Source organism: Eutrema salsugineum, unplaced genomic scaffold, assembly GCF_000478725.1.
Source record: "Eutrema salsugineum unplaced genomic scaffold, Eutsalg1_0 scaffold_12, whole genome shotgun sequence".
Taxonomy (NCBI): Eukaryota; Viridiplantae; Streptophyta; class Magnoliopsida; order Brassicales; family Brassicaceae; genus Eutrema; species Eutrema salsugineum.
Window position 1 is genome coordinate 7,707,994 of NW_006256895.1, and position 60,220 is coordinate 7,768,213.

The 60,220-nt window shown below is 38.5% G+C and overlaps 2 protein-coding genes and 1 non-coding gene across 3 annotated transcripts; all 3 read right to left on the minus strand.

Moving 5' to 3' along the window:
• Positions 1-25,210: 25,210 nt before the first annotated feature.
• LOC112089438 lies at positions 25,211-25,317 on the minus strand. Its single transcript, XR_002901076.1, has one exon. It is a non-coding gene; the product is annotated as a small nucleolar RNA R71 (small nucleolar RNA).
• A 4,986-nt stretch (positions 25,318-30,303) lies between these two features.
• LOC18025593 (F-box/kelch-repeat protein At2g22050) lies at positions 30,304-31,345 on the minus strand. Its single transcript, XM_006408735.2, has one exon. It carries the CDS (start codon positions 31,336-31,338, stop codon positions 30,406-30,408), a length of 933 nt encoding a protein of 310 aa, XP_006408798.2. The 5' UTR covers positions 31,339-31,345; the 3' UTR covers positions 30,304-30,405.
• A 10,867-nt stretch (positions 31,346-42,212) lies between these two features.
• LOC18025594 lies at positions 42,213-46,132 on the minus strand. Its single transcript, XM_006408736.2, has 5 exons — positions 45,580-46,132; positions 44,361-45,224; positions 43,805-44,260; positions 43,474-43,663; positions 42,213-43,386 (listed from the first exon to the last, which is right to left on the minus strand). Exons 1-5 carry the CDS (start codon positions 46,120-46,122, stop codon positions 42,452-42,454), a joined length of 2,988 nt encoding a protein of 995 aa, XP_006408799.1. The 5' UTR covers positions 46,123-46,132; the 3' UTR covers positions 42,213-42,451.
• Between the last annotated feature and the right edge of the window lie 14,088 nt (positions 46,133-60,220).

The window sequence follows — 60,220 nt, forward strand, 5'->3', positions numbered from 1 at the left end:
TCAGCTTGGATCAGAGAGACTCAAGTTTGATGTGAAAGAAATGATGAAGAAACCCACCATAGAAGGTCAAGTCTTCTATGTGGAAACTATGTATGAGCTTGCTGATGAGCTTCTTGAGGAGTTAAACACAGAGGATCATCTTCAAATTGCTTCAACAAAAGAGCATGGTGAATATGGGTACTTGGAAGATGAAACCTTTGGGTTTATGAAGCTCCTTGACTCTCACAAACCAGAAGAAAGCACTGATTCTTTGATGGAGTTATGATACGAGCATGGACGAGGTACGAGCTGAGGGTCAGGCCGGAGGACTAAGCGAGACCGGAAATCTCGACCAGATGGCCGAGCTAAGTAAGATGGAGGTTCCAGAAGGGAAGCTGGCCGAGGTGAACGACCCAAGTCCAGAACTGACCGAGCTCACTGGTCCAATTACACGGTCCCGAGCTAAGAAGCTGTCCATAGTCATTTGGAGGTTATACACCGAGCTGATGGCCAAGTTCACGGATGCCACACTAAGCAACCGAACTGTAACACTCTTAGCCTATTCGGACGGTGTGGCCCCTTGATACTCTTTTTCCTTGCATCCGGGTTTGTCCCATTGGGTTTACCGGGTGGGGTTTTAATGAGGTTAAGGCCCACATCTTTTTCTTATCCGAATTAGTTAAACGTCGTTACAAGAAGTTGAGGCCATTCGCGCGAGAGAAATAAAACGGTCATCCGAGGAAGCCGAGTGGTTCTTTATCGTATTCAATGTAACTATTTATTATTTCTGTCTTTTGCACTTCTTATGAGACTCTATATAAAGAGCCATAATCCCTTGTATTTTTCTCATTCACTTTTATCAATAAAATTTTGAGATTTCCTCTTGTTCTCTTTGAGTTTCCTTTCTTAGGTGGTTAGCCTTGAAAGTTTATTTTGGTTTATCGGATTCAGTCCATAGGATTCGACGCAGCCTTCCTTACATCTTGTTTCGATTTCGTTCAACCTAGTTTTGGGGCAGCAGGATTTTCGAGACCAAGTCTCACGCCTGTTCATCCTTGACCCGCGAGATCAACACTTGGTGTTCTCACCTCCTTGTTCAGTTTCTGTTTCTCGCGAGTTGGGCCTAAGGACCTTCGAGGCAACCCCTCACCCCTTAGCATCTCTCCTATCAAACCGATCTGGCCAAGTTTATCAACCCCTACCAACGAGCAAGTGCAATTTCCTTGGGAGGATCGTATCAAGTGGATCACAGAGCTCTAGAAAAGCCATTCGACCGGTTTAGAAGTTCAGATTTGTCAAGAGATCATGTTCATATCGACCAAGTATCAGTCGGTATTCAACTCGATGTAGAGGAAAAGCAAAGGCCAAACATATATTGACCAGTCATGACGAGTGAAATGAGGCCGGTGTCTCTAAAATCTGTACAAGAAGCTGAGGTTTTAACCCACACCAAGATGAGTTCAGCCGGTGTAGCATCTCGGTGTAACAGGTTTCAAAAAGCTGAAGAAATATCGAGGTCCTATACCGAGAAAAATCAAGTCGGTGCGAAACATGGTGGCTGGTTCAGAAATGGGTTTTAAAGAGGGTAAAGACAAGGTTCAAGGGCAAGAAAGCAACACCAAAGAAGCCTCAACAAAGGAGAGTTCAAAAGAAGCTGATCAAAGGAGCTTCATGGAGGATTGGGATGAGTCTAAGGCACCTCAATTGGAACTCAAACCTCTTCCTAAGGGGTTCAGGTATGCATTCTTAGGTCTTAGTGAGTCTTACCCTGTCATCATAAATGATAGGTTGCTAGATGATCAAGAGCATGCATTATTGAATGAGTTAGGAAAGTATAGGAGAGCCATTGGTTATTCTTTGGATGACATAAGGGGTATCTCACCCAATCTATGCACTCAGAGGATCCACCTTGAAGAGGAATGTATGTTATCCATTGAATACCAAAGCAGGCTAAATCCTAACTTAAAAGAAGTAGTGAAAAAGGAAATTCTAAATTTTCTAGAGGCTGGGATCATCTATCCTATCTCAGACTCTAGATGGGTTTCACTAGTACATGTGGTGCCCAAAAAGGGTGGAATGACAGTGATCAAAAATGAAAGGGATGAGCTGATTGCAACTAGAACCATCACAGGTCATAGGATGTGTATGGCTATAGAAAGTTGAATGCAGCCTCTAGGAAAGACCACTTCCCTCTTCGTTTTATTGACCAAATGTTAGAAAGGCTTGCTAATCATCCCTTCTTTTTGTTTTCTAGATGGTTACTCTGATTTTTTTCAGATCCCAATAGACCCAAGAGACCAGGAGAAAACCACATTTACTTGTTCCTATGGGAAGTTTTCCTACAGGCGCATGCCATTTGGGCTGTGCAATGCTGGTGCTACTTTCCAACGCTGTATGACGTCTATTTTTTCGGATCTGATTGAGGAGAAAGTAGAGGTGTTCATGGATGACTTCTCAGTCTATGGACACTCTTTCTCCTCTTGTTTGTCTAACTTGTCTTAGGTCATAAGAAGATGTGAGGAGCACAACTTGGTTCTCAACTGGGAGAAGTGCCATTTCATGGTACAAGAAGGAATAGTGTTGGGACACAAGGTTTCTAAGGCAGGAATAGAAGTGTACAAGGCTAAAGTGGAAGTGATGGTGAACTTGCAAGCTCCAAATTCTGTGAAGTGGATCAAAAGCTTTCTGGGTCATGCAGGCTTTTATAAAAGGTTCATCAAGGACTTCTCTACGATAGCAAGACCATTGAAAAGGTTCCTATGCAAGGATGTGGAGATTGTCTTTGATGCTTAATGTGAGGAGGCCTTTGAGAAGATCAAAGAAGCCTTGATCAGTGCACCCATTGTACACGCCCCAGATTGGTCTCTACCCTTTGAAGTGATGACTGATGCTTCTGACTATGCTGTTGGAGCAGTTTTGTGTCCGAAGAAAGACAAGAAGCTCCATGTGATATACTATGCAAGTAGGACTCTAGACTCATCTCAACAAAAAATATGCCACAACTGAGAAAGAGATGGTTGCTATAGTATTTGCTTTTGACAAGTTTAGGAGCTATCTGGTTGGTTCTAAAGTGGTGGTCTACACAGACCATGCTTGATAGTAGGATTTTAAGCCTACTAAGGTCAATTAACCTCTTGTGTTGTAGCACTTTAGGGTCAATCCAAATAGAGATTATCTAGACACCAAGACTATGAAGATCAATTCTTAATCCAAGTCTAAAGAAACAGGTTGGTGATAAAATGATCTGAAAACATAAAACAAACAAGAACAAGCAGTAACTAAGAATTAAACAAGCAAAAAGACAGACAAGAAAAGACTCAAATTCAAAATAAGAGAAAGCTAAACCTTTAGATGTGATCATTGATCAGGGTGCTTTAAATGTGAATTCATGATGCTCAGAAAACAATGCAACACTTGCAATTCTTTAGTCTAGACTTCCAAATTAGATTAATTCATTCTCATGACAAAAATCCTTTTGTTAATTACCAAATCAAGACTAATTCCCATTAGATAAATAAGCAATCAACAAGCATAAGGTTCCAAGTCTAAAATGACCAAACAGCCTCTTTGTGCATCAAAATAAGAGCTAAGAAAGACTGAATCTTATACAGAAAGGCATAGCAAGCAATCACATGATCTCTAATCCAATCAACTTAGAGTTTAAACCTAGACTAATCCTCTCATGAAGGTATTAATCTCTATACTAATCTACTTTCAAAACAAATTCCCATTTGTGAAATATGAACTAGTAAGCATTAAGAATCAACTCTAATATGTCATTTATGCAATTAACAAACATCATCATGGCATTAATGCATAAACCCTTAGTTAGCTTTCATTCAGGCATTTCATCAAATACTTTTAGTGCATGAAAGACCCTGATTCTAGACCCAAGTGATGTGCAAGGATCTAACATTACGATCAGCTAACTAAGGAAAGGAGAAGAGAATCTAAGCTTAAACAATCATTAATCTTCATCTAAGCACTCTAATCTACATCTAAGCACCCTAATCTACACACTTAGAAGACTACTCACTAATCATGCTTAACACATCTAATCTTTTGCAAGAGATGGTGTTAAAGATGATTAGAAGCAAGGATTAGAAGATGAGATGATAAGAAACAACTTTAAGATGATTAAATCCCTCAGATATCTCTTGATAAAACTCGTTTTTACACTGAAAGGAATGAAAACTAAGAGAGAATGGAAGATAAAAGATAAGGTGTCTAGGGTTTTTCTCCCAAAAACTATTTATACTAAGGGTCTTGGACCGGGTCAGCCCAGGACAAACTGGGTACTGACCCGGCTTCAAATGGGCAATGTGCTAAGTGTGCGACTTGGTCAAGTGTTTCCCATCTCGCAGGCCCAAGTCGCACAGCCATGAAACTAGTCTTGTGCGCCTAAACTTCTTCTGCTTCAGCCGTAGGCCTATCTCGGTCTGTTCTGCAAATATCTGTGCTGCTCAGATCTTCTCCTCTTCAACTCGCACAACCAAGACGCATTCTGGGGAAGATATGTGTGCGAGTTTGTCTTGTTCATTTCCAAGTCGCAGGCCCAACTAGGTGTCATTTTTGAACACATGTGCTAGATGGTTCCAATTCATGTCCAACTCGCACACCCAAGTTGCATAGCTTTTTGGACTTAGCCAAATTTAATTCTGGAAGTCTCTACCCTGCTCAGAGTCTCCTTACACGCATCTCTAAGGTAGCAGATTGCTCCCAGACTATAAACATTCATGGGTGCCAGTTTACCAAGTCGCACACCCGAGTCGCAGCATTTTTCATCTTCTCGGACCACTCCACGTTTGAGGCAGCATAACTCCTGGAATACTGGTCCAAATGGCTTGATTCCAACTTCAGTGGAACGAGAACTCAAATATCCTAAACTTTAATGAAGAAACCTTTAGCGCTTTGGAAGTGGAAGGTTTCCCGGATGGCTCATCTCTGAAGTGCATTGAAATGATGAAAAAGAGACTCTTGGACCAGTGTATACTCCGGAGACGGTATCTTTCAGCACATAGCTCCAAACTGGATGATCTTAGATTTTCGGAAAAGAGCACTCAAAGGACTTGAATCTTGATGAAGGCCCCGGCAACTGAATCTGACTGGAAAGGCATCGTCCCACGCAATCTTTGTGACTCATCAGATCGGTCTTGAAACTGTAGCAAGACAGGTGTGTGTTCCAGTGAGCTGAACTGTCAGCTCATGACTCCAAATCCTCTGATTCTAACTGTTCTGGAACCACAGCTCAATATTCTCCAATTTTTATGAAGACACTGTAAGCTTAATCGGACGTTAAGATTCCCTGGACAGGCAATCTTCCAGACGTATCGGATTGCTACGGAATGGATGCGAAACAAGTCTGTCTTCCGGTGGCCGTATCTTTCAGATCGCTAATTCAAATTCATCGACTTAAACGGTTCTGAATTCTAGACTCAATTATCTTGATATTTTCTGAAGACCCCGGAGGCTGAATCGGCAGGCAAGACCTTTCGGTAACGTGATTTCGGAGATGTATCTGCACCCAAGATTTTTGGCCGAGAAACTTGAACAGCCAGTACGTGTTTTGGCCGAGAGATCTACCCGCAAGATGGATTTTAGCCGAGAATCTTCGACCATCAGTACATCATTTTGCAGAGAAACTCAAAATTGCTCCTCTACACTATTTTTGATCATTTCAACTCCATTTCATCATCTGACTCACATTCTCCAATCCAAATAATCTCCATAAGCACCTGTTTAACACTCCAAATCATGCAAAACTCTTTTGGACCTAATGCAATCTCTAAAGTCCTAAAAAAATGCCTAAAAACTTAAAATGTATGCAAATGAGACATGATTTGGACTTAAATAGGTACACTAAGTGATGCAATTTATGAATATATCAACTCCCCCACACTTATCCTTTGCTTGTCCTCAAGCAAAAAGAACAAATGAGAGAGAGAGGTTGAATGCTTGGGAGTTCACATTTCTTAAAGAGAGAGTGAGTAATCCATGAAGAAAACACCTAAGCTACCCTTCTCTCAAGGCAATCATTGCCTTCTCAACCCACTTCTCACGTCACTCTCATTCTTTTCCTCACTAGGGGATTCACCTTTTCATTTTCAAACTCAGGCTTTGGGGTCTAAACCTTTCACTTAACTCCTTCGCACTTAGCATTGTCTAACCTCTTTTCTTTTTTCTTTAAACACTAGAGCCTTTTTGGCTTCTTTTCTTTTCTTTTCACTTAGAGGCTATACTTTACTTTTCAAAACACAAGAGCTTTCTTTCTTTAAACAACAGACCCCAAACCGATCTCTTTTATTTTCCATCCCCTGGTTCTCATGTTAAACTCTCTCATTTTCACTCAGTGTTTCCCAAGATCCCTTCCTAGCCTACTCTAGACTCATGATGCAGAGCTAGATCTACATGAAACTCTACTCTTGTCGCATTAAACCCAACACTTTCTGTCAAGTTTATTCAGAAAAAGGCCTCACATCATCTCTCACTAAAGTGTTTTACGCTTCAAGGAAGGTTTGGTTCAAGGCAGGGAACTGTCTCAAAATGAGAGAACGGCTATTTGAGCTAGCAAAGAGTGGTAAAAAAGGGATAAGCGAACTCAAATATTTTGTGGTACCCATGAGTTTACAATGATATGTACAAACATGATAATTTGATTGTCAAGTGATGGTTTTCACTTTAAACAAGGCTAGAGTTAATCACAACTTGATCCAACTAACCTAGAAGCATTAAGACACTAGTTCCAAGCATGGTTCACTCTTGATTTCATACCAGTTTTGCAAGCAATAGAGAATTAATAACTAGGGCCATGAATTCAAGTTCTTAAGATGATCTTCTCTCAAAGAAACCTATCATTACTCCCATGCAAATGATGCAACCTATATGATTATGCAACTAGACTCAATCCTAAAAATGTGAATGCAACTAAAAATGTTTCATATTTTTCAATTTCTTTTGGTTTTTCTATGTACTTAAATGCTATGCATGATCAAATGAGACTCAAAATGCAAAATAGAAAATAAGAACATAGAAAACATGATTAATAAACATAAAACCCCTCCCCCACATTAAATAACACAGTCCCCTTTGTTATAAAAGCATGAGAAAGAGGAAAAATCAAATTCAAAATGCAAACGAAAAATTAAAAATGCTGAATGCTCATTTACAAGTGTTTGGAGTGATACCTGGTGTGGTTTTTATGCAAAGGAGGAGTGGTTATCTGCACCAGATGAGGCTAAGCATCACTGGAGATGGATTTGGCTTGGCGTGTACTCTTTTGTGCAACATGGACTTGCCTTTGACCGACTCGCACATCCAAGTCGCACATAAAGCTTGGCTTTCTTCAGTTGTGCGACATGGGCTGCTCTCCTTCCTATCTCGCACACCCAAGTCGCACATAAATCTTCTTGAAAGTTCTGGCCTTCTTTGTTGCTGCTACATGGCTCTAGAAGACACAAACCCGCACACCCCTGTAGGTGTAATTTGCGAACAGGTGTGCTACTTGGATAAGTATGTGACTTGGTCAAGTGTTTCTCATCTCGCAGGCTCGAGTCGCACAGCCATGAAACTAGTCTTATGCGCCTAAACTTCTTCAGCTTCAGCTGCATGCCTATCTCGGTCTGTTCTGCGAATATCTGTGCTGCTCACATCTTCTCCTCTTCAACTCGCACAACCAAGACGCATTCTGGGGAAGATATGTGTGCGAGTTGGTCTTGTTAATTTCCAAGACGCAGGCCCAACTAGGTGTCATTTGTGAACACATGTGCTAGATGGTTCCACTTCATGTCCAACTCGCACACCCAAGGGGCAAAGCTTTTTGGACTTAGCCAAATTTGATTCTGGAAGTCTCTACCCTGCCCAGAGTCTCCTTACATGCATCTCTAAGGTAGCAGCTTGCACCCAGACTATAAACATTCATGGGTGCGAGTTTACCAAGTCGCACACCCGAGTCGCAGAATTTTTCATCTTCTCGGACCACTCCGCGTTTAAGGCAGCATAACTCCTGGAATACTGGTCCAAATTTCTTGATTCCAACTTCAGTGGAAAGAGAACTTAAATATCTCAAACTTTTCTGAAGAAACCTTTAGCGCTTTGGAAGTGGAAGGAAGGTTCCTCGGACGGCTCATCTCTGAAGTGCATCGAAACGATGAAAAAGAGGCTCTTGGACCAGTGTTTACTCTGGAGACGGTATCTTTCAGCACATAGCTCCAAAATGGATTATATTAGATGTTATAGAAAGAGCACTCAAAGAACTTGAATCTTGATGACGGACTTGGCAACTAAATCTGACTGGAAAGGCATCGTCCTGCGCAATCGTTTTGACTCATCGGATCGGTCTTGAAACTGTAGCGAGACAGGTGTGTCTTCCGGTGAGCTGAACACTCAGCTCATGACTCCAAATCCTTTGATTCTAACTGTTCTGGAACCACAGCTCAATCTTCTCCAACTTTTATGAAGACTCTGTAAGCTGTATCGGACATAAATTGCAATCTTTCAGATGTATCGGATTGCTCCGGAATGGATGCAAGACAGGTATGTCTTCCGGTGGCTGTATCTTTCAGCTCGCTGATTCAAATTCATTGATTTCAATGGTTCTGAAATTTAGTCTCAATTATCTTGTATCGTAGGCTGAATCGGCCGGAAAGACCTTCCGGTAACGTTATTTGGGAGATGTATCTGCACCCGAGAGTTTTGGCCGAGAAACTTGAACAGCCAATACGTGTTTTGGCCAAGATATCTACCCGCAGGATGAATTTTAGCCGAGAATCTTCGACCATCAGTATAGCATTTTGCCGAGAAACTCAAAATTGCTCCTCTACACCATTTTTGATCATTTCAACTCCATTTCATCATCTGATCACATTCTCCACTCCAAATAAGCTCTATAAGCACCTGTTTAACACTCCAAGCTATGCAAAACTCTTTTGAACCTAATGCAATATCTAAAGTCCTAAAACAATGCCTAAATACCTAAAATGTATGCAAATGAGACATGATTTGGACTTAAATATGTACACTAAATGATCCAATTTATGTATATATCAATGCTGCACTTAGATATCTGATGACAAAGAAGGATGCAAAGCCAGGGTTGTTGAGATGGATTCTTCTTTTGCAAGAGTTTGACATGGAGGTTCAGGATAAGAAAGGAATAGATAATAGTGAAGCTGATCACCTCTGAAGACTAAAAGTGGATTCTGAGATCCCTCTTAATGATTCTCTACCTGAAGAACAACTTATGGTGCTTATATGTTACATGAAAGTTGAGGAGGTTGATACCATTAGAGAAAGCAGGTTACCATTGTTTTCTGACATAGTGAATTTCTTGTCATGTGGGGTTGAACCACCAGAGCTGAGTGGATATCAAAAGAAGAAGTTCTTTAAAGACATCAAGAAGTATTTTTGGGATGAGACATTTCTCTATGTGCTCAACAAGGATCATCTATACAGAAGATGTCTAGCTGAGGAAGAGGCCCAGCCAATTCTACAAGAGTGTCATGGTTCAGTTTATGGTGGACACTTGGTAGCTTTTAAAATGGTGGCCAAGGTTTTGCAATCAGGTTTTTGGTGGCCAACAATGTTCAGGGACGCCCAAGATGTGGTTTCAAGTTGTGATTAATGTCAGAGGCAGGGAAACATATCAAAGAGGAGTGAGATGGCTTAAAACCAATCTTGGAGGTTGAGATCTTTGCCTGCTGGGGAATAGATTTCATGGGAGCATTCATCAGTTCTTATGGAAACCAATACATCTTGGTGGCTGTTGATTATGTCTCCAAGTGGGTGGAGGCAATTGCTTGCCCAACCAATGATTCAAAGGTGGTCTGCAAGCTCTTTAAGAGTGTTATCTTCCCCAGGTTTGGTGTCCCAAGAATGGTGATCAGTGATGGAGGTAGCCACTTCATTAACAAGACCTTGGAAGGGCTGTTGAGGAAAAATGGAGTCAAGCACAAGGTAGCAAGCCCTTATCACCCTCAGACTAGTGGTAAAGTGGAGGTATCCAACAGGAAAGTCAAGGCCATTTTGGAGAGAACAGTGAACAACTCAAGGAAGGATTGGAGCAAGAAGTTAGATGATGCTCTTTGGGCCTATAGGACTGCTTTCAAGACACCTATTGGCACATCTCCCTTCAACCTTCTCAATGAAAAGAGCTGCCATTTACCAGTAGAGCTTGAGTACAAGGCTCTTTGGACTGTTAAGATGTTGAAATTTGACATTAAAACAGCCCAAGAGAAGAGGCTTCTTCAGTTACATGAGCTAGAGGAGATAAGACTCAATGCTTTTGAGAGTGAAAGGATTTAGAAAGAAAAGACCAAGATCTTGCATGATCAGAAGATTCTTAAGAGGGAGTTCAAGGAAGAAGATCATGTCCTCTTGTTTAACTCCAGGCTCAAACTCTTCCCTAGCAAGTTAAGATCAAGATGGTCAGGACCATTCAGAGTTCTAGAGGTTAGAAGCTATGGAGCATTGGTCTTGGAACGTAAGGATGGCAAGGGTTTTGTGGTGAATGGACAAAGATTCAATCATTACCTGGTTTCAGAGAAGCGAGAGGAGGTTACTACAGTTCCTATTGATGATCCACTAACCTGTTAAACAGGTTTTCAAAGTCAAACTTAGTGACATTAAACAAAGTACTCTTGGGAGACACCCCAAGCTTATCCTTGTATATAGTTTCTTTTCTTGCTTTCTTTTGCTATTTTTAATATGTTTTGATCTTTTTTTCAAGTGAGTACAAGTTTTAGAGTGGTCCAAGTGCAGTTTTAAAAGAATTGGAGAAGAGTAAAGATGAAAAATCGGCTGAGGAATGCATTCATATTGATATGATTTCCCTTGGTGTATTTGCTCAGTGTGAGAGGTTCAAAAAGCCGAAGAAATATCGACCAGTTACACCGAACAAATGGAGGTCGGTGCAGTGCAAAAAAGGGCCAGGACTTGTCTTACACCGAGGTGATTTCACCTGGTGCAAGAACTTGGTGCAGAAGGGGAAGAGGCTTGAAAGAACACCGACCTCCCACACCGAGTAAATTCATGTCGATATGACCTTGGTGCAGCCTATTTTCCAGCAGACCAAAGGGTGGCTCAGTCAAAGTCAAAGACTCCAGCCACTTCCAGCTGTCTCCCACAACAGTAAAAGAGACTCTCCAGCAGCCCTGGACCACAAATAAAAATCGGGTTTTATCTCTCTTCCCCTTCACTTTTGCGAAGAAACACCATTGCTGCTCTCTCAAAAAGCTTGATTTCTTTGCCTGTGGATCGATTTTCCTGGTGATTTCTTTGCCCCAAATTCGATTTCTTGCATCATTTTACCCAACTTCAAGGTACATTTTGCTGAATCTGCTTCTTGAGTTCAAATTTTTGCATCGCCATTCTTCTTGATTTTTCTTGAAGAAATTTTTGTGAAAATGAGAATGAACTGCTTTAAACTGAGTTAGAACCTTGGAGTTTAGGTTGTGGGTAGCTAGGAATGAACTCACTTGTGCTCAATTGTTTCTTGAATCCTGATTTTTGACTCTCTTTAGAACTTGTTGTTCTTGAGCTGAAATTTGGATTTTAGAAAATTATTTTGAAGTGAGAATCTCTTGGTGCTGCTTCGGATTGCTTAATGTGATTTTGTTTGAATTTTTCACTTTGATTTCATTGCAAGAAAAAATCTTTTTGAAAATTTTAAGAGATTATTTCTCTAAAGACTCATTGTTTGCTTGAGAAATTGTTGAATCAGGTACCATGGCCAAAAGGAACCCTGTTTTGATGGCCAAACTACCAAGGAGAGACAATGGAAAAGCAGTTGCTTCTGGTTCAGGGGAACAGTCTCATGTGGTTGCTGCTGGTTATAAAAGAAAGGGGAAAGCCGCAGCTTCAAGCTCAAGAGCTTCAGGGAAACAGAAAAAGGTTGAGAGGAGCCCAAGTGTGGAGTTTACTGAGGAAGAGGATAATGTGGGTTAACCAGATGTTGTGCCACAAAAGAAACAAAAAAGTGGTGAAAAAGCCCAAGCCAAAGCCATGGCGCATGAAGGGACCTATTTCCCTGATCTTGAACTTTTAGGGAAATTTTGGTATTCTTGAAGAAGTGAGGTCAGTGCTTCATACCATTGGACTTGGAAATTTGATGGAGATGCCTCACCGTTCCTACAACGAAATGACTTGCTAATTCCTTGCATCTCTACAAGTGGTTTTTTATAGACATTGGACCAGCTAAGCTTGAAGATGGTTTTGGAACCATTGCGTTCAAGATTGGACATGAAAGGTATGAGATGACCTTCAGGGATATATATAAGTGAATGCTTTGGGTTTGGATAACACCGTATATGTACCCATTTTCACCATTGATTTCAAATGCTTCTTCAAAGGTCTTAATCAGTTTTCGGAACTTTTATTATGATTTCCATGTATTTGTAGTTTCAAGGCTCTTTTCAGGAAACTTAGAAAAAATGATGGCAAAATGGAAGAAAACCATCTTTTTAGATCAGAGTCAGACCGTCAGAAATTCAGCCTCAAATGAAGACTTTCTCACCGTCTGATCCAGCGCAAATTTGGAGACGATCAAGAGGAGACAACCAGCTTTCCATAGCACTCTACATCACTAAGATCCAACGGTGAAATCAAAAGATACATGGAGAACAAGTTGACCCAATAACATATCTAGAGAGAGACTAATCGAATTCAACAAATTTGTGAAGTTCATTCCTCTCTTCTATGGATTCGATGACATCTGGAAACAAGGCTGCCTTCAAGTATTTTTCAGATACAGCGAGGAGACTAAGGAGAACATCTATATTTATTTCAGAAGAGCCATGTATCTATCTCTTCCTAGATCATCAACTGATGCAGCTGTTTACAGGACCCATCTCAAAGATCCCCAACAAGCCAGTGACTGCACAAACAACATCAGCAAAGAAGCACTTCAAGAGTTCAACCAAGTAGTTCAAACTCTGCCCAAATGAATTTCATTTGCCAAAGCATGTAGAGACTACATGATCGGCCACTTCTTCTGTGACAGCAAAGAATCTATCCAAGAGATGAAAGACTTGTTCACACACGCCCAAGAAGGTAAACCAGTGCGAACTCTGCACAAAATTGAAGACAAAGGTCTATTTTTTATCTCTTGTGACATTAGAGGTGAAAGATTCCTCAATATTCTTTGTGATTCTGGAGCTTGCATTAACATGATGTCCAAAGCTACTGCTTTGAGACTTGGCATTAAGCACATTTCAAGTACCAGGACAAAGATTAGCTTAGCAGATGATTCAAGTGCAATACCAAGAGGGATAGCCTGAGACATTTCGCTAAGGATTGGAGATTGCATAACACCTGTCGATCTATACATAATGAAAACCAAAGATGACTCATATGTAGTTATCCTTGGATGGCTTTTCTTAGCAACTACTGGAGCCATCATGGATTGGCCCAACCGGAGAGTTTGTTTTGCGAATATCGACAAGGACATCTTTTATGAAGCTATACCACTTAAGAGCAAAAGAGAAGAGCATAAAGCCCATGCATTTGAACCAGAAGAACTCTAGAGTGATGAAGAACTTGCAAGACAGAACAGAAGGATTTCGAAAAGGACTTGTCTTAGGACAAGATCTTATTTGAACTATGTCTTCTTCTTTGCAAAGTCTAGCTAAGGACTATAAACAAAAGCGCTTGATGGGAGGCAACCCATTTAGGTACTTTTTTTTTTTGTTTAGCTTTCTTTTTCTATTAAAGTTTTGTTTTTCTTATCTTAGACAAGCTTTAGTATGCACCCAAAAAAAAGAAAAAACTTGTTCAAACACGCCTAAGAAGGTAGACCAGTTTGAACTTTGCACAAAGTTTAAGACAAAGGTCAATTTCTTATCTCTTGTGACATTAGAGGTGAAAGATTCCCCAATATTCTTTGTGATTTCTGAGCTTGCATTAACATGATGTCCAAAGCTACTGCTTTGAGACTTGGCATTAAGCACATTTCAAGTACCAGGACAAAGATTAGCTTAGCAGATGATTCAAGTGCAATACCAAGAGGGATAGCCTGAGACATTCCTCTAAGGATTGGAGATTGCATAACACGTGTCGATCTATACATAATGAAAACCAAAGATGACTCATATGTAGTTATCCTTGGATGGCCTTTCTTAGGAACTACTAGAGTCATCATGGATTTGCTCAACCGGAGAGTTTCTTTTGCAATTATCGACAAGGACATCTTCTATGAAGCTACACTACTTAAGAGCAAAAGAGAAGATCATAAAGACCAGGCATTTGAACCAGAAGAACTCTAGAGTGATAAAGAACTTGCAAGACAGAACAGAAGGATTTCGAAAAGGACTTGTCTTAGGACAAGATCTTATTTGAACTAAGTCTTCTTCTTTGCAAAGTCTAGCTAAGGACTATAAATAAAAGCAATTGATGGGAGACAACCCATTTAGGTACTTATTTATTTTTGTTTAGCTTTCTTTTTCTATTGAAGTTTTGTTTTTCTTATCTTAAACATGCCTTTGTATGCATTTAAAAATAAAAATAAAAGAAAAAGGAGCTGACCGCGGCCAAAGGAGGTTCAGCCGCGGCCACGAAGACTTGGCCCGCGGCCAGCAAGCGTCCTACCGCGGCCGGGACATCTTGACCCGCGGCCATCACCATTCGGCCACCCTTGGCCATTCCCACCTCCACCTTGATCAAGTTTGGACTGCTTTGGATCCCTGGTGTCCAAGTTTGATCAAGCACCACTCCAACTCATCCTCCATCCACCATTCAACATCATTCCAAATCCACAATCACCTCGCAATCCATTACCAACACCAGGTAAGTTTTCTTTTCCCTCATCTTTCTTTTGTTTGCCCTAGTTTCAGAATCCTTGAAGCATAGGTCATCCAAGAAGAAACCCTAATCCCGAGCAAAGGTTTTGCAACCTGTGTGAAGCTCCTTGCGCATGTGAATCACCAACCAGGCGTGAATTTGGTCATCATCTTCAGAATCCTAATCTGAACCACTACCGTGGAGACTCGAAAACTCCACACCACCAAGATGAGCCCTATTCACCACAACTGGTGAATCATCGACCATCTCACCCTCTTCCTCATCAGATTCTGCACCAGAACTATTAGAACAATCGACTTAACATCCTGTTAAATCGATTAGAAGCTAAGCTGAATCAGTTCCTTGCCTCCCAAGCCATCATCGAAGCTGCCATGCGAACAAGGATAAATGCAATCACCACCGACCTCAAGAGAAGGTTTGATGACCTCTCTGAGCACGTGAAGACACTGGAGGAACAGAGAACCAAAGACAATGAAGTGTTGGATCAGAGAATAGAGTCTGTCAGAGAAGAGCAGGATAAAAACAAGTTCAACATTCGACAAAATGAAAGGGAGCTGCAAACCCTAACCTCCAAGATCGATGACTTGGACAAGGAGCTGAATGACAGCAAGAACCAGACCTACGACTACACATTGGAGCTATGACAAGGCGTAGCTAAGGTTGAGAACAAGACAGAAGAGCTTGATATTACTTTAGATAAAGTTGTTTATGCTTTAGATGAAGTAGAAGAGGAAGTTGAAAAACTATCTAAAGATCATAAGGAGTGTGATCTGAACATTGGAATCAATGATTTGGATACCCAAGACGTGCCTGACAACCACTGGAAGCAAGATAACAACAATGGAGAAGAAGAGATTGAAGAAGCAAGCATGGAGAGCCGAAGGAAGCTGGCCGCAACTGCGAGCACTTCACCCGTGGTCAGAGTCCCTTCCACCGCGCTCCGAGCTCCTCATCCGTATTGGAGCACGATTTTTCAGATTGGGAGAACTTCCAACCTCTTCTGAAACCTGTTCAACTGATGACCGACCTCATGTGACCAGATCTAGGTTGTTTGATCAAGCTGTCTTCTCAATCACTGCACAAGCATCAAAGAAAAAGGAGGAATCCAACACTTATGCATCTTGCCACATGGTTTACACTTGTGACAATGAGCTTCAAGAGCAATTCTCAGAAGATGAAGAGTATGGTTTGTTTGTTGAAGATCCAAACTCTGGGAAAATTCAACTCATGATAATTCAAAACCAATAACCAAGAGCATATCTAGAGAGAGACTAATCGAATTCAACAAATTTTTGAAGTCCATTCCTCTCTTCCATGGAGTCGATGACATCTGGAAGCAAGGCTCCCTTCAAGTCTTTTTCAGAATCAGCAAGGAGACTTAGGAGAACATCTACACTTATTTCAAAAGAGCCAGGTATCTATCTTTTCCTCGATCATCACCTGATGCAACTGTTTACAGGATCCATCTCAAGATCCCCAAGAAGCCAGTGACTACACAAACAGATCAGCAAAGAAGCAGTTGAAGAGTTCAACCAAGTAGTTCAAACTCTGCCCAAAGGAATTTCATTTGCCAAAGTGATAACACCGTATTTTGACCACTTTTATGGATCGATTTGAAATACTTTTTTCTATGTTGTTATTGCTTTTAAGTACTTTTATTACGTTTTTCCAGTATTTGTAGTTCCAAGACTCTTTTCAGGAAACTTAGGGAAAAGCTAAGCAAAATGGATAGAAAACCAGATTTTTAGCTCAGAGTCAAACCATCAGAAGTTCACCCCCGATTGAAAGCCTTCTCACCGTCTGATCCAGCTCAAATTTGGAGATCTCAAATATGGAAGTATCAGCTTTCCAGCACAGTTTACATCTTGGCAATCCAACGGTTCAATCAAAAGAAACCCGAAGAGCAGGATGTCCCGTAAACCAGCTGGAAAGCGTTTCCACCCACGGCCAACAGGCGATTTCCCGTGTTCACAACCATCCCGACCGCAGCCAGCCATCCATTCCCAACGGTCACGTGCATCCCCACCGTGGCCAGCTAAGTCCGAGTCCGAAGGCCCATTTCTGAAGCCCATATAATTTTCTCAGCCTTGATTCCGGAACCCTAGACCCTAGAGATGTCTTGAGTACTATAAATACATGTTTTAGGAACCCTAATTCGTATGACCTCATATGCTCTTATTGTTTTAGAATAATTTTTAAGTTTTTAGGTTTTAGGGAGAGAGAGATTAGTCTCTTGAACCCTTGTTCTTTCTTTTTTAATTTCGGTTTCAGTTCTACTTCTTAATACTATGTTTTTGATTTCGTTTATCATGTCTGAGTAGTTTTATTGTTGGGTCTAAGGGATTTTCGATGGGGATATATGTGTTCGATGAGGATTCCATGAGCTATTGAGCCGAATCTTAGAACTTTTTCTTCTGAATTCGTTTTTACAGCATGAGAGTAGTGTCATGAACTACAATCTGATCCAGATGCTTGGTGACACGAAAGTGTTCATATGACCACGACAGTGGTCAGGGTTGAGAGAGATAGTTGTATATGATCACGACAGTGGCGTATTCATACGTCCGTGACTCCATTTCGAAAAGTTTAAGCTAAGATCTTATCAAATTTACTATCTAGCAATATTTTGAATCGTTCATACCCCTCAGAAAACTTCCCTGAACTCCAGCGCCTTCTTTCCTATAGATTTACACCGATTTTTATTCAAGCTGTAGTCTAGTATCTTTACTCTTTCAATTGATTTTCATTAAAGCAATTAGGTTTAGCCTTTTTCTCGTTTTTAGTAGTTTTCGTTAAGTTTAGTTATTAGGTCATTTTAATTACCGTATTCTCTCTTTAAGATTCGTTTTTACGTTTTAAACACACCACCAAAACCCTCACAAAACTCACCTGGTTCTAGACTTCCTTACTTTATATTTCTTTCGAAGGCTTTTGCAGGAAAGATCCTCTTTCCCTGTGGATTCGATCTCTAAGTACTACAATCGATCAGACGTGCACTTGCGGCAATTGATTTCATTTAGGGTAAAACTTGACAACCCTCACCACACACCACATCACAAAGCATGTAGAGACTACATGATCGGCCACTTCTTCTGTGACAGCAAAGAATATATCCAAGAGATGATAGACTTGTTCACACACGCCTAAGAAGGTAGATCAGTTCGAACTTTGCACAAAGTTTAAGACAAAGGTCAATTTCTTATCTCTTGTGACATTAGAGGTGAAAGATTCCCCAATATTCTTTGTGATTCTGGAGCTTGCATTAACATGATGTCCAAAGCTACTGCTTTGAGACTTGGCATTAAGCACATGTCAAGTACCAAGACAAAGATTAGCTTAGCAGATGATTCAAGTGCAATACCAAGAGGGATAGCCTGAGACATTCCTCTAAGGATTGGAGATTGCATAACACATGTCGATCTATACATAATGAAAACCAAAGATGACTCATATGTAGTTATCCTTGGATGGCCTTTCTTAGGAACTGCTGGAGCCATCATGGATTTGCCCAACCGGAGAGTTTCTTTTGCAAATATCGACAAGGACATCTTCTATGAAGCTACACTACTTAAGAGCAAAATAGAAGATCATAAAGACCAGGCATTTGAACCAGAAGAACTCTGGAGTGATAAAGAACTTGCAAGACAGAACAGAAGGATTTCGAAAAGGACTTGTCTTAGGACAAGATCTTATTTTAACTAAGTCTTCTTCTTTGCAAAGTCTAGCTAAGGACTATAAACAAAAGCGTTTGATGGGAGACAACCCATTTAGGTACTTATTTATTTTTGTTTAGCTTTCTTTTTCTATTGAAGTTTTGTTTTTCTTATCTTAAACATGCCTTTGTATGCATCTAAAAAGAAAAAAAGAAAAAATAATAAGAAAAAGGAGCTGACCGCAGCCAAAGGAGGTTCAGCAGCGGCCAGAAAGCATTTTTCCTCGGCCACGAACACTTGGCCCGTGGCCAGCAAGCTTCCTACCGCGGCCGGGACATCTTGACCCGCGGCCAGCACCATTCGGCCACCCTTGGCCATTCCCACCTCCAGCTTGATCAAGTTTGGACTGGTTTGGATCCCTGGTGTCCAAGTTTGATCAAGCACCACTCCAAATCACCCACCATCTACCATTCAACATCATTCCACATCAACAATCACCTCGCAATCCATCACCAACACCAGGTAAGTTTTCTTTTCCCTCATCTTTTATAATTTTCACATACTCTATTTCTCATCATTGCCTGATTTATTTCACACTGGGGACAGTGTGGTTTAATTCTTGGGGAGAATTTCATCCCTTTCTAACCATCTTTTCTTGCATGAGCATTTGCATTCTGCATTTTCTTTAAATTTTTTTTTTTTTGGTTTTACTGAAAACTTTTCAAAAGTCTTTTGAGTTTCAAAAGTGTTTTCAAAGGTCAAATACATTTTGAGGGAATAATGATAAAATCGATGATGATAACCAACCTGTTTGCTTCTACACCAATCATTCATAAAAAGTTGTTTCAAGGTTTAGTACAAGGCTAGGAGGTGGCTAGTGTACTTACACTACGAAATCCCACCAGAAGAATTCTATTCATGGAAATCTTTTCTGACAGGATATACTAGCTCATTTTACTTGGACATAATCTTGACATCTAATTTTTTCATCAATGGTTTTAAAAAGGCATCATGATATACATCTAGGACATCTTTACCTTACTGTTACCACTATTTGTTGTCCTAGATGTCCAGTTCATCTTTAGCTGGTACCTCACCTTTAACCCAAACCTTCATGTTCGAACCTCATGCATTCTCTCTAAAATTTATATCGACAGATATGTGCAAAAACGCCGGAGAAGGAGGAACAACATAGTTCTCAGTCACTCAAGAGAAGGACTGAATGAAACCATGAAGGAAGTGTACCATGAAATCTCAGCAAGCCTCATGATGTCTCAAAAAGCTCATTCTTAAAGGTAATTTTCGTGCTCCATAAGACTCTAAGTCAAAAGGCGGTTTCCCTTTTCCCTAAAAGAAAACAAAAAAAAAAGAAAAGAGAAAAAGAAAGAAAGGAAAGGAAACCAAGAGCCTAAAGAGTCTTAGAAGCCGAAATCATTTGAGCCAAAGCGATAGGTATTCACTTAAGGAGTTATGGATTCACAACCTGGAAAAAAATCCAAGTCTGGGGGAGTTTTAAGGAGAACCTGAAGAAAGGAGATCAGAAATCTTTAAGCAAGCAGAATGTGACTGAAAACTGTGGGGGCATTGACAGTTCCATCCTCTCTTGCTGTTTTGCATAATGTCATGTCTCTCCAGAAAAAGGTAACCCTAAACACATCAAGCCTAACCATTAAAAAGCCTTTTCATACCTAACCTTGAATGCCTTGTTTAATATCATTTTGATTAGAATCACTGAAACCTTTAATGAATGTTAAGAGCTAGTTGAAGGAAGTTATTTCTAAGTGTGTGGATTTTCGCATGACGGATTAACGGACTAGTTATGTTTGTATTTTTGTGAAAACTTTCTAGACTTAATCTGATTGATGGATTGTCCATAATTAAGGTCTAGAAGTATGTTGCTGATATTTTTGAGTTCTCTCTCATTTCTGTTGAATGATATTTTTCCAGATTTGACCTTGTTTTGTTTGAAGACAAACAAAATCTTAAGTCTGGGGGAGTTGATAACACCGTATTTGTATCCATTTTCACCATTGATTTCAAATGCTTTTTCAAAGGTTTTAAATGTTATGAACTTTTATTATGATTTCCATTTATTTGTAGTTTCAAGGCTCTTTTCAGGAAACTTAGGGAAAATGATGGCAAAATGGAAGAAATCCATTTTTTTAGTTTAGAGTCAGTCCGTCAGAAGTTCAACCACAAATGAAGACTTTATCACCGTTTGATCCAGTTCAAATTTGGAGACAATCAAGAGGAGACAACCAGCTTTCCATAGCACTTTACATCACGAAGATCAAACGGTGCAATCAAAAGATACATGGATAACAAGTTGACCCAATTCACCTGTCCCCGAAGACTCTCATCCGCGGGAAACATACATTTTACCTGTCCTGGAAGACTCTCACCCCCGGTGGACCTTAGGACGAGCCACAAGGTCCGACATCAAAGCTCACTTCGCCATTCCTCTTCAGAGAAGCCCTAAATGAGACCTGGAAGACCCTAGGACCTATCAATACATTTGTTAGCAGCCCTAAACGGGTGTGTGCTCATGTAATGAGATTTTGAGCCACCAAACTTTGTTTTTCTAGGGTTAGGCGATGGAGATGGGGATTCTTCCCCAGATCCATTGTTGTTTCTCCTTTCTATCTTATTAACTTTCTGTTTCATTATTTTGCATTCTTTTATGTCTTTTATCATTCCTTGCATCATGTAAATTTGTCTCAGAGAGTCAAGTTGTTTGAAGATTTCGATAGGCACACATATCAATTAGGATTTCTAAGTTTCTAGACCATATTCTGGATCTCTTCTCTTCTAAGTTGTTCATATTGCATGAGATTAGATTCATGACCTATTCTCTAAGTCTATGATCGATCAGAGCCACGAGAGTGTTGTATCAGAAGAACATAGTCGCTATAGGAGTCGATAGCTACCTATAGAGAAAATGTAAGCAGACGAATTTAATGTCTAATGCATGATCTTATTTCTGGCATAATTGAAAATGCCACCATACATCAATTAGAGTAAACCGGAGAAGACTAAATCGCCACCTATGAGTTTAAGAGTCTGTAGTTTGAGTCGATATGCTTGAGATATTCTTTTTAACAATTCATTCTACATTGCATCTTATTACATGTGAATATTAGATTAGGTTTAGTTTAAGACTCTTAACCAAAAACCCCAAATCCCATGAGTTTATGACTTTGCTTACTTTCCCAGTTTGTTGTTTCTCGCATATTAGACATCCTCCTTGTGGATCCACACCCTAAGTCCTACAACGTACATCTTTGCACTTGCAGACACTAGGGTTTTATAAATTTAAAACTTTTGGAGGACCAATGGGCTTGTTAAAAATAAACCCTAGGCCCGCAAGCCCATCAGGTTCACGGTTGAGGGAAGGACAAATTCAAGAAGGCTTGTCTACTATGGAACCGAACTGGACCAGCTATGGTGGGCAATAGGACATGGCGAGTACTCAGCTGGTGTAACAAAGGCGGTTTGTATCAGGAACCCAGTGCTCAGGATGGTTCACAAGATCATAGCTCACACCTTCCTTGGAAAAAAAAGAGTACTCAACAGTGTATGATGAGGAGTTGATGCTCATTGGAGAAGGTCTTAAGCCCTTGATGCCAAAATTCAGCAATGGCATGCCCTTTAATGGAGATCCTCATAAAGCAACAATGGGAGCCCTTCTTGTCAAGAACTTTCTCTCAATCTAGAAATGGGCTCATAACACCAAGATGAAAGCACCCTCCATTGATATATTCATAATTTGTCATATTTAGGATTGCATTTTTGTCCAAAGATTGAGTCTCATGCATACATTTAGCTAGTTTTGTTAGAGTTTGTCCTTGGTTCTAGCTTTGGCTAGGATTTGCATTAGGTCCTAGAGTGTCCTGCATTTTTGGAGTGTTCTCAGGTCATTTGGAGACTTTTTGGAGCAACTTGGAGCTGGGATCATGGAGGAACCCTGGCCTGTGTACAGCAACTCGGACAGATGGTTTGGTGCAGATAAAACCCTCACTTTGATCGCGTGGGACGAAGGACTTCCTATGCGATTCAACCTCCGGTGTCTTCATCAAGAATCAATAGGATTACGTATAGTTTCCGGAACACTTGATATCGTCCTCTTTGGAGATGTGAGCAGAAAGTTAGGCTCATCGGAAGGCACGCCCGTCTCGCTGCCATTTTAGACCGACCCGATGAATTCCGAAGATTGCGAAAGACGATGCATTTCCAGACCGATTCAGTCTACAGGGCCTTCATCAAGATTTGAGATAACTGAGTCCTCTTTCCAGAACAGTTGAGATCGTTCCATTTGGAGTTGTGAGGCGTGAGTTCCGGAGGAATAGAGACACACATATCCTTGGAGCATCAAGAGCATGGAAATTATGCTAAGTGTAAGGTTGGCACGGTGGAATGCCACGGTCCACATCTGACCGTGGCCACTTGATGCATTCCTTCGGCATTTGACACGGTCTCCTCACCATGGCTTTAGACTTTTCCGTGGCAACCTCCGAAGCGTTCTAACAGTTGAATGGTCCAGAGTCACGATGAACCGCCACAATCCACACTTGACCGTGGCAAGATAACACTTGGCCGCAGCAGGATCATACGTGCATTCGGAAATTGCCACGGTCTACACTTGACCGTGGCAAGACAACACTTGGGATCCTTCAGACATTCGGGACTTGACACGGCCATGCATCACGACTTTGGACTTGGCCTTGGCAACTTTATGCAATCCTTAGGCGTTTGACACGGCCATACATCACGACCAGAGGGAACCCGTGGCACCAAGATCCATCCAAGAACCGAAGCTTCGGGACTTGACACGGTCACATGCCACGGTTCGTCCAAGACCTGCTAGACCGTGGCAAACCTCATCTTTACCCACCAAAGCCGGGTCAGTACCCAGTTTGTTCCGGGCTGACCCGGTTCGTCCAAGACCACTATAAATACTTTTTAGACCTAATTTGGAGAGAAATTTTATCTTATCCTTAGTCTCCTTTCCTTTTTGGTGAAAGAACCATTGTTTAAGACCTTGTTTTGAGTTTAATATCGATTTGAAGGGTGTTTTCCATCTTGTTTTATCATTTCTCATCATCAAATCACACTTCTAATCATGATTAACAACACATCTTGCAAAGGATCTAGTGTGTTGATCATGATTAGTGAGTAATCCCCAATTTTAAGGTCTTAGATATGTAGATTAGGGTGCTTAAGTGGTAGATTAGTGAGCTTAGGGGTTAGATCATTCATATTCCATTTTCTACAACATGTTCTTAATGCTAGATCCATACAAATCATATGTGGTCTAGATTCTGGACATTTCATGCACCAAAAGTATTTGATGAAATGTCTGAACCAAGGTTGTTAGAGGTTTAAGTGTTATTCATCATGGGAATGATTGTCTATATGCTTAAATGACAGATTAAACTGGTTCTTAATGCTTGTTAATTCATGTTTCACTAATGGTGATTAGGTTAGAAACTGTTTTAGCATAGGAGTTGATACCTTTATGAGAGTATTAACTTAATTAATGATGTTTAAGTTGAATGGTTTGCTTGATCACATGATTCATTAGCTCACTAGTTTAACACTGAAAGCACCCTAATCCACTATCATGTCTAAGACCTTTCTCATCATCATACATACATTCTCATCTCATTTAGCTTACTTGTTTGCTTGTCTTTGTTTGATCTCTTCTTTAGTCATTAATCTTGTTTTAAGTTTTTAGTTGTCATTAATCAATCAAAACCTCACATGTTTACTTGAATTGAGAAACTGATCACATAGCTTAGTATCTATCACCACATTCTTGGATTGATACCCCTTATACTACTTTGACAAAGGGGATTGATAGCCCTAAGATCTAAAAAGTCTTGTCTGTCAATTGGCGCCGTTGCCAAATTGTGGAGTGTTCAGGATTAAGCTCTGATCTGTTCTTGAGATCAAGTGCTTATTTTTTTGGTTTTTACTGATTATTTTCAAGTTCTGGTTGTGATTTCAGGTGCATGAACACCAGGTCCAGATCAAGAAGCTGTGGTCCACCTTACCCCTTAAACGACAACATTAATCTTTTGGTACCAAGGAGGAGAAGGGACAGGCGTGGAAGACAGATTGATCAGGCTGATATGGAAGATCAACGAGAGCATGTGGTTGACATAGAACAACCGGTTCAGGAGCAGCAGGCTCAGGGTAATAGAGTTGGTAATGGAGCTGGTAATGCAGCTGGTCATGGAGTTGGTCAAGGGTTACATCAGGGTAATGTTCATCAGGAACAGGTGCATCAACAGCAAGCTTATGTCCACCAGGGACAAGCTCCAGCTCATCAGCAGAGGCATCAGGCCAATGTACAGCAAAGACAACAGGTGCACCACCAACATCAGCCCTTGCAACACCAGCAAAGGAGATATGAGCAGCCACAGGTCTATGTTGGAGAGAATGACAGGGCAAATGCTCATCAGTATGGAGCTGGAATTCAGGCACCACCTGTGCAAAACAACAACTTTGAAGTGAAGGCATCCTTGTTGAATATGGTCCAGAACTCAAAGTTCCATGGATTAGCCATGGAAGATCCCTTGGAACACTTGGATCAATTTGATAAAGTGTGTGACCTGACAAAGATAAATGGAGTTTCTGAGGACAGTTTCAAGCTCAGATTATTCCCCTTCAGTCTTGGTGACAAAGCTCACCAATGGGAGAAGAATCTTCCAAGAGGCTCCATTCAAACCTGGGAGCAATGCAAGCAGGCCTTTCTATCTAAGTTCTTCTCCACCTCCAGAACTGCTAAACTGAGGAACCAAATCTCTAGCTTCACTCAGCACAGCAATGAGAGTTTTGGTGAAGCATATGAGAGATTCAGGAGCTACACAAACCAATGCCCACACCATGGGTTTAGTGAGGCTTCTCTTCTCAGCACACTTTATAGAGGAGCTCTTCCCAAGATTAGAAACCAGCTGGATACTGCCTCCAATGGAAACTTTCTGGGAAAGGAGATTCATGCTGCTTTAGAGCTAGTGGAGAACTTAGCAATGAGCAATGACACTTATGGTGAAGACTATGACAGATCAAATAGATCAGAAGGTTCCAGCTCTGAACAGAGGCTCAGTAGAGAAGTTAAGGAGTTGAGGAGTGAATTGGCCAAGTTGAAATTGGTTTCTCACAAACCAATTCATTATGTTGGTGAATATGATGATTCTCCAAACTTTGAGAACATCAATGAAGAAGGCTTGACACAGGAGGAGTTGAACTACATTGGGAACCAAAATAGATTCCAAAGGTTCAACAACTACAATGCCAACAACAACATGTCTTATAGAAGCAACAATGTGGCAAACCCACAAGACCAGGTTTATCCTCCTCAACAAGGTTTTGTGCCTAAACCTCAATTTCAAAGCTCTTACCAGTCTAAGCCACAATTCAACCAAGCTCAGACTCATAGTTTTGGTCAGCAACAGCAACCATTTCAGGGTACTGGTTTCAGTTCACAGCAACAGCAAAAGGCACCACCAGGGTTTGGTCCACCGCAGTTCCAGCAGCAAGCGCCGGTTCAACACCAGTTTCAGCCACCACCGGTTCAGCAGCAGCCACAGATGGGGTCAGATATGGTTGGGATTCTGCAACAACTGCTTCAGGCTCAACAGATATTTGCAAGCCAGAATGCAGCCATGCAGCAGGAAATAAGGAATTGAAGCAAAACCAGGCCTCAAGCTCAAGGAACCAAGGCCATCTACCTGGAAAGCCTGAACCCAACCCCAAGGAATATGCTAAAGCCATTACACTGAGGAGTGGAAAGGAACTACCTGGTATTGAGAACAACAATGTGATCATTGAGGACAATGATCAAACTGAGGGGGAGGCAGCCTTAAAAGATGATCAAGTTGCTGAGAAACCAAGGAAAGAAAAGGGTAAAGAGGTAGAAAGGGAACCTGAACCAGAAAAGGTATATGTGCCACCACCTCCATACCAACCCAAGCTCCCATTTCCAGGGAGATTTAAAAAGCAACTTGTAGACAAGGCAGAAGCTGTATTTGAGAAGGCACTCAATGAGACCCTCTCATTGATGCATTTCTAATGATGCCAAAGATGGGTAAGTTTTTGAAAGATGCCATTCTGAACAAGACTAAAGAACTTCAAGGCATGGTGGCACTAAGTCATGAATGCAGTGCTATCATTCAGAAGAAGTCCATTCCAAGAAAGTTGACTGATCCAGGGAGTTTCACACTCCCTTGTGCCATTGGACCTCTACTATTCTCTGGATGTCTTTGTGATCTGGGAGCATCTGTAAGTTTGATGCCATTTTCCATAGCAAAGAAGCTTGGCTTTAGAGTGTTCAAACCTGCAAGGATCTCTCTTATCCTTGCAGACAGATCAGTTAGATTACCTGTTGGGATGTTGGAAGATCTGCCTGTCAAGATAGGTGGTTTTGAGGTTCCAACTGATTTTGTTGTGCTGGAAATGGATGAGGAACCAGTTGATCCTCTTATCTTGGGCAGGCCATTCCTGGCCACAGCAGGAGCTATTATTGATGTGAGAGGTGGGATCATAGAGCTTCAACTTGGGTCTGAGAAGCTTAAGTTTGATGTGAATGAGATGATGAAGAAACCCACAATAGAAGGTCAATGCTTCTATGTGGAGACAATGGATCAGTTGGCTGATGAGTTGCTTGAGGAACTGAATACTGAGGACCCTCTTGCAGCTGCTTTAACTCAAGAACAAGGAGACAATGAGTTCTTAGCAGAAGAAAGTCAAGGGTACAAGATGTATTTGGACAATGCTAGAGAACTTGGTCCTGAGACAAGGTTCTTGGAACTGGAACAAAGTGGCTCTAAGGTTTTGGCTATCAAAGGATCAGACACCAGCCAATACAGCTTGGACAAGGATTGGAATGAGGCTGATGCACCCCCTGTTGAGCTCAAGCCTCTACCAACAGGGCTCAGGTATGCCTTCTTGGGCTTAAACTCAACATATCCAGTGATCATCAATGATAGCTTATTAGAGCATCAAGAGAGTGCATTGCTTAGTGAGATAAGAAAGTTCAGGAGAGCCATAGGATACTCTTTGGCTGACATTAGAGGGATCTCTCCTGACATATGCACCCACAGGATACACCTAGAGGACCAATCTATGTCCTCTATTGAGCATCAACGACGTCTTAACCCAAACCTCAAGAAGGTGGTTAAGAAGGAGATACTCAAGCTCCTTGAGGCAGGGATAATTTACCCAATCTCTGACTCAAAGTGGGTATCTCCTGTTGACGTTGTGCCCAAGAAAGGTGGGATCACAGTGGTTAAAAACGAGAAGGATGAGCTGATAGCTACTAGGACTATAACAGGACACAGAATGTGTATAGACTATAGAAAGCTCAACGCAGCCTCTAGGAAGGATCATTTTCCTTTGCCTTTCATTGATCAGATGTTAGAGAGGCTTGCAAACCATCCCTTCTTTTGTTTTCTCGATGGGTACTCTGGATTCTTTCAAATCTCCATAGATCCAAGAGACCAAGAGAAAACAACATTTACATACCCTTATGGCACATCTGCATACAGCCGCATGCCTTTTGGTCTTTGTAAAGCCCCTGCCACATTTCAACGTTGCATGATGAATATATTCTCTGACATCATTGAAGAGAAGGTGGAGGTGTTCATGGATGATTTTTCTGTCAATGGCTCCTTCTTCTCGGATTGTCTCTCTAATTTGTCACAGGTCTTGAAGAGATGTGAGCAGCATAACTTGGTGTTGAATTGGGAGAAATGCCACTTCATGGTGCAGGAAGGAATTGTTCTTGGGCATAAGATATCTGAGAAGGGCATAGAGGTTGACAGAGAAAAGGTGGAAGTGATGGTGAATCTGCAAACTACCACTTCAGTCAAAGGGATAAGGAGTTTTCTTGGGCATGCAGGGTTTTACAGAAGATTCATCAAAGATTTCTCAAGAATAGCCAGACCCTTGACAAGGCTGTTGTGTAAAGAAGTTGATTTCATCTTTGATGCTGAGTGTGAAGAGGCATTTAAGATGATCAAGGATGCATTAGTCAGTGCACCAATTGTCCAAGCCCCAGACTGGTCCCTTCCTTTTGAGGTTATGACAGATGCATCTGATTTTGCAGTTGGGGCAGTACTTGGCCAAAGGAAGGATAAGAAGCTTCATGTCATCTACTATGCCAGTAGAACACTTGACTCTGCCCAAGAGAAGTATGCTACCACTGAGAAGGAAATGTTGGCAATTGTCTTTGCTTTTGATAAATTCAGAAGCTACCTGGTGGGATCAAAAGTCATTGTATATACTGATCATGCAGCCCTCAGGTATCTGATGACCAAGAAAGATGCTAAGCCTAGACTATTGAGATGGGTCCTTATACTTCAGGAGTTTGATATGGAAGTACAAGATAAAAAGGGTATAAAGAATGGAGTTGCAGACCATCTCTCTAGGTTAAGAGTAGACTCTCAAGTCCCTCTTAATGACAGTCTTCCTGAGGAATCATTGATGGTGCTCAACTCTTATTTGGAGTTTGAAGAAGTGGATAGCATCCAAGAGAAGAGAATGCCCTGGTTTGCTGATATTGTGAATTTTCTTGCTTGTGGAGTGGAACCACCTGAACTTGATGCTTACCACAGAAAGATAATGATGTCTACTTTGTCAAATTGAAGTCTACTTTTTCAAATTGAAGTCTACTTTTACAAATTTAGGTGTACTTTTACAAATTTCAGTCTACTTTTACAAATTGAAGTATACTCAAACAAAAAAAAGTCTATTAAAGCGAAACGAAGTCTACACAAAAGGACAGAATATGACGTCTACTAAAAGCAATCAAACCAAAAGCAATCAAGCAGATAGTGGTTACCGGTGTGATGAGAAGCAATCGGCGGCGACCAGCTGCAACCAGATCTACAAAAAAAAACATATATTGTCACCCGTCGAGAGGAAGATAGAAAAAGATAGAAAAATATAGAGGAACAGCTATGTATATAGCTTCAAAATGACATCTCCTTACCGTTTTGAAGCAGGAAATAACGACACAGTCAAGCGGCTAAAGCAAATCTGCAAAAAAAAACCCTAATTTCAGATCTGGCCAGTGGTGGTGATGAACACGGAGTGTTGATGAACACGGAGTAATAGGGAAGCAGGGGGATGTAGATGGAGGAAGAAAACTTGCTTGGAGAGGGTTATAGGCGCTGGTGAGAAGTAAATCGGCGGCGGCGTTGACAAATAACAGAAATCGCTTTCGAGAGCTGCCAGTTTTTTTTCAACAGGAGTTATGGGATATCCTCGGCGGTTTTTTTTTTTTACAGGATCTGTAAAATTCCTTAATTATATAGTCTGGATAATTCTGTACGGTTAGGGGAAATTTTTCCAGTTAGGTTAATTATTATTTGGTACAAAACGGTTTATATTTAGGTCTAGGTAAGTTTCCCCGATTACGAAAAGATTTTTTGATTAGTGGAAGTTATATAGTAAACTTCGTAAGGTTCTGTAAGTCTTTAGTAGACTTCGTAAAGTTCTGTAAGTCTTTTGTAGACTTCGTCAGGGTTTAAACCGTAATTAAAACATCCGTTTTTTGTTTGGTCATACAAGATTATATTATCTTTTCACTATTTTTTTAGATTATTTTTGTTAAATGTTATATCAAATATCTACTTTTGTATTAAGAATCAATTTTCTAGGTTACTCTTAGCAAAAATCCCAATTATAATAGGCAGTACCATTCTTCAAAACTTGTTCTTTCTTGTTTCACGTTTTGAAACCATTCCCTTTTTTTTATTCTGATTGTGCAAACAAAAAAAAACTGATCAATCAGAAACAACTAAACAATTACGAAAATCAGAATCATACGGAACTGCCACAGTCCCAGACCACTCAATCTTCCCGTGAATCCCATCTCCAATCCAATCCAATGTGATCAAAGCACACCTAATCTCTCTCTCGGTCCTAGGATAATTAATCTCGGGCCACAAAACCGCTAGTTTCCCATTGTATTCCGTCATTACAGCTTCGTGAAACTTAACATCATGTGACATGATTCATGTCTCTTCACATCACCACCACCAACACCATTTACTCTTCTCCATATCTTAAGCTTTGCATCAAACCACATCAACCCAACATTAAAGAAGTAAGCATAGAGTAAATCAGCAACAACACACATACACCATACAACATCACTTGCCATCTGCATTGTCTCCAATCTTCCACATTCTCTTGCATTATACACATTGATTCTCCCAGTATCGACAGAATAAACCTTCCAATCAAGTGACGCGCTTATCCGCTTCGTCAATCCGGAATAAATTCTCTCTATAGGACTCTCAGCGACTTTCCAACTCCGCATTTTTGGATCGAAAACCTCTACTTGGATCTTGTTTAAGCAACCTCCGATCACGTAAATCTTCCCGTTGATTACTTCAACAACGGCTTGGCCAATTCGAGCCACCTTCATGCTTGGTCCTTGAGTTAACTCTCTAGAACAAGTATCAAGAATCCAAAGATCCGAAGAAGGTTTGGATGATCCACCAACGAAGAAGATCTCCGACCCGACCGCGACGGGTGTAGAATGGTACCTAAAAGGATGAGAAGGAAACCTAATCGGAATCAATCGATACTCAGTCTTCGTTTTCGTCTCCTGAATCGGACGGAGAGTGAACAAATCACCATTGAGGAAGGAGACATAGGTGGAGTCTTTTGGGAGCAAAGATCGCAAACGGTGGAGCTCAGGAGACCGAACAAGAGACCTTAGGGTTTTTGAAACGCAAGAGAGGTTTCGGTCATAAATTTTTGGAAGGCGGAGTAAGCACTGCAAAACGATTTCGTCGGGCAACGACAAAAGTGACGGCGACGATGGATCGTAGTTGTCTTCTCGTGGTGGCTTGCTGCCGATGAAAGAAGAGAGTCTTCTGATTTTCTTCAGAGGAGGAGACATGATCGTGTTAAGAGGATAAAAAATTAAAGAACTAACAACAATGACTATATATATAACAAGAAATTATTAATTACCTTTTTTAGTCGGCAACTGATATTTACCTTTTTTATTGTTCAAAGATATTTACCTCTTTTATGTAACGTCATATTAGCGACTTTTTTTGTCAACTATTATTACGGATTACAATTTAGTGATTTACCTTTGCCTTACAAGAAAATATTTTTTTTCAAAATAGTTTTTTCGAAAAAAGATATCTTGATTATTCTACCACAAAAATAAGTTTTTGTTCCAATCATATTTTGCTTTTCAGAATGTAAGAATATTTTCTTAAGTGATATGTGTCTATGGATTTAACTATAATGTATGAGGTTAGAGTCATGAACAAATCTCTGAAATTAGGATTGATCAGAGCCATGAGAGTGATGTATCAGATTGCCAGAAATAGCTTCGGAAGAACATAGTCGATGTAGGAGACGAAAGCTACCTATAGAGAAGATGTGAGCAAAGATGAATTTTATTAGTAATGCATGATCTTACTCGCAGTAAGAAACGAAAGCTACTTGTCGAGTTTAAGTGATTTGTTGGTTAAGATGACGAGAGTTGGTTAGCCATATAAGTGTCTATTCTAGTTCCATGCAGATCCTAGAAAAAGATTAAGATATTCTTTCATGAGACTAGTCAGAAGATGCTTAGATATAGATTAGGATAAACAAGGAAAGTATGCCTCACCTCCTATGAGTTTAGAACCCTAGTTTGAATTGAGCATCCCGTAGATTGGCCTTAGCAACTTAACCTTTTTTCATTTTTAGTCTTTAGTCGAATTAGTTTAGCATTAGGTCTAGTTTTATTTTGTCTTTTCTTTTCCTGTACAAAACCAAAACCAAACCAAAACCCCCTTGAGTTTATTATTTCACTTATTTATCCCAGTTTAAGGTTTCTGCAGATTAGACATCCTTCCTGTTGATCGACACCCGAAGTACTACACCACATGACTGTGCACTTGCAGTATTCTAAGGTTTTATAAATTTAAAATTTATTTGCGACCCGCTAACCCTAACCCGCATCAACTGCGTCTTCATCTGGTTCAGCTCACACCGCAGAACCACTGAATCCTCCACACGTACATGAGAAGTCGCAGAAGCGACAAGGTTATCTCGGATGGATCCCATTCCTAAAACCCTGTCCCTCTTCCGAGGGGCAATCTGTAAAAGATTTTTATAAAAACATACTTCCTCGTAGATCTTGTCCATCTCGGGCACCGTCAGCGTCGATGTGGACTAGACTGAACTACCTCCGGAAGACGACGGAGGCGCTTTCTGAGAGAGCTGAGTATGCCGCTCCACAATCCTCTCGCACGCGACGTTGTAGATCTCCTCCGCTTGAAGATCTGTGAATTCGCCGTTCTTTTTCTTGTGCGTCTTGGTGAACACATTTGTCATTGGAGGAAGATCTCCCCTGTTTTCTTCGGCCTACAAAATCATAACAAAAATGTTAATTAGGAAAATTATATAAGTTAAAAAAACAAAATTATGAAAACCTACCATTATAAGGCGTCTGCCGGCAAAAGGATCTTGACTAGAAGTGTGCGAGACGTTCTTCGGTTGCCCCTGCTCATCTACATTATTTCTGAAAAAAGGAAAATTAGTTACCTATATATATATATATATATATATAGGTAAAAATATTAGAACTTCAATTCATTATATATTAAAAAAATACACAAACCTGGAATCGGAATATTTCAAGGCAATGGTCTGGGAATGCAGATCCAACCAATTCTGCACTAGTCCCTCCCACACCGCGTCAGCCATTGGCACCGGCTTCGCCCTGTTCCCCTCAACCCCCCACTTCCGCTTCCAGTCAGAAATGGTGTTATTGAGGTGGAGCTTGACTCTGTCCCAAAACTTTGTCTTCAGCCGCTCGTGTGTGCAAAGTTTTCAACGCCACTTTTGCTATATAAAAAAAATCATTAGAAATAAATCAAAAAAATAAATAAATTAATATTAAAACTTATCGCGAAACACTTGAACCAAGTGTCGAATGTAGATTGATTCAGCTTCTTAAAGCTAACATTAAGAAGAACCCCTTGATGGTATCTGAGACGCTCCGACCAACCATGTTGTCGATACCAAACCTACATCAAAAAATTATATGTTAAATATAATTAATATATATATATATATATTGTAATTAAGATTTTTTTAAAACAAAACAACGTACCGAAACGTCCCTGGGTCAGACCGGATCTAATTACTTCAAGCTGCCACGGTCCAGTTGCGTTAGAAGATCCTTAACTGTATATTGAGCATACAGCTGAGGAGCTATAGAGGCTGGCCCTCCTCTTTCTGCTGCTATTGGTGGTGGTGGTGGTGGAGGTCGCGGAACTAAACCCGGTTGAAGTCCCAGGTGCTGTGAAACCGCAGTCTGTGTTCCCGTCGAGTCTGGTATCACAGACTCGGTAGAAGAGTCTGAAAGACCGCTACCATCTGCATGAGGTCCCGTCTGCATAAGGTTCCGATAATGGAATCTATGGAGAGCCATCTCAATCTGCAAATTAATTAAAAACAAATTTAATATTTTTATCCATTTTTTTCTAAATTCCAATCTTATCTAAATTTTAATCCTAAAAATTATATCTATCTAAAAAAAAATTTGAAAAAAAATTGAAGTTACATATATATATATATATATATATATATATATATATATTTACAATTATTCAGGTTCGCGGAGAGGAAGAGTAAGAGAAAGTGTGAAATGAGCAAATAAGAAGGAAATCTCGTGTCCCTTATATAGATTTTGTGATCATCGTAAAACCGTCGTAATGTTACCGTGCCACGAGCCAATGCATGACGTGACACGTGGCACATTTACAACACGTGGGGTTACAACAATTGTACGACGATTTGTCAGAATTTTTGTAAAATCATCGTAATGCGCAGTTATTTAATACCTCGTACCTCGGATATTGAAAACACATGAATGGCAGGAATGTTATATGTTTGATGGAATTATACGACGATTTTATGACGATCTGAAGAACAATCGTCGTAATATTGTCGTATTTGTGCAATAATTTTACGACGCTTTCCAAAAAATTCACCAAACCACAAATTTCTAACATGGAATGTTTCACTAAGGATCTTCCAAAGGTGTTTTTATATTAAACTATTGATATATGGAGCCTATATGATGGATTCCGTAAATGAGATAACAATTGTTTCAATCATCTTATCTAATACATAACATTTTACGTAACATTTATGAAAACATGTATGAACTTGCAAATATGTATGATATTTGTCAAACTTCTAATTTTTATCAGAATAACTAGCTTTCATATAAATTAAGCTAAAGTAACAAAAACATTTTTGAAATATAAAATAACCAATCAGATATGAAGGATTCAAAATTTGAGATTATGATTTTACGACGATTTTTCGACGCTTTAACAATGATTTGGACAAAGCATCGTAAATCATTGTATATATACGACACTTTTACGATTTTTCGATGCTTTAATCGTCGTAATATTCATATTATTATACTTAACCTCAAATCATTATACAGCATACTGAATAAGGATTAGGGTTTGATTTTTGCTCATAGAAACATCGTAAAAACGTCGTAAGATGTTTTAGTAAGGAAAAAAAAAATCAAACTTATACTTGCTTATTATACAAAAACAACAATATATATATATATATATATATATATATATATATATATATATATATGAATGGCTAGTAACCATGATAATCACCTTCGTCTTCCAAATCTTCATCTTCGTCACTTTCTTGTTCATCACCTTCGTCTTCCAAATCTTCATCATTGTCATTGCTTTCATCAAATTCATATGAATCACCTTCTTCTTCGGTATCATCGGGGAAATCTTCCACATGACTGTTCTGAGGATCAATTAAAATAATGTCCTCATCAATATCTGGTTCAGTCATGTCTACGCAAGATTCTTGTTGCAGTGGAAGATCCTCAACACCTACAATCTTGCCCCGTAGAGCCCCTTTAATAACAGTTAACCATGACATTCTTGTAGCTCGAACTCGGGGATATGGCACAAATGTGACTTGTTCCCCTTTAGAAGCTAATATAAATGGATCAAATCTGTTGTACCGTCGTGATTGGTTGACATTGACAACTCAAATTTGTTAAATTGTACCCCTCTTCTGACGGTTGGATCAAACCAGTCACATTTGAAGAGAACAGTTTTCATCCTTAACAAACCAGGATACTCCACTTCAACTATTTTTTGCAATACTCCGTAATAATCTATTTTACCCCTTACACAAACTCTGTAGTTAGTTGTTGTCCGCTTTGCGCCGTGAGAGTATGTATATAAGATATAACCTTGAGTAAAATACATGGACGCAGTCGTACTTTTTGCCATCGGACCTAGGAGTAACTCATGGAACCATATTGGATAGTCATCTGGATCAGTAAGTTCCACCTTATCAGAAAAAATTTAGTATACTTCATGTTGTTGATTAACTATATATATATAAAGAGCTATAACAATATATAAATATATATATATATAGATATATATTATTTACTTGCACTTTCAACCACTAAGCAAAGTGTTGGTCTTTACGATCATTGATTTCAGTTTCATCAACACCGGAGATGCATTCTCTTACCTCATTAACGAATGTGGTGCCAAAAATTTGTATATATAATGTCGTCAAAACAAATTAAGTAAGCTCTATATATATAATTAAAACACTAATTAGTTATAATACTTCTCGTACGACGCCAACTTTTTGCAGTTTAGCAAAATGTACATATGTGCGCTGTGATAATCTTTTTCATTTGACCTTCAAACTTCCTTAACTTTTCTACTAAGACGTCTGATTGGTGAGAATATGTCAGGTACATCTTCAATTGCATATGTTTGGCCAACTCCGCCATCATCATATTGTCGGGAAGCTCTTTTACGTGTTCGTATTTTTGGCGCAAAATAGTACAAAGTGAAGTGCGAAGTCTCTTCTGTTAAACTTCTCGCCACAATTGAGCCTTCAACTTTAGCTATGTTTCTGGTTTTACCCTTAAGATGCTTCATGTAACGCTCGAATGGATACATCCGCCTATATTGAACCGGTCCACCTAGTTCTACTTCGTGGAGGAGATGAATGGGAAGGTCTTCCATAACATCAAAAATGACGGTGGGAATATCTTTTCTAAATTTCACAATAAGATTGGAATATTCACTTTCAGCTGTTCTGTTACATCATCTGATAATGTTTGTGTACTAAGATCCCAAAAAAGCACCAACGCCTGCATATATACATATAGATAATATTAAAACTTAAATATACATATTTTATATCAATGGCGGGTAACTAATACTTATTTAAAATAATTTACCTCCAACAGCTTCATGGATAATTTTTGGCAAGAGTTTAGCAATGCAAATGGAAGTAATCATTGCATAAACACGTTGCAGTCATGACTTTTCATCCCTGAAAACTTTACCCTTTTACAGATTTAGAATGATTAGAAACATACCTATCAGGAAACTTAACGTCAGATGAAACCCATTTTAATAATGCTGACTTCTGTTCTGCACCCAACAAAAATACAGGAACCTGTGCTTTCCTGTTTCTGAGTATATGCAACTCATTTCTGTTGCATAAATCAGGCAAGTCCAGTTTTGACTTACCATTGTGTTTTGTTCTTCCCTGCACGTTCAAAGTGTATGCATGATCTTATCAAAAAAAAATTTTCAATGGGCATGACATCAAGATTGTGTCTGAGCAGATGATCTTTCCAATATGGAAATTGCCAAAAAATGTTTTTCTTGTATTGATGCTGATTAGGCTGATAATAATTTTATTCATCTCATTCAACATGACTTTGATAATTACTACTACTACCAGCATTCCCATCAGCATTACTACTATATCCTTTTCAATGTTGATACCAAATAAAATATTGTGCCATAAATCCTACATTTAATAAATGCGTCCACACCGTTTTAATTAGAATATATCTCGTATTCTTGCATTTCCGACAAGGTCAATACATCTTTCCGCTTTCTTTGGTTTTCTCCATATTTATGGCCTGATATATGAATTTTTCTAACCCGTCGTTGAATTCCTTTGTGAACGCCCTGTCTGAATCTTTAGGCATATACATCCAGCTTCTTAGCTCGTATGTAGACATGTTGAAATAGACTCTCTCTGTGTATGTTTATTTTTGTTGTTGTGTTGGATAGATTTGTTATGAATGATTCGATGAAACAAACATGTATTTATAGGAAAATTTAACTTTACGATGATTTTATAACGGAAATTTACAGCGATTTTACATCAATATTAAAATTTATATTGATTTTACATCAGACCCTTGATCATCGCTTAATCTGCTGCCTCAGTCAGATGGATCTTTATCAGATCAATGTTGACAAGTTTTGTTCTAATAGCATCTACAGATGTAAGTGTCACACATAGTCGGACAGAAGGGTTTTTCTTTGCATATCCAACAAAAGATTTTCACTTGCCGATCATTTGTGATAATAACTAGCAAAAACCCTGATTTATCAATGAAATCACTAGGTAGTAATCTTCCTCCTTTCTCACCATCGACAATAAAATTCTACTTTTTCTTCATATCCGATTTCCATAGAGCACATATTACATAGGTATGTAACAGATTTTAAAGGAGATTAGCCAAAAAAACAAAATAAAGAAGAAAAAATGTGAAAGGAGATGAAGGAGGAGAAAAACGTGAAGGAGGTGAGGGAGGAGAAAAACGTGAAGGAGGTGAGGGAGGAGAAAAACGTGAAGGAGGTGGAGAAGAATTATCGCCAAAAAAATTTTCCTAAGAAAATATAAAAAATAAAAAATTAGGAAAAATAAATAATTTTAAAAGGAAAAAGAGATATTCTCTCTTAGATTTTCGACACCTCTTAAATTTTCGACATCTGATCCTAGATTTTCTTAAATTTTCTTAACCGTTTAATAGAATAAGTATTTTATAATTATAGAAAACAGCATTAACTATAGAATTATAATTCTACATACTAAGTTGTAGAACAATGACTAAGTAACAGAATATGATTTCATAACTTCGTAGAATACAGAAAAAAATTGTAAATAATCAGTTTTATATATTTTGTAGAATACATATCAAATAGTAGATAACATATTCTATAAATTAATAGATTTGCTGAATATACTTTCTATTAATTCATAGATATTGGAAAAAAAAATTTAAAACATTTTTTTCCAAAAAAAAAGAGTTTAAATTATTTTTTTCTTTCCTTTTCCAAATTTTCCCAAATTTTAAAGTATTTTTTCAGTTTTTCCAAATAATTTTTTTTCGTCTACCCAACTATTACATCACATGTGGCTAGTCGGAGAAATGGTCCGAAAACCGTCATCGACCCGCTCGGTATGATTGATTTAGGAAAAAAAATAATCATCTTGCTCGAGCTCTTTTTGCAAGACTATCCGCTCGGACATTTAGGCTTCTGGGGATATGAGACAACGTGAATTTCGAGAAGCTCTCTCGAAGAATACAGAAGGATTCCAGCTCTATCATAAAGGACGGCTAATCTGTCTGGAAATGAACCAAAATTAACCATCTTTCTCTCAAGCATGATATAGCCCATAGGAGGCAATCCATCTAGGCGTGAAGAGCCGAGAGGCTTCTGCGACATCCTTGTAGTCCAAAAATCTCATTTCCCCTGCCATCCTCCAAACTCCACCCGAGTCCGCTAACCAGTCTGTGATTGGTCCAAAGAACATCAATCCGGCATATCGGGATCCAAAAATCCTCGTGTAGGGATATCAGGGATCATTGTCCCAACGTCTGCATCATCGTCGTCTTCGGCTTGGTTCGCGATTCTCCAATTTTCAGCTTTCACCTTTGCATGGTGCAAGGTATCTTCCGGAGAAATTTCTTTTTCGATGAAGATTTTATCGTTCTTTGCTTTCCAAATAAACCATAGGATCTAAGGATGTACATCCTTTTGAGGATCTGTTATGCCGAACTCTTTTTTTCCAAAAGAAAAAGTTCATATTTTGATAAATAGAGGTACTTGGGAAGAGACCCAGAAGGGACGGAAAGTCCGATAACGCCCAGACTTGTAAAGCCGGAAGACATTAAAACAATAGATGGTTGATAGACTCCTCAGGATCCCCACAGCGAGGACAATGCTTGTCAAAGCCCAGGTGTCGGTAGGTGAGGTTCTGGAACGTAGCAACACACCTTGATAAGGATTTCCATATAAAGTGTTTCATCTTTCCAAGTGTACGGACTTTCCATACATGGCTTTGAAGGGCTGTGATACTCGGTTCTCTCATCGCTCCAGCTTTCCAGTCTAACTTCGTCCTTCCAATCAGATCATATCCCGACTTAACCGAATAAAGTCCTGATTTGGAATGATTCCATGCATATCCATCCAAGGTACGATTACGGCTAGGTCTCTGCCCAAAGATGAGAGAGACATCCTCAGGTTGGAAAAAATTTCTTAAAAGGGGAACATCCCATTGTTTCGTATCTTGACGGACAAAGGAATATACCAATAATCCCGGATGCCGGTATCCGATCTGCGGGGTGGTTCTTGTCGGACGAGCTCTAAGATCCAGAATCCACGATTCACTCCAAACTCTTGTGTTTAGACCCGATCCAATCGTCTTCCTCAAGCCCATCTTCAGGAGCGGTTTTGCAGCCATAATGCTCTGCCACCCATACGATGGTGAATAGACGTTCCGGTCCTCTAAAGGGTCATATTGTCTATAATACTTGCCTCTTAGAACCCGAGCCAAGAGAGACGAGGGGTACTGAATAAGTCGCCATAGCTATTTAGCTAGAATGGCTAATTAAAGTCTTGTAAATCTCTAAATCCAAGTCATCCCATATTCTGGAGAATGCAAATCTTATCCCAGGCAATCTAGTGTATCCTGCTGCTATTCTACTTTGAGCTCCACCAAAAATTGGCAATGGCACTCCGCAGTTTGTTGTCACTCCTTGGGATAATAAGAAGCATGACATGACGTATGTAGGAACGGCCTGAGCAACTGATTTTATTTAAATTTTTTTTCCAACTTTGGAAAGAAATCTTGCAGGCCAATTATTGACTCGGTTACTCAATCGGTCATGGACATACCCATGCCGCCCTCCGATGATACTCCGATGGCATTCTTATACCTCGCTTTGAATGCGGGTCCACTATATTCCCGAAATTGTTGTCCCGAAGCTGATCAATAGGTATTAATAATCCTGAAAATCTCGGTTCCCTACTGGATATCCGCTCAACGGAAGAAAAGGCTATCATCGGCAAAAACAAGGTGTGAAACCGGTGGACTCGCTTGAGCTACTTTCAGCCCAGAACTACGTTTTTCCTCCTCTTCTACATTGAGTAGTGAGATAAGAGCCTCAGTACCCAGACTAAAGAGGAAGGGAGAAAGGAGATCTCCTTGTCGCAGTCCTCTCGAATGTATGATTTTTCCCTTCGGTTCTCCATTAATAAGGACTTGGTATGAGATCGAGGAAATGCAGAACATCAAGAGTCTGACCCTTCTCTCGGAAAATCCTAGCTTGATCATAAGGGCTTCAAGGAAGCTCCATTCTACCCGATCATATGCTTTAATCATGTCTGTCTTGATGGCCATGAAGTTTTCTCTACAAAAGGTGTTGGTACGGAGGGCATAAAAAAATTTTTTGTGCCAACAAAATATTGTCTGTAATAAGTCGCCTAGCTATGAAAGCTGATTGAGTTTCCAAAATTAGGTTTGGTAATATCCTCTTTAGTCGTTTACACATAGCTTAGAGATAATTTTATAGCTTACGTTGCAAAGACTAATCAGACGGAATTCCATCATTGCTCTTGACTTTTCTTTTTTGGAGATAAGACATATGTTAGTCTGATTAAGTCTAGGGTCAAAGGATCCGGAAACGAAAAAAATTTAACTATGTCACTTTTATTTCTTCTGTCGTTGTGTTCTCATCATCTTGCGCTACATCTAGTTGATTTTTTAATTCATCGATTATGTTCTCCGAATTAGTTAGGAGAGATTTCTTCCAGATGGAGATACTCTTACGATAGTCTACTATTTTTTTATGGAAACCTCGACGTGAGATTCCATCAAAAATGCCACAGCCTGAAATTATCGCCTCTTTGAATTCCGGTTTTTCCAACCATCTTTTATCGAATTTGAATGGTTTTTTTTTATTTTGGTTATCCACTCGTATCATTTCTAAAATCGGTCAGTGATTCGATTCCCATAGTTTTAGGTACTTTACGGACGTGTAAAAAAATTTGGATTGTCATTCTTCATTACAAGAGTTCTATCTAAACGGTATTTAACTTTTCAAATTAATTAAAAAAAAAAATATGTGTAAAAGTGATAAAACTTAAAAAAAGTACTAAAGAGACGACAGTTTAGTTTATTGTCTTATAAACACAATTGCCCCTTGATTTTTTTTTCCCGTTTCTAGAGTCTTTTTCTTACTTCACCAAGTACGCTAATCTTTCCACATTATTAAATTTTAACCAAATCTGCAAAAATATGAATGCGAAGATCTCCTAAAATAAGTGTTACACACTTATGGGTCCATTCCCTTGTTTGATTTAATACATCTTTTGTATAAGTTGTTCAGTTTAATATTTGGTGATAATGAAATAATTATTTCTTCAGCACGATCTCGTACTACACAATAAATTTATGCAGAACAATATATATTTTTCTGTCTATGCAGTACATATATTATTCGATGACATTATAAAATATTGACAAATACATCATGTTTTATACAATAGTTTATGACGAATTTATCACTATTTGTAAGTTTCTTTTTCTTAATTTTGATTTAGCCAAAAAAAAAGAAACAACAAGTGAACAAATAGACAATGGTAAACTTGGTAGCTACATCGAATAAGTACATGTATATTCTTCATAAAATAATAATAACAAACGTTATAAATGAATATAATTTATAAGAACGTTAAAAAGGAAAAAGAACCCGCAAAACAAATAATAATAATAATAATAATAATAATAAAAAACTCACTATACAAATCTCGGATGCTCCCAGCAAGTGGAACACACTTAATATCTTGTGAGGTTATTGTATCAAGTAGTCTTCTTCACTAGAGCTTCTTTGGCAGATTATATGTCTTCTTGAGAAACCTCGTGGCAGATTCATCGTTACGGTAACACAAAACACGTAAGAGCGTGTTCGGCTCCATACCGTTCCACTGTCCTGAAGTCGGAGGCAATGGAAGCCTAGACTTTGCTGAAGAACCGTACGCTTCGAGCGTCATGCCTTTGAACCGTTCGATTAAACTGTCCGTATCGGTACTGAACAGAGGAAGCACGCCTCTGGCCGTGGTCGAGAACTTATCGATTAGGTCCATGGCTAGACCGTCTCCGTTGGCCCAGAACAAATCTTTCATAGACTTGAAATCTTCTTCCATTATCTGAGAGTCTTGTATTGTAAAGGCTCTAGAGGGTCCTCCAGCGAGAAGGACAAGTAAGAAGCCATCAAAAGAGGCTCTCATAATATCGGTTATGATCCGTGTCCTGACTCTTTCGTGTACTGTCTCTGCTATGACTGTCAAATTCTGTTCGAGCTCCTTTAGGAAAGGCTCGATTCTAGAGGACGAGAGGTCACCAATGTATAACCCGTCCCATAACGCGTGGCTTAGGTCATGGAAGACGACTTTGTAAGCTAGAGACTCAGATAGCTGTTGAACGCCTTCGATGCAAGCCGCTGGTGTGAGCTCGAACTTTTTGCCTAAGCCGTTGGAGAAGTCGTCGGTGTGAGCTGACTCACAGTTCCTCAAATGTGTGATCACTCTCTTCTCCACAACATCGAGCTCGCTGCGGATTTTGTGCAAGCTGTTTATTCTGACACATATCTGAGTGACCCCAAAGGAATTCTCCCCGTTCACAATCGAAGCCTGAGAGTTTCTCTTCTGAGAGGGAAGTGCCTTCTCTTTCTTCTTCCATACACCTTGGAATTTTGATCCCGTTGTACATCGGGTTAGTGCAGGCATTGTGGGCATGTACGTAGTTCGAGAGCCTGAGCATCATCATAAGAAAATATATAAGATGTAAGAAATTTATAGTTCAAGTAGAGACATATGTTGTCCCAGATCAACAAGCTTACCACAACCAGATTTCGCCTTTGAAACATAATACTGAAGATACTTATCCAAACCAATGATTAAATCAGGTAATACTGCAGGATGCATAGGTATGGGAAGCTGAAAAAACGCTTCCAAAATTTCATCAGTAATCCGCAATCCTTCGGCAGCAGATTGTGCATATCCTTCTTGGTTCTCCAGTGGATTCCAATTCTGAAAAAAAACAAAGAAAAATGGTTTGCGTTAACTTTGTTTAAACTTTGAAGATTATAATCACCCCAAATAAACTAAAACTTAATGACTATGTTTTCTAAATATGGGAAACTAAAACTCTACGACCAAACAGTTACTAACCTCTTGCTGCAAATTCCTGTCAACCCATTCCTTAAGTCTGTCTATTCGTGCCTTGATCCAGTCTTTGACCAAATTAGCAATAACGGTCTCAGCTTCGAATGGAGGCATTTCACGGATAATTGCTTTGCCACCATCATCACTGTCAACAGAATCCTCTACTGCGATTTGCACGAGATCCTTCTCTAGCTTATCTGCAGCTCTTAATATCTGGACCGCATCGGGTGTCAATTCAGATATTCCGGATATAAACTGTTTAATCTCGTTTCCATAACAAACATGGAGAGTAGCCACAGCAACTCCTGCAGCAAATGGATGCCATCTCTTCCATATTGGACTGAACATCCGCTTTTCTTGAACAGCTAGCTCACCAATGTCCTTAGCAAGAATGGCGAGAACAGGAAGAGGATTTTTCTGGTTCCTAGATGCTCTCCTGCTTGAATCTGCTTTCTCCATTCTCTACAGATAGACCAAAAAGAATCAAATCAGTTCATACAATTGCTCGGGCAGCGATAAATAGTGAAAATTAAAAAGAACGCGACATAATGCAGACACTTGCCTGAGCAAAAGCAGTTCGTAGTGATGACCTGATGTATGTCTCGATTCTTGTACGAGCTACATCAACATCTCCTTTCCTCCTTCTACGATACTCGTTAGATATATCTTCAACTAATATCCTGGCTGCTGATACACCCAAAGAAACAATTCCCTCCATGGTACCAACATTACTTCGGCCAAAGGTGTCATGGTACGCAAGCAGCCTTTTCTCTGCCCAACCTAATATAGCACTAAGCGTAGCACTCAAAACTTGGGAGTATTCAGGATCCTTTGTTGTCTTTGCATCTTTAGCTACTTCCGCCAGTTGAGAATCACAAGCGTGAAGCAGGTCCATCTCAACTTGTCCAGTTACAACATACCGAGAAAACAAAAGCCACGTGAAACAGAGGTTATGAAGCATCTGGTTGATCCCGAGAATTACCCACGTCTTCTTTATGTGTTCCATAAGTTCGTCGACTTCCTCAACCATGGATGCATCATCATTAGAATCAAAGCACGCTTCTAAAAGCAGTACATAGAGCCTGAGGTTAAACGGAGAGCCATCAGCCCAGTGGCAAGAGTCAGAGAAAGACCCATCAGATCTAGTGGCAAGAGACATGACCGCTGATCGAAGACTCTGCATTTGCTCATTGTTCCTCCCAGTCTCCATAGGCCGGTCTAGAGCTCCATGAATAATCTGTCGCAGTCGTTGAGAACTATTCGTCTTATCAAGTGGTACACGAGGATGCAACAGAAGACCTGCCTCAAGAACTTTCAGTGATCTCTTCAACCACGCATCATATTCTTGCTGATCCGTAAAATCAGACGACTTTAGCTGCTGTAACAATTCTAAGGGAAGAACCACTGACTCAATCTTCCTTCCAACCTGGAAAAAAAATAAAAACCCATTAACTTAATTTAAGCAAATAACGTTTGCAGCAATCAACCCTCTAAAAAAAGAAAGAATCACAACACACATTCTTATCAAATTTAAACACTTCAAGATCCACAGTTATCCAAAAAGTGAGACTCCAGATATATAATCACAAGATCATGAAAGGGACTCATATTCAACTAATTTCAAGCTCGAGATTAACTCTACATGGAATTAACACATATAAACTACTAGATCCCGCAATGGAATGAAGTGCGAATTTTGACCAGGTCAAGCCGAAATTCAGCTAAATTGGATCACAGAGATCCAGCGAGAAAGGAAAATGCAACAATGAAATTGAGCTAACCTGACTAGCAGTGATCCTAAGGAAAGCTCGACGAACGCGAGAATCGACGGTCTCCGATACACCAATTTGGATCCGCATGAGCTCGCCGACAGTAGTGGGACGCTTCGACTTACCACCAGAACCCGGAGCCGAACCAGGACCCGAGCCAGGACTCTTGGTAGATCCAGGAGATAACGAGGACAACGACTTCATCCCTAAGGCTTTCTTCATTTTACTCGCGGCGGTTGCGGTCAGAGAACGCTGGATTGCCGGAGAAGCAGGAGAGCCGCCGTTAGGAGAGTCCGGATTAGAAACGGAGACTGATGAAACAGCGGAAGAGAGAGGCTTCCCGGTGGCACTACGGTTTGAAGCGACGAAGATCTCGTAGGCAGTGAGGCGGAGATCGGATTCAGAGAGCTGGACAGCGAGTTGTCCAAGTGGAGACGGAGGTAGATCGGAAGGTGTAACGGAGGCCATTGAAGACGATCGTGAATTCGCCGGTGGCGGCGTCGCTGTTTCTCTTTTGGAGTGACCCAGAGACAGCTCTCTGAAGAGGTGAGCCATTTGCGTGTGAGAGCAGCGAAAGAGAGAGTAAAAAAAAAAAGCACAGCTTTAAAAACAGTTACTAAAAAAAAAGAGAGAAAAGAAATGGTATTATTGTAATTTATTATATATATTTTTTTTTATCACAACCTAAATGTCTAGAATGATTGGGTTATCCAAACTGGATGTATCGAATTTACATAAATAACATCTTGTGGGTAGATTCGAGCGCTCTTTGCTATAATATCCGCTTTCGAGTTCTTCGCACGTGGGATGTGTATTATAGTGAAGGGATTGAATTTGTCTTTCATCTTCGCGATCTCCTCCAAATGTAAAGCAAATGCTGGCCATTCTTCGGGTGCAGACACCATCTTCACCAACTCCAAACAGTCTGTTGCAAAAGTTACAGCCACCTTTTGATTCCCTATCATGCAGTGCATAACTCATATAAGGGCTTCTACCTCCGTATGCAGAGTTGAAAGGCTCCGTCTTACATTGTGTGCTCCCATTATCTTATCCATAGCTCCGTCTTTGAAATAATACCAGCCTAATCCCGATTTAGAATCCGTATCTTTCCATGAACCATCGATATAACACCACAAGCCATCGTAACTCACCAATGATGAGTAGATCATTGAGTTTCCATTATTTATGGGTTTTATCTGCTGTTTAGATTTTTGGGCCTCTTCCCATAATGCTGCTTCTGTTTCTGCTATTCTCAAGGTAATTTGTGGGTATGTATCAATATTTGAGTATACCTTTTCATTCCTTGCCTTCTAGATATACCATAAAATACATGGGAATTGTGTATTTGTTATCTCTTTTGGTAGCTTCCAGAATAGGTGATCAAAATTAGCATAAATCGATGTCATTGGAAATACGTCTAGGGGTGTTGGGATCTTTGATAAGGCCCATATTTATAAAGCAGGGGGACATTCAAATAAAACATGATTGATTGTTTCTTCCTCTGCTCCACATCGTGCACATTGTGTATCACAGTTTATTCCCCGGGTTTGAAGTCGAGTTGGCACCGAAAGGCATCCCGATAAAGCTTGCCAAATAAAGTGCTTTATCTTTGGGGAAGTTTTTAATTTCCAAGTATATGCTAGCAGTACCTTTATGTTTGGCCCATGTTGGTCTTCAATACGATCGTCTGATAGCCGGTACACCGTTTGGTATCCTGATTTTACCGTATATCTTCCAGATTTTGTAAAATGCCACCCCACTGTGTCTGGTCGATATGAATTACTTATGGGTATCCCACGAATGAGTTCCACATCTGTTGGATCTATAATTGCCTTTATAAGACCCAGATTCCATGAGTTCGTCACTGGGTCAATCAGATGATTGACCATAAGATTTGGATAATAATTGAAGCCTTTACAAGTTGCTGACCTCGGGCGAGGAGCTGGTATCCATGGGTCATTCCATACTGAAATAGAACATCCAGAACCAACTCTTTTGATTAGCCATTTATTAACCAGAGATCTAGCTGAGATTATACTTCGCCGTCCATAGGATGGTGAGTAAGAACGAACAGGGTCTAGCGGACTTGATTTCCTAAAATACCGTCCTTTAAAAACTCGTGCAAACAGTGAATTTGGTCATCTATCAATCTCCATAATTGTTTTGCCAATAAGGCCGTATTAAAGTTCTCAACCTCTCGAAACCCCATTCCCCCTTCTGTCTTATCTTGACACATCTTATTCCACGCTATCCAATGTAAGCCTTTGTGATGTCCATCTGAACTCCACCAATACCGTGCTGCTGCACTAGTTAGTTTCGTCGTTGTTGATTTAGGTAAACGGAAGCATGACATGACGAAAGTAGGCATTGCTGAGGCGACCGATTTAATTAAAACCTCTTTGCCTCCTTTTGACAATAGTCTCGAGGTCCAACTATTGATCTTATTCTGTTGGTTGTCGGCTACGAAGTTAAAAATCCTGATTTTAGCTCCACCCATGCCCTCTGGGATGCCAAGGTAGGATCCTGCTCCCCCGTCTCGTGAGATACCCAAGATATGTTTCATCTCCTGTCGTATTACCTCTAGGACCTTGTGTCCCAATTGAACCGATGATTTATATGAGAATCCTACGTACACATTACGATGCTCTGATTGGTGTCCTTAAAGGGTGGTAACAATTTGTGCCCTTTCCCTAATACCAGAAAGGTCAGGACAAGTATGTTAGAGGAAGGTCTCGCCACTATGTATTATGCTGGAGAAAAGGTTTGGAAAGGAATCAATAGAACCGGTTTGTTTGGAAAAGATTTGACTGAGCTACTAACATTTGATTCTTATTTTTGAGGAAGCTATGATCGTAATCAATCAGCTGAATACAAAGGAGGAAATGAAAAACAGCAATAGATCGGAACTCGGAAGGCTACGCTGCAGATTTTTATGGGAGCAATTTTCTGGAAAAGATGTCAAATTTTTCAATATATTTCAATACAGTTTGCCTCCAAAGATATAAGTTACTTTGGTTTACATATGTGCAATTCGCTCATTACTACTACCGTGGCAGTTTCAACCATCATTGCTTTTGTCCACTACAAGAATATCCACTTTTTGCAGCTGCCAATTAACGATATTTAACGATACCATAACAGTGTAGAAAGCGCTATGTCATAGCACGTGATAATAGGCCGGACACTATATATAACGGTTTTCTATCGTGCTATTTTTTCTCAGTTTATTATAGCATTTTACTCGCTACAATATTTTGTTTTACGATAACGTTAATGAATTGTTATTAATGTTACTTCCCACAGCTTTTTGAATTGTTATTTCTTGGTTTTATATAGCATTCAAGTTTTGCAATTTCTGTTGTTATTATTAGGTTACACTAATGTAGAATTTTGGCAGACCTGATGATTGAATAACCCAAATTAACTAAAAAAAGTTATTAAACGAAAACATAAAAATACAAGAATGCCAATTGTACTTAAAAAACAGAGAATAGTAACAAGTCCAAGTCTTCTAATTAATTCACTAACACAACACCAAATGTTTAACTCAATGTTCATCAACTCAGATAAAAAGAACCTTATCATTAGGTCAAGCCACTGTACTACCTACTGCATTTTTAATGAATTCAATTTCTAAATTTTGTCTCTAGAACTTTGCATCTTCAACCAGCAGCACTAGAACTCAGACCTTGCTAGCATTGGGACCTAAGGGTTTAAAATAGACTATGTCAGTAGGATTGGTTGACATCACTTTGCCTTCTGCAACCTTTTGTTCCGGATTATGGTAATCTAACAAGAAGCACTTTTTTGAAATAGATTTACTGCTGCTGTTGGTGCTTTTACTTGTACTCTACATCAATCAAAATTGCAAACACATCCAAATCAGACAAGTATTAATACACAGTAATGACGAGAAGTATAACCCATAAGATAAAGAGTTTTACCAAATTTGGTGATGATCTTCTTGCAGAATCATTAATCAGTTCTACCTTATGTAGTGGCCAAGAGATTTTCATATAAAGTGCAGCACCAAACACTAACATTTCACTACTTGGTCTCAATAAAGTCGCATCTTCCTTAAGCACCTTTCATATGAAGTGCATAACCAATCTGTTCTTTTTCTTTTGCTTTTCTTTGCTAATGGTCTTCCGAAATTATTCTTAAAGTCTTTAAGTGTGTAAAATAATTCAGCTTCTATTTGAATCATTTTTGTAGTCCCTTCTTTCACAGTGTTATTAAACCATACTTTTCTGCGTCTGTAAACATGTCTAGGTCTGAGCCTCTTCCTATTACCCATGTACACAAACTTTCTACGAAACTTTAACCACTTAAAATGGTGTTTTTTTCCAAAAAGGAGGAAAAGCTTAAAAAACCCTCAACTATTTAATATTTGCCAGTTTCCTATCCAAACTTTTTGGGTTGCCAAAAAACTACACGAATTAATTTTTTGGATCAGAAAACTACCTGAAATATTTTATGATTCCAGTTTTTACCACACAATTTCATGGCCGTTAGCGGTCAAACGAAATTGGTAAACTCCGTTATTTTCCAAAACAAAAAAAAACTAAAAAAAACACTCAACTATTTAATCTTTGCCAAAAACATACCTGAACTTTTTTATGTTGCCAAAAACCCACACAAGCTAATTTTCCAATGTCAAAAAAACCTGAAATATTATACGATTTCAGCTTCTACTCCACTACTTTACATCCATTAATGGTTCTCCCCAGCTTCATTCGCTGATGGTTATTCATTTAGTATTGGTTAGTTTCTCATTGTAGACCACATCTATTCTGAAAGGCGATTTGAATATAACCTCTTAACTAATCAACTCTTTGGAAGGGAAAGTTACAACCTTGTTTTCCTTTCACTTTACAACCAGCTAAGGTTCCTAAGGCAGGGTAAATACTGATACTCCACAAAAACAAAGCTCTTAGTGTGAATTTCTCCTTCATGAATGAGTCATACACCTCAATACCTTCATTCCACAAACTCTTTAAATCATCAATTAGTGGTTCTAGGTAGACATCAATGTTGTTACCTGGGGCAGTTGGTCTCGGGATCAACATTGTGAGCATTATGTTCTCTGCCTTCATACACATTGTTGGAGGCATGTTGTAATTTACTAGTAATATCGGCCATGTACTGTACATGGTGTTCTGAATAGAGAAAAAAATTCATCCCATCAGTTGACAGACCGAACCTCAGGTTTCTTGATTCAGCAGCAAACTGAGGCCATTTAGAATTAACTTGAACTCATGTTCTCGAGTTTATGGGGTGCCACATGGTACCATCTTCAGAAGCATTGTTGAAATGTCATTGCAAATTCTCTGCCATCCTTCTTGATCTAAACATTCACTTGAATCTGTCCTTAATGGGGAAATATCTAAGTACCTTAGCTGGAATCCCCTTCTATCCTTCACCAGTATGCTTATCCCTTTCCCATCTCTAGGCATTACATCTTGGACAACTTACCTTATCCTCATATTGCTTCCGATAAAGGATACAATCATCTTGCAGGCATGAATAACATCATACCCAAACCCAAATACCTTCAAGAATTTATTCATCTCATATGTCGATGTCAGAAGAACATTGTCTCCAGGCAGCATATCATGGACGAGAGTCAGAATCTGATCAAAGTAGTTCTCTGACATCCCACTCTTCATTTTGATGTGGTAAAGCCCCGTAATTGCAGAAACTTTAGTGTAATTAGAACAACTCGAGTACAGTGGGGTTTCAGCATCCTCTAAATTCTTCCTAAACTCAGATTCTTCTTTGCTTTCAACCTCCTGTCTTCATTGTGATTTAAAGAATGTGGAATTTCTACAAAAAAAAAAAACTGTTCTAAACAAGTAATGAGCTTCGACTGGCTTCATCAGCTGTCTTGTCATTAATTTACTCCCCATGCTAACTCCAACATGTTTTCCTCTTGTATTTCTGATTCATTCCCCTAATAACTAGATGATCCAATACTAATTCTCTAGACTGATGGCATACATTGCGGCAATCAATGCAGGGACAAAACATTTATTCAGGCTTACCCAAACGCTGTGCTGATTCATCAACAAAAGAACTTGCACCTTGCTGATACTCAAGGCTAGCCCTGTAGGTTGATAAAACTTTGAAGTTCAAAACTAGTTGGAAAACATTTGTAATTTAAGAAATTTATGCAAGTAACATACAATTCCATACCTTGGAAACCAAACCCAAGACGTGTCCATGTCACAAGAACACCACAGCTCCACGAGACATACATATGAGATAAGAGTTTCATAGATAAGATTTATGTTTAAAACATAACCGAATAAGAAGATCCAACGAATTCCCTAGTTCAAATACTCAATATCATAACCCAGAGAACAATATATAAACTAACGAAGCAACATATGAACTAATGATGCAACTCGAAGCCACATTCATGGAAGACGACATGCAAAGGAAAAAAAAAATCAATCCTAGAAAACTAATAAGTTACCTGCTGTAATGCGAACTAAAAATTAAACTCAAGCGATAATACCGAAAACTCTCTGCAAAATTAGAAAAAAAAATAAAATTTATTTTGAGAGAAAATTAACCCCAAATCAAAAACCCAAATTGAAACCTAAATCGAAAACTCTAACAATTTCACATACCTTTAACTAGAACTAATACGCCAAAATCTTCATGCAAATGAAGATAATAATCAATTCAAATCAATTACAAACTTGAAATCTCCTAAACCTAGATGACTATCAAACACGAAACATACCGTAAGGGACTTCATTCTTCACCCAATCGACAAGAATTCCTAAATAATTACAAAGTCGAAGATGAGGCGGAGAAATCGAGTGAGAGAGAGCTTGTGTTAACTGAGAGTCTGAGAGACATAGAATAAATTTGACAGGTTGGATAAAATTTGGGATTTTTTTAATATGCGGACAATTAAATTTGGTTTTTGCAGTTTACTACGGAATAGCGTTTTCATGTGATTATGCTATTAAAAACCATGCTATAATACCTAAACCCCCAAAAATTAAGCGCTTATTATATCTTTTATCTGGTTAAACTATTGATAGCATTCCAAAAGTATGCACGCTATAGTAAAGTCAGGGTTATATTAATCATAGCAGAACTGAACAAATAGCTATATTATTATGCTGTTAAAAGCCAATGGTGTAGTGGCCGAAAATACCATTACAGACAGAGCCAAGGCTGGTACTTGTGGACCTGTGGTGCATGTAGCATGTACTGGCAGTTGTGGTTTACTTTTAAAATACAAAAATAAGTTAACTAATTCACTAAGAAAGATAAAGTTACTGTACGAAAAATATTTGTCACATATCTAGCAATAGGGAGATTGCTGTTGTAATCTTAAAAATAGCTGAAATTAGTAAAACAACCTAACATTCTTAAAATTAGTAGAATACTTTTATATTAAAAAAAAATCCAATTTTACTTTCGTGAAGCATTAGTGAGAAAAGAAAATATTAACAAAAATGTCATTATTATTTTATTTTTACGTCATCGATAAAAATCATGCACCCATAATTAAGTCTACTATCCTTAACGGTAGATATAAAATTTTTGGTAGATTTAAAAATTTGTTGGTAGACTTAATTTTTCGAAAATAGATTTATTTGGATGTTGATAGATTTGTTGGACATCGGTAGATTTATGATGATGATTTATTTTCAACGAATGGTAGACTTGATTTTTTTGGTAGATATTTTAATTTGTTGATAGACTTGTTGGTCATCAAAGTATAATTATTTTCGAGTTGATAGATATAATGAAGTTGAATTGACTTTGTGAGATTTGGTTGACCAAAATCCGTAGGCTTATTACCTTTCACAGTAGACTTGTTAGACACGAAAATAGACTTATTTGTAATAAATTTAAATTTACTACAATATGTTTATTTTCTCTGTGATAGTTTTGTTTTACTAATGGTAGAATTAAATATCGATAGTAGATTTGTTTTGTACTAATAGATTTATTTTCTTTGTAGTAGACTTAAAAGTTCCGTTAGAGACTTGTGATATGTGATAGATCTATAAGACGATGTAGAATTATTTTTTTAAAAATAGATTTATTTGATAATACAGTAGACATATAACTATTATATTGTACATATGTGTCCTTGTACCTTGTTTATTCTCATAATTTAAGTACAACTAAACACTACTAAGTACAACTGGTATAACCATATAATTTAAAATTATAATTAAAATTAACTAAAGAATAATAAAAAGGGAACATGTGCGCCAACAAAAAGGGATATATGCATAGCTAAAGTACCATGTGCACCGTCAATTTTGTACATAGTTGTACAAAATTCTTCATAGTTGTCCTTTGGATATTTTAGCATTTTTCCAGTTGACGACCCTTGATAGAAATTATTATTTTATAGTTGTCCACATGATTTTTCAACTATTGTAGTTCATTTACAACGTTTTTATACTACAAGTTATGCAAAATCATAATTATGTCTCTTTTCCATCATACGATTGTTAACATTATCAAAGTCTTTCTTGTATCATAAGAGGTGTTTGATCTAAAACCAATAATATGTATTAGAAAAATAAGAGTTTCATGTTATCTATGATTTTAATTTTTTTTTTATAGTTTGAGAATTTTTCGCATTTCTTAAGTGAATGTTTTCTTTTAATATTTAGTTTAATTTATTTTTATTATTTTCTAATTAAAGATTTACATAGAGTTGTATATATGTGTCTAGTTCTACCTTGTTTATTTCCATCCGGAAAGTATTCTCAGCCAAAAATAAAATCTTCTCGCCTAGATTTACTTTTTCTAAGTGTCCAATTGTCCGTCAAAGTAACATGTACACCATATTACAAGTTGTGTAAAATCATATATTTTGCCTCTGTTGTTTCATAAGGTGATTAACAATATGACATATATAAAATAAGTTACCTGCTCCAAATATGAGGTATTAAATGATATAATATAGATGAAATTTCTTGAAATTCATTGAAATGTTTGTGTGGCTGATGCTCATTATCTCCTGAAAATAGAATAAAAGAATTCTCAATTAGCAATTATTTAAGTTATCTTAATTATACCTATTTGTACCAGTTGTTCCGTTATCTCACAGTTGTACCATTTGTACTAGTTGTTCTCTATTCCTTAGTTGTACCATTTGTACCTGTTGTCCTCCTCTATGGATTTAATGATGAACTCGGGTTATAATTCTAATGTATCTAAGAATCACTACTATTCAACAACTATGTTCGACAAATTACCCATGCAAAGACCTAATGATGTGTACTGTCGTGTCAAGGGTTGTCAAGTTTTACCCTAAATGAAATCAATAGCCGCAAGTGCACAGCTGATCGATTGTAGTACTTAGGGATCGAATCCACAGGGAAGGAGGATCTTTTCCTGCAAAAGCCTTTAAAAGAAATATAAAGTAAGAAAGTCTATAACCAAACGGTTTTGTGGGGGTTTTGGTAGTTTGTTTAAAATGTAAAAACGAAATCTAAAAAGAAACTACGGGAATTAAATGGCCTAATAACTAAACTTAACGAAAATGAGTAAAAACGAGAAAAACGGATATTCTAATTGCTTAAATGAAAATCGACTAAAAAGGAATGAGAATATTGAACTAAAGCTTGAAATAAAAACGGTGTGAATCTATAGGATAGAAGGCGTTGGGCTTCAGGGAAGTTTTCTCAGGGGTACAAACGATTCAAAACATTGCTAGAGAGTAAAATTGATAAGATCTTAGCTTAAACTTTTCGAACTGGAGTCACGGACGTATGAGTACGCCACTGTCGTGATCATAGACAACTATCTCTCTCAACCCTGACCAGTAGGTTTCCACTCTGGCCCTGGAAAAGAATAGATGCATTATGTTTAAGACTCGTCAGCATTCACAAATCGCCCATAGGTAGGTTTCCACTCCTATGTTTGTTTTGCTCTCCCAAACTAGATCTGACACCGGATGAACACTTTCGTGTCACCAAGCATCTGAATCAGATTGTAGTTCATGACGCTACTCTCATGCAGTAAAAACGAATTCAGAAGAAAAAGTTCTAAGATTCGGCTCAAAAGCTCATGGAATCCTCATCGAACATATAGATCCCCATCGAAAATTCCTTAATCCCAACAATAAAACTACTCAGACATGATGAACGAAATCAAAAACATAATATTAATAAGTAGAATAGAAACCGAAATTGAAAAAGAAAGAACAAGGGTTCAAGAGACAAATCTCTCTCTCCCTAAAAGCTAAAGTAAAAACAATAAGAAAAATATGAGGTAAAGATTCGGTTCTCCCTTTTAGGGTTCCTAAAATATGTATTTATAGTGCTCAAGACATCTCTGGACGTCACTTAGGGTTTCTCCAAATGAGGGAATCATTGTGGGCTTCAGAAATGGGCCTTCGGGCTCGGAGTTGGCTGGCCGCGGTCGGGATGGCTGTGACCGTGGGGAATGGATGGCTGGCCGCGGTCGCGGTGCTTCTGACCGCGGGAAATTGCTTGTTGGCCGCGGGTGAAAATGCTTGCCGGCTGGTTTACTGGACATCTTGCTCTTCGCGTATCTTTTGATTGAAATGTTGGATTGCCAAGCTGTAAAGTGTGTTGGAAAGCTGATACTTCCATCTTTAAGATCTCCCAATTTGAGCTGGATCATACGGTAAAAAGGCCTTTAATCAGGGGTAAACTTCTGATGGTTTGACTATGAGCTGAAATCTGGTTTTCTATCCATTTTGTTAAGCTTTTCCCTAAGTTACCTGAAAAGAGTCTTGGAACTACAAATACTAGAAAAACGTAATAAAAGTACTTGAAAGCAATTAAAAACATAGAAAAAGTATTTCAACGATCCATAAAACTGGTCAAAATACGGTGTTATCACATAATCGTCACATAAAACTGGGTTTACCAATCCTATTTACATACCAAACAAACCATTTTGGTAATCTAATCTTTAAATTGTGAAATTCTCAAATCTCCACCATTGAAACTTCAACAATGGTGTAGGAGAGAGAGGAGATAAGAACAAATAAATTGATTGCAGAGGATGAGGAGGAAGAGGAGGAGGAATGTCGATGGCTCGAAGGATCCGAGATTCTACCTCGAGCTCCAACAAAAATGATGTAATGGGGGAGGGAGAGAAGAAATAATATAATAACAAAATAATTAAACCCGTATATTTAATAAATTATAAATTAAACCCAAATTGTACTTAAATAAACCAAATTCACTAATGTCACAAATTGGATTCATTAAAGGTAAAATGAGAAATACATATAGATTATGGCACTCAGACTCGTTATATGGTAAACGAGATTTTGCTTTTTCAATCTGTGGATTTCAGCCATTAATCCAACATAGTCGGACGCAATTTAAAAAACGCTCCATAGTAAATAGTTTCACATTTACGTCACTTATTTGTTGTCCTCCTCCTTCTATCATCCTCACCAAGGTTTGAGTGAGAAAGTACAGCTTCTCGACTTCTCGTTGATCGTTTTACACTTGGAAGACTTTTCTATAAATATATACATTTCTGAGTTCTTTTACTAATATATTTCTGTTCTTTATCTTTTAGTATTGAAAATATCTTTCGTCAACAAGGACAACCATGAATGTCCCAACTGAACTGGATTCTTGGTCTGATGAAGAAATTTCCGGTTTATGGCCTTTTCCGATTAACGAAGAGTATTGTTGCATCTACAGAGTACCGAAGCAGTTGCGGATAGTGAACCCTGAGGCATACACTCCTCAGATGCTTCTCATCGGTTTTCTCCACTATTCTAAGAAATTCGTCAATACAGATTTAAGGTATGTATGCAACATTTAATTATTATCATCATATATATTCTCTTTTCTTTTATATATAAACTTACATTATATTTTTGCGTTTTTCTGAACGCATCTAAACTTCACGTCATTTTCCATCTAAAAACCAATTTAGAAAGTTGGTTTTTGATATAAACTGAATCAGTTAAATTTTTTAACATGAATGGATTTTTTTTTTAATTATATTTATTGATAACTGCAGACATTGTAAAGGTTGTCTAGACCCAAATACTAATCCCATAAAACCTTGCATCCAGATACGAGTTTAGAAATATTTCAAATTTAAATTACGGTTTGGTGGCGAAGAGGACTAGACCCAAATACTAATCCCAAGAAGCCTTCCTACTAGGAAATTACCACTGGGCAAAGAAACTTGGTTATCATGAATGGATTTAGCTAGTAACTCACAAATGACTTGTATAAGAAAGGTATACATTATTATGGAAGTATATGCTTTTGGGCAATATATATCTATGTCTGCCCACAAAGCACACCGAATAATTGATCAAATTCGTGGACATATTTACGATTTTTTTATTTTAATAATATAATAGATTTGCATGAATTTATTCAAATAATTTTTTTTTTGTTTTCTTTGACTCTCTCTCAATTTCGTCTGCCTTGCTCGAGCTTCAAACACGTCTCGTGTAGCATTTGTAAATGCCTTCACGGACCGGACAAGCTACAAGAGCAAAGTTTTTAAATAAGATTTTATAAATTACTTTTATTCTTCATTATATTTGTTAAAGGAAACAAATTGTACGATAAATATATGGTAACTGATTTTTATATGGTTTTAGTTAGTTTCTTATTTAATGACCAACTTTCTTATCAATAAATAAACAAGTAAAGAAATTTTTTATATGTTCATTAAAAGTAGAAACAAAAACTAGAAATTACGTTTATATTGTAGTGATTAAACTAGCCAAAATTTTTAATATAGTTATTTTAATAAATTTTTTATCAAAGTGTCAGGAGAACGTCAGGGTGTTCGATTCTGAGGATTCTCAAACCGACGCAATCATACGGCGGAGGAAGAGCCGGTGATGACTGAGAAAATGTGAGGAAGATTAGGATGATCTACGATTCGCTTAAGATCTTCTTAATAATGGACTATCAGCGTGAATGTTGTTTACATGGACAAATACAAGAATAATTTTGATTATTATTGAAAAGTCAGGTCTAGATTTGCGGGTTTTATGGTTTTGTTTGTTAATTGTTTTTATTAATAAATTGTTATTTTTATTAATTTAACTATGTTTTAAAAATTAAAATAAAGGAAAATTTTTAATTTTAACAGATTTTATTTACTCCGTTAATGGAATCAACTTTTCTGTTAAAAAAATGATGTTGTGTAATCGAAATCCACATTGAAGATTTTTTATATTAAAAATTATGGGTTAAAGGTTATAGTATTAGTATAAAATTTTCGAAATTTAAAGTGTAAGTAGGTGTCATTATAAAGATTGTTTATGTAATTTTCTTCAAAAAATGTTTATTTTATATAATTAATGTAGTAAATTAAAATGAAATCAAAGATAACACTTCGGTTCATCTGGTAGACGGGTCGCTCTGTTACAAAAAGCTTATGAAAACGATAAGAAATATTTTTTATGTAATTGTATTATTAAGCGTCAACAACTGAGTCTATCCATAAAGGCATCGTTTGCATGTGCAAGAGAACCAATCAACCCCTTAATATAAGCATAGCGTTGTATTGCAAGAAAACTCATCAAGACATCAACCCTTTAGAGCATGTCCATTGGTTTTCAATGGGAGTCATTAGAATAAAAAATTAATTTTTTGTTTGGTTAAAGTTTGGGAAGAACTCATGTATGAAAGGTGCTTTTAGTAGTGAACCCGTGATTGGAGGTCATCCCGATTAAAAAATTAATTTTTTTTAATTTTTTTTTAAAAAAGTAAAAATAAATATATTTTTATTAAAAAAATAATAAAATATTTAGAAAAGAGTAATACATCTAGTACAAAAATAAAAAAATTATTGAAAGAAAATTACAAAACATATAACACTTGAAATATAGAAATACAACCAAACATTTAAGAGAAAAATAAATTTGATCTCCGAAAGATTTTTTTTCCACGCAATAATCCTCTTTTTCGCGACCAATCACCACATGCCACGTGGTTCGGACACGGGGTCGTTGGGCTCGTCCGGAAAACCCGAGTCTTGCATCTTAGGCTTTTTTATTTATTTATTTTTAATCACATTTGCATATTTACTCGAGCCCAAAAATGGGAAGACCCTCCAATGAACCTGCTATTAGTATCCTAAATCTTTCTCGACACATATTTGCAGGTTGTGAAACTGTATCATCGTTTATTTAGGTTCGTGAAGAAAATATGAAGTTAATAAAATATGTATATTTATGTGGTCCAATTTGCCCACAAAAAAAGGATCATAAGACATGACCGTGAGACCATCTCCAAGCTGTTTACTTTTGATGCTCCAGCCCCTTTTCCACTGTGTTTATCCTATTATTTTATTCACTCATTTATGTATGTTATTTTTACTATAATCGAATTAATCAAATACATATCCATCATAATTTACCGCAACACACTAAGACTAAACTTCCAAATACAGCGTGAAAATACATGTTTATCCTAAAAGAACTACAAATATTAATTAAACATTATGTTTGAGTTCTCATCTTCTAATTTAGGGTTTAGATCTCTCTTACTAAAAAGAGTTTTAAATTATACTGATATTAAATTTGTGCTATCAATGAAAATTGCCCCTTCTTTTACTGTTATTCCTTTTTTACTTTACTTTCTTTTCTTTCTTTAGGCTATTTCACAACTTTTTAAAAAAAAGAATTTTTAAAGTT

What these genes read in the sequence shown, in the direction of transcription:
- LOC18025593 (XM_006408735.2), bottom strand. Translation starts at nt 31,338, where the DNA reads ATGTCTCCTCCTCTGAAGAAAATCAGAAGACTCTCTTCTTTCATCGGC.
- LOC18025594 (XM_006408736.2), bottom strand. Translation starts at nt 46,122, where the DNA reads ATGGCTCACCTCTTCAGAGAGCTGTCTCTGGGTCACTCCAAAAGAGAA. An exon ending in TTAGGATCACTGCTAGTCAG is followed by an intron (nt 45,225 to 45,579) that starts GTTAGCTCAATT and finishes TTTTTTTTCCAG; the next exon opens with GTTGGAAGGAAGATTGAGTC. An exon ending in ACAGGAATTTGCAGCAAGAG is followed by an intron (nt 43,664 to 43,804) that starts GTTAGTAACTGT and finishes GTTTTTTTTCAG; the next exon opens with AATTGGAATCCACTGGAGAA.